This window comes from Cucumis melo, chromosome 6, assembly GCF_025177605.1.
Source record: "Cucumis melo cultivar AY chromosome 6, USDA_Cmelo_AY_1.0, whole genome shotgun sequence".
In the NCBI taxonomy this organism is placed as follows: domain Eukaryota; kingdom Viridiplantae; phylum Streptophyta; class Magnoliopsida; order Cucurbitales; family Cucurbitaceae; genus Cucumis; species Cucumis melo.
The window spans coordinates 15,323,733-15,395,821 of record NC_066862.1 but is presented as its reverse complement, the minus strand read 5'-3'; the positions used below and the strand labels follow the sequence as shown (position 1 = coordinate 15,395,821).

The 72,089-nt window shown below is 32.1% G+C and overlaps 3 protein-coding genes across 3 annotated transcripts; all 3 read right to left on the bottom strand.

Moving 5' to 3' along the window:
- Positions 1 to 7,779: 7,779 nt before the first annotated feature.
- Positions 7,780 to 10,356, bottom strand: LOC103503185 (MLP-like protein 28). Its single transcript, XM_008467334.2, has 2 exons — positions 10,101 to 10,356; positions 7,780 to 8,178 (listed from the first exon to the last, which is right to left on the bottom strand). The coding sequence occupies exons 1-2, from the start codon at positions 10,291 to 10,293 to the stop codon at positions 7,910 to 7,912; spliced, it is 462 nt and encodes a 153-aa protein (XP_008465556.1). The 5' UTR covers positions 10,294 to 10,356; the 3' UTR covers positions 7,780 to 7,909.
- An 18,222-nt stretch (positions 10,357 to 28,578) lies between these two features.
- On the bottom strand, positions 28,579 to 29,910 carry LOC103496823 (MLP-like protein 28). The gene is made up of 2 exons (XM_008458832.2): positions 29,680 to 29,910; positions 28,579 to 28,991 (listed from the first exon to the last, which is right to left on the bottom strand). Exons 1-2 carry the CDS (start codon positions 29,870 to 29,872, stop codon positions 28,726 to 28,728), a joined length of 459 nt encoding a protein of 152 aa, XP_008457054.2. The 5' UTR covers positions 29,873 to 29,910; the 3' UTR covers positions 28,579 to 28,725.
- Positions 29,911 to 33,588: 3,678 nt separating this feature from the next.
- On the bottom strand, positions 33,589 to 36,281 carry LOC127149700 (uncharacterized). Its single transcript, XM_051085561.1, has 3 exons — positions 34,573 to 36,281; positions 34,374 to 34,467; positions 33,589 to 34,290 (listed from the first exon to the last, which is right to left on the bottom strand). Exons 1-3 carry the CDS (start codon positions 36,279 to 36,281, stop codon positions 33,589 to 33,591), a joined length of 2,505 nt encoding a protein of 834 aa, XP_050941518.1.
- Positions 36,282 to 72,089: the final 35,808 nt, after the last annotated feature.

Below are 72,089 nucleotides of genomic sequence, written 5' to 3'. Positions count from 1 at the left end.
TTTGGTATGGTTGAAAACTATGAATAAAAAATGATTGAAAATAAGTTAAATTGTAGGGACAAGTTAAAGGGGTCGTAGTGTACGCGATTGTTGGAGTGGTTCTGTTTCGAGGGATGTCTGAGATTATACACAGGGAATCAAATTTACATATCTTGAGGTAAGTTATAGAGGTCCTTAAAATAAAGATTTTGACATAAAGAACTTTCATTTTTAAGCATTGGAAGAGCTGTGATCATTTGAATTTCATGTTGCGAATTTGGAAAATTTTGAGAAATGTGTGGAATATTGTTTTATTTCTTAAAGTTAGACTTCTTAAGCATCATCTTTAGTGAGCCATGTCAAGCATAATATTTGAATATCATAATATTTATGTTTCTAATACTCAATTTTGGTTGTTTGATAGGCCAAGAGGAAATAGGTCGAGTTTACACATCGGAGAATTAGTCTAAGACTGTGAGTGACAAAAACAAGTTTTGAAAATGATTCTTTTTAAAAACTGTTTCTTATAACTAAATGTTTAACGTGCTTGACTACGAGTTTATAAATGATATTTGATTTCTATGTTTAACTTTTGAGTATGAGTTTTGAGCTTAGATTTCATAATGGAATCCACATGTTAGCACGTAATTAATGAGTTCTGAAAAGCAGTTGAAATGACATTTGTTTAAGTAAAACATAGTTTAAGCGAGAATTATTTTAAGATTTTTAGTTTTTCCACAAACAAGTTTGAGTTTATGCAAGGTTAAGATAAGCATACATGTATTAATGTTTTCATATACTTTATGATATTTCCATTGACTACATGACTGAGATCTTGAGCCTGAGGCTGGAGGATATTGTGTGCAAACAAGTTATGTTTCGTTGTTGACGTTGAGTGTACTCCGTGACAACAATGTTGTCGTGAGTGTTGGGCGAGCCTCACTACGACAAAGACGATGAGAGTGCTGAAAGGGCCACACTACATCGTAGAACTAATAAACGTTGGTTGTACTGGGTGTGCCCTACACAACGTAATGAAGTTATGTTAGTTAAATAGTTTATAAACAGGAAATATCTTGCTAGATTTTATAGATATATGTATTGAATGTTTGAAAGAGTTGTTTTCTAAAAATATCTACAGTTAACGCTTTGCTTGTTAGATTTATAAGTTTTCAAATATTATCATGAGGTCAGTCTAGGTTCCGCTGTATTGTGTTGCATGTATAATAGTTTATATACCAAATTAGCAAGTTTATCATGTTAAAGAATTTAATAGACTCGACAGATATCGATAGAGAAAAGTGTTGTCGGTCGGCTTCATTGTGTCTTTCGGTCTAAGCTAGTAGGTAGTTCGGGAGGAAGTATGACACACACCATCATAGGAGGTTCATATCCAGCCACCAGGGCTCTCCATGCTCTCCCATATAATGTTTTAATAAAGAAAATCATGCGGGGTTTCCAATAAGAATAATTTTTGACATCTATCACAAAACATACATGGGGCATCCTATTCAAGATCACACAGCGAGAATAGGGCATTCTATACAAGATCACACAATAGGAATAGAACATTTTATTCCAGATCACACACCAAGAATAGAGCATCTCATCCCAGATCACACAACAAAGATGAGACATTATATCGCATAGGGTACAAAGGTTATTTTATTCGATCGTTATTAAGTTCTTACACACCTTCCTTAAACACATCATTTTAATGTACAATAAATGCTATTCATTTGTAAATAGTATGCATTTGAGGACTTGGAAAGCACAAGGAAAATCTTATAACTTATGGTCTCAATGGAAGTTCAATTTAGAAGCTTTTAAAATTTGGAAATATTTTGTAAGAGAAACAACTCACAATCAAAGTTAACTAGCTCCCTAGCCTAGCTGCCTTTGCGCTTCATCGAGCTTGGGCTCGTTTGGGTCTCAGAAATCTCCAGAAGTCTTTCTAATTCTCTTTTAAATGAGTTCAGGATAAAAGCAACTTAAAACTAGTCTGAATTCCTCTACTTATAGTCCTCTCGGGTGAGTTTTCCCATATCGAAATGATTACTTTTTCTAGCGGCGGGAAGTGACCCAATCTCAAAGCGCCACGCGTCTCTGGCCAACCTTATCTTGAATTTGGATTGGATGGTAGGCTCCAATCAATCGCTAACTTACTGACATCTGGGTCACATCACTGTTTCTAGGCGCACCCTAAACTTATCCTATTCCTCGCTGTGCACTTTCCTCGCGTTGTTCTTTCGCGAAGCTCGTTCCATTAATTAATAATTTCTTCGCACAATATTCTTTTTGCAGGGCTCTTATCGTTTTGATGGTATGTGTTTGGGGCCTTACACCAAAATCGTTTAGATTTGATATAAGATCGTTTAGACAGGGTAGAAGGGTGCACAAGATCGTCTAGACTAGGTACAAAATCTTTTTTCCTGTGCGTGTGATTGATTAATCGCGAGGTATTTTTGTTATTTCACGTTTTGGCTTGTGGGTTTTTTTTTAAAAAAATTGTTCTATACAATGTAAATATTTTTACATTTTGTTCTATTTTTTGAAAAATCTCCCAAACTAAATTACGACTTTGTTGAAAATGCTTCAAATAAAATTGAACATTTGAATGTACAAACATAGAAATAGAACAGTGACTAGAGTAAAAATATCCTATTTTAACTAGGGGTGAAAAAAATCGACCCGAACCGATGACCCGACCCAACCCAAATCGGTTCGGTTTGGGTTGGACCGATTAGTAACAACAACATTACCGAACCGAACCGAACCGATTTGATTCGGTTCGGGTCGGGTCGGGTTTAAAATTAACCGATTAGGTTAAACTTTTTCTTCGTCTGCGACTTCATTTCCTCTTGTCTTCGACTCTTCTTCACCTCTTTGTCTACAGACTCGGTGTCGGCATCACTTGGCAGTCTGCCCTTCTCAGCAACCTCCTCATTTTCATCCTGGGTTCCCCTATTATCGTCTCGAGCTTGTCTCTTTCTGGTATTGCTTCTACTTTCTTGCTTGGTACTCTCACGTGGCGTGCTTTTGGGCCCTCTGGTTTCTTTCTTGTTGCTACCTACTTCGTTATTGTTCGTCAATATCCCCTCCTTCTCCAATTCCACTTTGCTTTTGTGTTTGATTGATTCATTCATTAGCGGTGTTGTTTTATTTGTTGGATTTAATTTGTTTTATTCATTCATTTACCATTTTCTTTCTTGGATTTAATTTGTTGTTTTATTTGTTTTCATGTTTTTGTTCTGGCTGAGTGGTTTCGATTAATTTATTTGTTTTTCTTTATTGATTGTTGTTTTTATAGTGATTGAATAGTTCTACTCCGTTTCAACCCTTCTCTTAGATGATCACTTCGTTAACAAAATAGTTCAGATTTTTGTGATGGAATACTTAGAATTGCTGGCCGTGAATTGATTCTTAAAGTACTGGTCTTTGAATCTTCATGTCAGATGTAGAGCTCATGAGGTTCAATTTTGTTGTAGGTCCAATTCCAATTTTTTCACCCCTAGTTTTGAAGATTGTTTTGAGGCCATTTGTAAATTAAAAAGAAAAAGAAGTGATGAATTGGGGTTTGATTGATTTTGTTAAAGGATGGAGAAATGTGATTTGATTATATAAGGTAAGGGAAATTTTTGGAATGTGTATTATTTTGTGTAATTAAAATTTGGAAGGTTAGTGCCAGTAGAATGGTGAAGTAAAGAATTGTCTGTTACCTTTGAACATTGGGAGTTATATTTCATTAGGGAGAATAACACCGTTTATCTAACATACATTACATCCAAGTCCTTTATAATTTTTATATATATAGAGTCTAACGTACAAACAACCAACTAAATAGTTATAACATAAATAACTAAAAGGTAACATTATTTACAGTTTATTTACAAAGACTCTAATACCCCTCAAGTTTGGAAGATGCATATCGATAACACCCAACTTGGTTAACAATTTGGAAGAATTGAGGAAGATACCTTTGTAAACATGTGTAAACTAGAACGACTAGGTAACACTTTGAGGAATTTTTCGACGATCTTATCTTGCATATTTCATTTAATTTATTTAATATTTCATTGAATATTTCATTATGTGATGTGAAGTCTAGGGACCCTACAAGGAAAAAAAAATGCTCTTGAAAAGCCTCAGGCCCTTTTTGAATATGTTAGTATTAGTAACAATCATTTGGCACTCCCCTCTCCTATGTGGCTTTGTGATGAGTGGATACTATCTGGATAGGTTAATTGCGTGATTTGTTCTTGGACATTTACGTGACCTTTTCAAATACCAGGAATTAATTCCTTTAGTTTGATCTGGCATTGGTTTATTTGCACTTGGCTTTTAAAGAAGTGTTTCACCATCACATGTTTCCTACAACATCTTCTGATGAATCCATTCTTTACGTTACAGGCGGCCATTGTTAATTCCCTAACCCTTGAAGAGGTTTCAAGGTTAGAATAAGTATGCTTCGTTTTTTGTCTTTTACAATCCCTCCCTCCTCAAAAGGAAAATGGAGGAGAAAAATCAGAGTTGTATGAGAATTCGTAGTTATTGATTTGAGTGTTTTTTTTCTATGTGTTTTGTTTGATGATTATTAGGATGACTTCATTCTCGGTAGACGAGAGTTCAAATCAGAGTTGTTCTAGTCCAGTGTTAGGAAAAAGAAAATCGGTTAAACCACCATCATCGGTATGAGAACATTTTATAAAAGTAGAAGGATGTGATCCTAAATATCCTAGGGTTGCTTGTAAACATTGTAGGGCTTCATATGCTTGTGATTCCAAAAGAAATGGTACCACTAATTTAAAAAGATATTTAGAGAAATGTAGGATGTATGTAAATCCATTGGAAGATAATGTTGAAGGAGAGGGAGATTTTGAAAGTAGTTTGATGACTGCATCATTCACTCAAGAAAATTGTAGAAAAATGCTTGCTAGGATGGTTATCTTGGATGAATTGTCATTTAAGTTCGTAGAAAGTGAAGGGTTTCACCAATTTTGTCGGGCATTAAATCCAAAGTTTGTGATTCCATCAAGAGTAATCGTTGCAAAAGATTGTTTTCAAATGTATATGAAGGAGAAAAAAAAGTTAAAAAAATGCATTAACTCGTAGTGGCCAAAGAGTTTGTTTAACAACGGATACATGGACTTCTGTGTAAAATATTAATTATATGGTTATAACGGCTCATTTCATTGATGATGATTGGAACTTGCACAAAAGAATTTTGAGCTTTTTTCAAGTAGCTAATCATAAAGGAGATACCATAGGTAGAGTCATTGAAAAGTGCTTAGAAGGCTGGGATATTGATAGGCTCTTTACTGTAACGGTTGATAATACGAGTTCAAATGATGTAGCTATTGCCTACTTGGTTAAAAAGTTTAAAGGCAGAAATGGGTTGGTGTTGGATGGTGAATTTATTCACATTAGATGTTGTGCCCATATTCTTAATTTAATTGTTAGTGATTCATTAAAAGATTTGCATGTGTCTATCATTCAAATCAGAAATGCTGTGAAGTATGTTAGGTCATCTCCTGCTAGATTGCAAATATTTAAATTTTTGCTAAAAAAGATAAGATGTCAACAAAAAATTGTCTTACAATGGATGTTCCGACACGATGGAATTCTACTTTTACTATGTTGGATGGAGCAATTAAGTGTCAAAAGACTTTTGAAAGATTGGAGGAGCATGACCCTAGTTATTTGCCAAAGGATGATATTCCTACTACTGAAGATTGGGATAATGCAAAAGTGTTTGTAAAGTTCCTAAAGACTTTTTCAGAGGTAACAATGAAGTTTTCTGCATCTATGTCTGTGACTTCAAACATATTTTTTCATTAACTTTGTTTGATCCAAGAAATAATTCGTGAATACTCATCGTATGAGAATGCATTATTGAGTCAAATGACATTAAGCATGCAGACAAAATTCAACAAGTATTGGGGTATAACTACAAGTGAGAAGACCAATTTATTATTGTATGTTTCTGTAGTTCTTGACCCTAGGTACAAGCTAGCTTATGTGAATTATTGTTTTAATGAATTTTTGGAGGAAGATTGTGCAAAAATATGGACGAATAAGGTTGAAGAAGCATTTCGTCGATTGTGTGATGATTATTATATGAGAATGTCAAAAGAAAAATATTCACAAACACAATCATGTACACCTATCGAAGGATTTAGCTTTCAAAGTCAAAGTGAAATACTTTCTATCTCATCTAGTGGATCTTATAAGGCACGTGCTACTGTTCATGATAGATTTAAACAAAGTAACAAAACATGTCTAGATGATGCTAAAATAGAGGTGGCTCGTTATCTAGATGAGGCTCGTATAGATTGTATGGGCGATGAATATTTAGATTTGCTAACTTGGTGGAAGGTGAATTCCTATCGATTTAAGATCATTAGCCAAGTAGCTAGGGACATCTACAATATTCCTATATCAACTGTGCTTTTTGAGTCCGCCTTTAGCACTGGAGGACGGGTGTTAGATTCTTTTCGAAGTTCTTTAACTCCTCAAACTGCAGAGGCACTCATTTGTACTTAAAATTGGATTCAGTCTAAAGCTTTGGATGACATGACTGAAGAAATTGACGGGGCTGAAGAAATTGATGAAGGTAATATTTTTTTTGAAGTACACATTTAAAATTTTCAATTATCCCATATAAGCTAACTGTTTGTCATTTTGATCTAGAATTCATATACATAGGAAAGGAGATGGAAGCTGCATTTGAGAATTTGAATAATGACTCTATGGTTTAAATCCCTACTCTCAAATCTTTGTTTACATTTTTTTTTTAAATTGTTAACTTGTTAAATATCGAATCTTGTTTTTTTAGAGTCTTGAAGCACAGTGATGGAAGCACTTTGGGTTATACGAACAAGGTGGTCTCGTGAAGATGTTCATTAATTCATACCTTCACAATTGTAAACTCTGTTGTTTGCGGAAGGATTTGAAGGGCCAGTAGCTTCTCTACTATCAACTCTTTAATCCCGCTATGTGTCCTTAGAAGATTCTTAGTTTATTTTCCTTTTGTTTTTTGTTTTCCATTTTTAAGTAATATACTTTAGTAATATACTTTAGGTGCAGTTTTTACTTTTTATCCAAGTGCAGATATATGTTTTTCTCTCCTAGGTACAAATTAAAGAACTAAGTATACTTTATTTAGCTTTTGATTAGAGATCTGCCACATTTCCCTTTATGTTCCATTTCTTTTGTCCTTATATTAAGCACATGACAATTGATAATCTTTTAGATGAGTTTACTTAAGTGGAATGAGCAATTTTTGGTGCATAACTATCTTTCATCGAGGAGAAAGGATCTCTTGATATCGTTTTGAAATTGTTGGAATTTGATGACTACATATTTTGTGTGGAAAATCATTAGATCTCTTGACTAGATTCGTATTGCTGTTATGGCTATTATGATAAGGTCCAAATTCCTTCCATTTTTTTCCTTCTAATTTGTTACTGTACGTTAAACAAACTTGAAAAAGTGCAATTCTTTATTACCATGTATTATTTTTTCGTAGCTTTAGAATAATGTTTTTGAATTGTGTATTTGAAGAAGAAGAAGGAGGAGGAGGAGGAGGAGAAAAAAAAAAAACGACCCGACCCGACCCATTCGGCCTGACCCGAATGTGGGTTGGGTCGGGCTCTGTTTCAGATTTAACCATACATTTCGGGTCGGGTCGATTTTGAAGAAAACCCGATCAAAACCAACTCGACCCGATCCAATTACACCTCTAATTTTAACTCTATAATAGTTTAAAAGTACCGAATAAGTAAAAGCACCATGGGAACATTATTGAAATTGATAATATTATCTTTATAAAGTACACACAACAGTGGAGGTTAAAAGGGAAAGCCATCTTATTTAAGATATTAATTTCAAGAACCAATCCAAAGTTGGTATTTTATATTATGTTTTTTGTTCAATTGTTGCAAAGGTAAGCATCCACATCTTTGCATATTTTAGCTCCAAATTGAAGATAGTCATTTGGTGGAGCCACATTTTCATTTGACTTCACAAACTCCAAACACCAATTAACTGAGCTGTTGCCACTACTTCCACCATCAGTCACTTCAATTTTCACTTTGAACATATCAAAGTCTTTGAACAAATCTCCTTCAAGACATTCATAGATGATTGTTTTGTTGGCCTCATCCAAAAGTAGTTTCACCTTTACTTCAACTGCCCTACCTGTGTACGTATATGTTTCCAACCCCAAATCAATGGTTAAATCATCATCCAACCCCATAACATTATTAGCTTAGAAGACAGATTAAAGACTAAATTAACATAGATCATTTCTAAAATTTAAAAATACTTGTATATATATGAAATTGCAAGTTTGTCTCAGAAATTTTGAGATTAACATTCCATTAAATTAAATTTAAGTTCTTAAGATAGTAATAATTAGCAGTTTTCAAGACTTAATTTCATTTTTGTCCTGATAATTTTTTATTACTCAATTTTGTGTCTAATAGATCATTCATATGTTATTGACCAACTTATAGGATATGAAATTGAAGTTTAAAGACTATATGATAGACATAAGCTTTAATATAATTATGTCCTCAAATAGATTTGTATATTTAAAAAATTGATGGCAGTGAGAGATCAAAATTTAAAATCTAGAAGATTTATTGAACCCTAAACCCTAAACCCTAAATTATAAGGTTTATTAGATACAAAATTAAAAGTTTAGAGTCCTAATAATTAAATTTTAAACTTTTTCCAAAAATAAACTTTTAAATTGTTAAACTCCTTTCATAATAAAATTTTGAATTAACTTTACTTTTAGGTAAGCTAAATATTTACCGTTCCTAAAACAATTTAAGAAAAGCCCATAAAACCATTTATTTTTTCATAAATTTCATATTTGTCCTTATTGGACTTTGATTATTACGGGAAGATTTTTCAATTCTTTTTCTTCCTCTTATTTTCGATTTATTCTTCGCTTCCTCGTATTATTAATTTCTTCATATTTCCACTTTTTGTTTTCAATTTCTTCATTTCATCTTCATCTCTCATTTTCATTTTTCGTATTATTAATTTCTTCATATTTCCACTTTTTGTTTTCAATTTCTTCATTTCATCTTCATCTCTCATTTTCATTTTTCTTCTTGGTTTAAGAATTAAATAATATTGGTATAGGATCTAGATGATCGTGTACGAATATCTAAACGATCAGTTGTCTATCTTAGATAAACAGAGATAGACCACTATCACTAATAGATTGTCTAGCTTTGGTACAAGATCGTTTAGACCGAATACAAGATCGTTTAGATTTGGTACAAGAACTTTTAGACTATGTACAAGATTTTCTAGACTAGGTACAAGAGTACAAAATCATTTAGGTTGGATACAAGATTGTTTTGACTAGTTATAAGGGTACAAGATCGTTTAGATTTGGTAAAAGAATATTTAGAATGGATACAAGATCGTTTAGATTAGGTAAAAGATTATTTAGACTATATATAAGGGTATAAGATCGCTTAGACTGAATGCAAATATACATGATCGTTTAGATTTAATATAAGATCGTACAATATCGTTTTAACTAGGAACAATGTAGTCCTTGGACTTTCGAAATAGTCTAATGAGTTGTTAAATTTTTAATTTTTAATTCAATTTGTAGTTTTAAAAAGCATTAACTGACGTTTGTATGTTTTCAAATACAATAAGTCTTGGGTTCAATTCTCCCCATGTTGTAATTAGAAAGACTCTTTTTTACAAAGGAAAGTATCTAATATATTCCTCTAACATACAAATATTTCCTCATGAATCATCCATATATAACTGATCTTTCTGACATTTTTATTTGTTTAAAAAAACCTAAAATCTAGTAGGACACAGATTTAATGTTTAATTATATCCAATATATTTGTAAATTTAAAACAAAATGAAATCTGAAAAAAAAGTCAAGGAACCAATTTAGAAAAAACTAGAAATTACGAGTGTACATTTTCAACACGGTAAGTCTTCAAATGAGATGGATGTGAGATAGTGGGTGTCTCTGTTTTCTCACAAAATAGAAAAATGACACTGGCAAAGCATTTGAAATTAGTCGAGGAAGAAAGAAGAAGAAAGCGAGAACAAGAACAAGAGACGGATCTCACCGAAACCAAGGTCATATTTCCAGATGGAGACACTGCCATGACTGAAACTATTTCCTTCCACAAACTTATAGCTCTTAATATTTCCAGGGAACATTCGAGGAAAGTAGTCGGCTTTGTTCTTAAAAAACTCAAAGAATTTCTCGCCAGATGACTTCAGCTGCACCTTCTCAGCAATCTTAGCAATCTGAGCCATTTTTTCAAACTACTTTTATGAGGACTATACAATTATTTATTATGATCTCTCTGTTCATATCCATGTCCACAAGAACAGCCTTTTTATACCCAAAAAGTGGGCAGTTCATTGATGATGACTTTTGATTCTTCCTGTTTTCTTCTTATTCTTTCTTGTTTTAATTTGTTGCCTTTTGTACGTTGAATATAATCATTATTTTCATGTAACAATAGATAATATATTAGAGGATTTTCACAGTCAAATCCTCTCCATAATTATCATCTCCACTATTCTTGTCCTTTATTTTTGCCGAAGGTATATATCAGACGGTAACTTTGGCAACTGTGTGACTCATAAAATAAGTATCTCACCAAATCTTAACTGGTGTTGTTCAACCTTTCTGCTACTTAATGTACCACCCCATCAATTTAAGGAATTTATGAGGGGTATTACCTAGAATTGGAAGTTATAAATTTATTTGGTGTAGATTAATTAAAGTAAGTTAAGGAATTTATTAAGTTAAGGAATTTATTTGGTGTATTGTATTGAATTAATTAAAGATATATACACCTGCGTCTATATTTAATTAAACATTATGGAGTTTGGTAGAAATTGTTATTAATTAAGACATTATTAGAGCCCGTTACCCCAGAGGAAAAATTGTAACGCCTTACAAATTAAGATAATTTTGGAGTTAATTATCTTAGTTTTATTTAATTAGATTTAATTTATTGGGCGTTGTTTTTCAATTCATATAATGAGAATTATTTGATTTTGTGGAAATTAAAATTAATTATATGTTTGTTGGATGAATATTTAATTAACTAGAGGTTTTGCTTGTGCTATTGAGATTTTTATTAATGGTATGTTATGAGATTTGAGTAAAATTGAGGATTTTTTGTGTTGATGGAGTTGAATTAAATTAAATAATTATGTATGTTATTTAATTAAATTGTAGAGGAAAAATTTTATTTGAGATTTGATAATTATTTGCATACGTGGAAATATAATTATTTAAGGAAAAAATAATATGTATTTTGGAGAAATGATATTTATTAACGGATAAAAAATAAAATATTTATATTTTGAGAAAATATAATTATTTGTAAAAGGATAATTATTTTGGAGAAAGATAAACAATAATTAATTATTGTAAAAGATAATTAATTATTTTGGAGAAAGATAAATAATAATTAATTATTGTAGAAGATAATTAATTATTTTGGAGAAAGAAAAATAATAATTAATTATTGTGGAAGATAATTAACTATTTTAAAGAAAAATAAATATTGATTTTGGAAAGAAATTGATATGATTGGCAAATAAGGAAAGTGAAGGAATTTGATTTATTTAAAAAGAAAATTGAAAATTATATATTGAAATATAATTATTGAGAAAAGGAATGTAACATCCCAAATCTTCAAAGAGTTCTTATTAATGATGTTGAATTGTTTGGGTGTTATATTAAAGAATGAAGCTAAAATTTAATTGTTGTGTTAAAATAATTCATGTTGGAATTTATGAGTGATTTATTGGAAAAGATTTGATTGATTAAAAGAATTGAGGATTTAAGTTAATTTGTGATCTTGAAGTGAAAAGTTTTGGTTTTGGTGGAATTGGATCTAATTAAGTATATATATATATAGATATATATGTTTAATTAATAATTTAATTCTTTTTTGTGGAATATGTTATTAATTAATTAGTTTTATGTAAATAATTAATATGGAAAACTAAAGTTAATTATATGATGGAATATAATTATATTTGTTTGGAAAAGAAGATAATCTATGAGGAGATAGATGGTTGATTTGATTGGACGAGAAATGATGATATATTTATTTAGAAAAGATAATGATCATTTAAATAAATATATACGTTTATATTTTTTTTGAAAGAATAATAATAATGATAATAATAATAAAGAAGTATTATTATTATTATTATTATTATTATTATTATTATTTTTATTATTATTATTATTATTATTATTATTATTATTATTATTATTATTATTATTATTATTATTATTAATGGTTATAAATGCCTAAGATTCTGTACAATATTGTTATTATTTAGGTTTATAATTAGCATTGGTATGTTTAAGTTGAAAAGAAAAGGAAAAAGAAGAAGGTTCTTCATCTTCTTCACTAAGATAACCTTCTATTGCCGCATTCTCATCGATTTTATTTACAATTGGTCTCTTTGGCAAAACTTGAAAATTTAAAATAATGAATTTTGTCATCAAGAATAAGAGATTTTTTTAAAATTAATAATTTGTTAATTTAATTTTGGACTTAATTGGGTTCTTTTTTTAAATGTTCAATTGGCTAATTTTTGTAGATTCAATCTTGAATTTTTCCCAATAAAGGTTGAATTGGTTTCAACCCCAATTTTTAGGAAGTCATTTAATTTGGGAGAATTTTTGGATCAAAGCCAATTGCTAATTTTATTAATTAAGATACTAGAATTTTCTTTTATGATTAAGATCAAATTAATTAGAGAATTTTTACTGTCAACTAGGAAGTATTTTGTTTGGCTAAAATCTCCAGGTAAGAGATTCTCCTACCAGACCTTCGAACTAAAGTCAAGAGCTTGCATGTCATTTTCCATTATGCAATGATGTAGCTAAGATGCACTATGTGTTGATGTTGGTGATTGATGATGATAACTGATATTATGTTTATGACTGGTAGAATGTTGATGATGATGACTGATTTACGTTGATGATGATGAATGATATATTAATCACATGATTAAGGACGTTATGATTAATATTCATGTCATGTTATGATGGTTATGACATGTTACATGCTATGGATGGGCGTTTTGTTAACTTTGTCTATTAGAGTCGTATTCATATGATTAATATTCATGCCATCTTATGATGGTTATGCGTGACGGAATTAGTGAAAACTTGCTAAATGCCTTGAGACTACTCCACAAAGCTACAACTTGACAAAAAAATGTGGTAAACGTTTGAGTTAAGGAACAGGTACCAAGATATAATTAATATGCAGAATAGTTCTGCGATATAATGATGAGATGATAAGAATGAACGTTTCCATGCGATATAATGATGAGATGATAAGAATGAACGTTTCCATGCGATATGAGCCTTAAGCTTGATTTTAAAAGGAAAATGCTCTTTCATGCAATTTGTAGGCGTTAATAATGAGTTCTGAATTGTGTTATTTGCCTAACGCATTAAAAAGATTTGTATTTAATATTTATATCACATGATTTAGTAAGATAATTGTATCGTATCAAGGCAAAATTCGATTTATAACAATATTAATAAAGAACCCTACTCACTAGATGTTTTCGTCTAACCTTTTAAATATTTTGTTTTCTTTCTCTCCTCAATTAGTGAAAGACATCTGACGTTGAACCTGCAACCATGATTGTCTATCATGCCCTTGCGAACGCATCACTTGGTAGAGGTCACTGTCAATTCGCGTAGCATGTAGAGCTAAGTGGGAAGAGTCAAATTGTTGTCTTAGAATGTTGTATTTTGATGTTTAAGGAGAATTGTGCTCATGTGTAATGTACTTTTTATCCGATGTTTATGAAGTCTTTGTTATTATAAATGAGCTCTCATCTCCCATTAAAATTTGATGTTCAATTATTTTGCTTACTAGGCGTTCTATGTGGTATCTCGCGGAGAGGTTCATGTAGAATGTCTAGGCGGTCATGCTTCCCTCGATTGCATAAAGTGATTTCGGGGATGGGGTGTGATATGTCTAAATATTGCTTACATTATGAATAACTTAAGCAAGTTCCTTCAATGCCCTATTGACCTTCATTGGCAGGCTGTCAAACAAATTTTCTGATATGTGACTAGCACGAAGTCTATTGGTCTGGCGTTCCAATAAAGCTATCTTGATCTGTCCATCTACGCCTACTCTGATGTCGATTCAGCATCGAACATCAATTATCGTAAATCAGTTGCTGCCTATTGTGCCTCCAGAGGAGGTAATCTAGTCTCTTGGTCCTCTAAGAAACAAGCTGCAGTTGCCTACTCTAGTATAAAGTCTGAGTATTGTGCCTTCACCTTTAATTTGTTGCATCTAAAGTTATTTGGATAAAATAGTTGCTTTCAAAATTGGACGTTTCTTCACCCCTAAAACTAGTGATTTGGTGTGCCAACTTGAGTGCTGGAGCTCTTGCTACAAATCATGTCTTTCATGCTCTGTAAAAATACATAGAAATAGACTTTCATTTTATTTGAGATCGATAAGTTCTTCAAGGTGCTCTGGATATTCAATATGTTTCATCTGCTGATCAATTGGCAAATTATTTGACGAAATCCCTTACACAATCTTATTTTCAAGCTCTATCTTCAAACTCGGGTGATCAATCTACACTCTCGTTTGAGAGGGATGTTAGAGAAGATTACAAAAGTGAAAGGGAAAACTAGTCAACAAAGTGTGCAAAGCTAGAATTGACTTATCAAATCAACAAGCAATTGCAATCAATTTCTAGAAACTTATATACGCGGTTATTAGTTTGTATGTTTAGGAATATTTTCTTAGCCTATTGAAAGGGTGTTTGGATTGATTTTTGAAGTGTTTAATTTTTAAAATAATTCATTTTAAGCTAAATTAAGGTGATTGACATTTGTTTCAAATAATTTTTAGAAAAATGAGATTATGAAATAAATCATTTTAGAGAAAATACAAGTGTAATGTCCTAAAAATTTAGAAATATAATATTATTATCTTAAGTACGATTTTGAGATTTTGGATGTTATGTAAATGTTGAAGATTTTACCTTATGGAAATTTGATTTTATGGGAAAGTTTAAAATATCAAGTTTTGTTAAGTTGAAATTTACGTTTGTATTGGCTAGGTATGTTTGGGGGCATTTTGGACTTAAGGACTTAACAATTGAAGTATGAGAATAATGTTTTGACTTATGAAAAAAAAATATAATATAGTTTGTTAAAATAAAGATGGTTGGTTGATTGAGGGGAGAGATTATGGGTTTTATTTGGGAAAAGATAAAAAAGAGGAGAAAAGGAAAGTTTGGTGAGATTTAGATGAGGAGAGAGGAGGTTGGGTTGTTTTGGAAATACAATAAGAAAAAGGAAAAGGGAAATTAATATTGGGTTAACTTTTATATAAATGAGCCTTGGAACCCGTGCAAAAGAGAGAAAAAAAAGAGAAGAAGGGGAAAGGAAACCCTAGCCGCCGCACGCCGCCACCACCATCGCCAGCCGGTTGCTCCACAGCCGTCGCATGTCGAGCGCCAGATCGTCACCCAGCTGCTGCTTCCACAGCCGCCGCATGCCGAGCGCCAGACCGTCGCCCAGCCGCTCGCTTCGCAGCCGCCGCACGCCGAGTTCCAGCCGCCCGCCCGAGTTCTCCCGCCACGAAATCAACTGCGTCGCCAGCCGCAAAATCAGCCATGCCGTTGCACGTCGAGTGCTGTTCGTCGAAGCCTACGAAGCATAGCACGCCACGCCTCCGCAACCCGAGTCGCATACCCGTACCCGACCCGAACAGTTGCGCCTTGCCACTAACCCGGTTTTTGACCCGCGCCCCTTCTCCATGAGCCGATCGTTCCGCGCCAATGCCTGCCGAGCCGTCCTGCGCGCGAGCCGAGCCGAATTCTACTTTCTGGTCGAGCCGATTCGCCTGTCTTTGAGCCGTCAACCTGCTTCGGTCCTTTTGCACCTAGTTTGGTAAGTTGATTGGTTTTGGAATACCCAGTTAAGCATTTAAAATTTGTTGGATCTCAAATAATTTAATTTTGGGCTTAAAATTAAATTATCTCTCAAAGAGCATCTAGGACCATTTGATATTGGAGCGTGGGACTTCTCCAGTTAATAGCTCAAGTCGCAACTTCGATCTAAGGTAAGTTACTTCATTAGAATGTATGGAGTTTTTAATCGATTGGTGATCAAGTTATGAGAAGTTTGTGTTCTAACCAGTAGGACGTCGCTGTTGGGAAAGTGTGACCTTGCGGTTAGGACTCGTTGAGCAAATCTCCACGTAAGGGATTCTACTACTAGCTCTACGAGTAGAATTAAGCGATTGCATAAATTCTTGGTTATGCACATTGATGACTAGACTGCATAGCGACATGTGATTTGATAAGGATATGATATGATATAATGATGCGATTTGATGTGATGATATGACATGATGTTGTCGTATGATGTGATATTATGTTTTGATATGAGGATGTGACTTGATGACGTGATGATGCTATATTATGTGTATGCTATGATTAGGGTGCATTTTAGCTTAGCCGATTAGAGTCGTACCTGCATGGGTGTCCTTCGGGATCACCACCTATTAAGGACTGCGTAGTCCGACGGGACCGATAGTCTGGCATGGATATAGATATGATTCAAGTGATTCGACGGGATTCTCGCAGCCCGATTGTCTTAGTGTTTCCTCCGGGTACGCTTTAGACCAGTTTGTCCTAGGTGTTCCCTTGGGTCACCGAAGACCAGATTTTGTTCCTACGGGAGCACATGTTGCACATGTTCGGGAACGTGCCAGTTATTGGGTACCATTTTTAGGACTCTAATAGGAAGTTAACAGGCACCTAGCGGGACTAGTAGTGGGTCCCTTACTAAGTATTTTATATTCACTCTTTCCATTTCATGTTTCAAGCAGGGGTAGAGGTAAGGGCAAGGGCAAGCTGGCGAGTGACCAGAAGTGACCGTGGCAAGCCATAGGGATCTCTTGCTTCCGCTTTTTGTCCGAGTTTAGACCTTGAGTGTTTTCCTTTTTATTAATCTTTATTTGTTATTTCATTTCTTTAAAATTAGATAGGGCCCGAGTTAGGATTCTAATATTTGTTTACATATCGCATATTACTTTTGGTTAGGTTTTTTTAAATAATAAATTTTTGAGGTTTCGTTTCGTTTTATCCAGACTTTACAAACCTTATTTGTCTTTTGAAATTTTAACGACTTTGACTTAGTATAAAGAGTTGGATCGTTACAACATGCAACCAAATTTTAGAATAAATGTTTATTTGGTGTTTAATGAGGAATCCCTTCCAAATATCTATTTTTCTTCCTCTATTTTTTCTATTTCTTTTTACTATCTATTTTTCACTCTATCGTTTTTTTTCTTTCTATTTTTAAATAATTTGAATATTTTTTCAATGTATAGGAACACACATTTAAATATAGAGATTAACAAATGTTCCTCTCTCAGCCAAATCTACTTTGCCTTAAATTTTTTGAAAGAAATCATGAGGACGTCAATGAAGAACATGATTGTTCCGTTTGTGAAAGAAAGATAAATGAAGAACGTGATCGAATTGCACATCTTTTTGTCTAGTTGATATTATATTGTCTCGAAAAAATTATTCATCTTATTTATTTATTTTTGTTGTAAATCAATTTTTTTTATGGTTATGTATTTATATTTCAAGATATTTGTCCTTTTAAAATTGATTTTTTTTAAAAAATATTAATACAAAAAATGAAATTAATGTTTAATTTAATATAACTAAAAAATTAATTATTTTAAGATAATGTACTATTAATTTAAAAATATATTTATGAAAAAAAAAGATTCAAAATGTGTGTATTTCTTTATGAAATTAGTTCATAATATTTAATAGTTTTTTTAATGGTAATTTGATCTAAGTATAAATATTGTTAGTATAGGACAAACCAAACGTAACTTTTCATATAAACATTTATAAAGAGTTCAAACCAAACATGTAAAGTGTTTAGATTTTAAACTCATTTTACAAAAAAGATTTTTTGAAAAATGTATTCTTATAAAAATAGTTCTTTTAATAGAGAATCTAAACGAAACCTAACCTAAATGTGACATATATATATATATATATATATATAAGAAAAAAAAATAGTAGTAGTAATAATAATAATAAAAGAAAAAGTTGAAGTTATGGTGGAATGGTGTTGAGTGGTAGTGTCACAATCTAATGTAACTTTGTTTCTCCCGTCTGTTTCATCCTCGAATTTATTTTATATTTACTATTATTATATATATTTGTTATCTGTGATTTTTGCATGCTATTGTGTATTAAACCAATCCCATCCTGGTTTCATCCTATTGTCCATATATATTGGTGAATATTCATTTTTATTGCAACTCATAATAAGCAAAACCCCTAGTTAATGATTCACCTACTTAGTATATACTTTTGTTTTTCACTTTTTTTAATTTGAACCCATCATTTTCCTTTTATATGAAAGTGAAGTCTAGGTCAATAAAGTATAAAATTGTTTGGATCCAAATCTAAACAATTTCTTTTTTAAATTTTGTACACGATCGTTTAGATTTGTCTACACGAAGATTTATTTTTTTTTATACGATCATTACTTTCTTTACAAGATAGTTCACATTTGACTACTCCAATCTAAATGATTTTTTTCAAGATTCTTTATACCCGATCTTTTAAATTTTGTTATTTTTTATAGACGGTTGTTTAGATTTGGTTACTCAAATGTAAACGACATAAAAAAAAGAAGAGGAAAAGAGATTTTTTATATACGATCTTTTACCTTTTCCTATTTTTTGTATACGGTCATTTATATTTGGCTACCTAAATTTAAACAATGTAAAAAAAAGAAAAAGAAAAAAGACATGCAAAAGAAATCGCAGTGAAAAAAAAGGAGAAAGTATGTTTTAAAATACATATTTTCATTCTTTTGCATCATTTTAGTAATTATTATTGTTAAAATATTTTTTTTAATTATCTCTTTTTTCATATCTATCTAAAATTAATTCTTCTTTCATTTTAGATAATTTTATTTATTTTGTTAATTGTATTGTTTCTTTTCCTTTATATTTCTTTTTGGTTTTTTCACAAAATGAATCAAAATTCCAAAATGGATGTATATTTTTGTTTACAACACATTTTTAATTTTTGTTGCATATTAGTATGGGTTGTAACAAAATATTATAACAAAAAATGCAAACAATCCTCAACATATCCATATATCTTGGATGTAAATTAAAGGGTTCAACAATTGAAATTAAATATCCAATAGTAACTCCGATATCTTGTAAAGCATAAAAGTGTAATATATTATTTTAATATGCTTCATATAGTTTTGGAGTAAAAATATCATACCTGTTTATCTAAATAAATTTACACATTGTTGTGAGTTCTAGAAGTATCTTCAATATTTTATTCGATATAATTTATTGAAATATATCTACAAAAATGAAATTTCATCATCACCTATACTTTTATCATTGTTGGTAACAACGCAACACTTATTCTAGGTTGAATATATATGATTGAAACCACGTAGCTATTAAAAAATTCAAAGTTATGAATTGTAATGTATACTACCGATTTTTCTTAATTCAATTTGAGAGTTAAATTAACACCAAACTAAACCTAGATTTTTGCATCACATGGAAAAAATATTTAAAAAAAAGAAAAAGAGCTTGTACCACCATTTTTTTATATGTTACAGAAATGAAAAACATGAAAGATAATTAAATATATCAAAGACTATCAAATTATTATTAAAGAGCTATCACATAGCTATACCCTTTTAAATTTACTATTTTTACAATTTAGAAAATATAATAACATAAACTCTATTATCATAAATTTTTTTTATTATTTTTTAAATGTCCTTTTAAGTTAAAAACAAAAATAGGAAGATAGAATTTTCATTGAACAGTAGTCTATCTTTGTAATTTACTTTAATTTATTTTTAATATATATGATTATATCTCAATGGATGATGTAGACAAAGTAATAAGATTATAAAATATTCTCTTGAAATGTGTGATTTATTTTACATCTTCTTGCATAGAATCTGTTTTGATTTGATAGTTTTGAAGTTGTAAGTCTCTTTTGGACCACCAACTTTCGACATCTTTTGTTTCCTTGTGCTTTAAACAAATTATATGCAAATTTATCCTATACTTTTATCCCACAAGGACTTCAAAGCTCCTACTTTTTTTTTAGCAATAAAAAAATAAAAAGAAAGTTAGATGCTTCCAACTCATAATGGTTCTCTTTCCCATTTTAGGAGGATTGGGAGAGAATCCCAAAAGTTTGATAGGACTAAAGGTAGGTTAGACGAAGTTAGGAAAATTACTAGTTTAATAAAATAGATCTTTTTGCATATTTGACAAAATAAGTTCAAAGAAATTAGGTATGTAGTACACACTTACTTTTGTAATAATGACAAGAAAACTTAATGCATACGGTACTTCTAATACATTTTAATACATTACTAATACATACTTGATAGACTCAATACACTACGAATATACATTTGATACACTACTAACTTCCACTTTGATATACTTGATACTATTGTGATATGCACCACTATTCTTTTTGAAAATTTAAATGCTTAGTGATGACCTAAATATCAATCTTTTAAATGTTTGTGTTAAAAAAAAAAGTGGAAAGAAAACAGCATTGTGCCATCTATTAGCATTTGATGGAAGTTGTGTATTGGATACAAGACTCCCTTTAATCAAGTCAGTAAAACTATCTTATTTTTTACAATAGTTTGCTCTTCTATTCTACTCTTGATATTTGTTTTCAAACGACCTCATTTTTGTCATTATTTTCCAAAACAACTATATTTCTGAAAATATTCCCTAAATTAAGCAAAATATTAATATTCTACGGTAAAATATTAGTTCACATTTATTAAATTTAAATAATATATTTAGAATAATTTACATAAATCTTACAAAGCCAAAAAATTTACAGCCCGTATAACAGAAAAATTGAAGCTCATAAAGCCACCATTAGCTTTTTCATAAATTTTTGATTTGCCTTTTCATGATTTTAAATATTAGATTTTTCATAAATTTTGGATTTGCCTTTTCATGGTTTTAAATATTACGAGACCATTCTTCACTTCACTTATTTTTCTTCTTTTTTGCGATTTATTTTTCTCCTCTTCATATTATTGATTTCTTCGTATGATTACTTCTCTTTCTTCATATTCTCACTTCTTGTTCGTAATTTCTTCATTTCATCCTTCTTCTTTCCTCTCTCATCTTCTTTTTTTGTTCTTGATACAAGATCTAAACGGTATTGGTATACAAGATCTAAATGATTGTGTACCAAGATCGTTTAGACTTGATACAAAATCGTCTACACTAGGTATAAGATCGGTTAGACCAGGTACAAGGGTACAAAATCGTTTAGACCGAATAGAAAATCATTTTTTTACTTGTGTGATCGATTAATCTCCGGGTATTTTTATTACTTTATGTTGCGGACTCATGGGCTTTTTCCTTTTTCCAAAATTGTTTTATATGGTATAAATATTTTTGCCCTTTATTATATTGTAAAAATAAAAATAAAAACCATATATATATTTATAATTAATATTTAATTAAAATCAAGAGTAATGAATAGTGGATATTAATTTATTTACAAAAGATTGACCACCCTTCATGTAGGCTAGTTTGGTTACATTATATTATATTTATGCTTTTAACTTTTGTACATTATATTTGAGGTGTCGATGCTAAGCCCCATTTATCACAAGGTAGCTTTGTGAAACTATTCTTGTGCTTCCAATTCTAATAATCCCTAAATCGGTGTTTTATACAATAATAATATAATCTCATTTTGACTAACCACAAAGTCTATTTTCTTGCTCTCATCATTTAATAATTACGATTTTTTCTAAAATTCTTCTGATATATATATATATATATATATATTTTTTTTTTTTATATTTCGCAATGCTGGGAAACAGCAGGTCAATTTTATTTTTCCTCTTCAAACATAACAGTAGCTAATTGTGATTTTACTTTTATTCATTTTGTTGTAGCCAAAATCCTGAAATTTTGAAACTAATTTATTTCCCTCTATATCACCAACACTTTTAATTACCCATCTGGATCAAATTATTCCTAATTTTACCAAATTTCATTCAAAATTATATTGATAAAATGTCCATTTCAATCAATATTTTTTGAAACATTATAAAAGAAAACATTAAGTTTAAATTAGTAAATAAAAATTTTATTAAACATATCTATTATTTATATTAATGACATGAAATTGTTTTAGAAAATTTTTCAAATAACAAAACTAAAAAAACAGTGAGATAATCAATTAAACCTTCGGTTAATACTAAAGCTATAGACTGTTGTAATAGCTAGAGGGACATAAGAAGAGATAAACACAAGAAAAGAGATAAACACAAGAAACTTTTTGTTAACCCAGTTCGGCCAATGATGCCTACGTTTGGGAAGCTACACACAACCCTGATGAGTAATTTTATTAAGATTCACACTTTGTCAAAATACATTGATACAGCAAAAGACTCTGTTCAACTATATGACTATTTGATATGACAAACAACTGCAGACTTCAGGCTCCCCCTGTCTTCATCCGTGAGTCTTCTCAACGATTCCTTCATACTCTTCTGATGAATACGGTGATCACGCAAATCACCGTCTCGTCCTTATCATTACTCATCAATTAATATCAACTTAGATCAACATGCTGATCTTATAAACATAAGATCATACTGCCTTTTCGTTATTACAGCTTCTACAATCAATTCTTCGTTAACCTTCAACTGTGAATAATCTTTTTAATATTTTTCCACTCACAAACACTGTATTCGAAAACTCTATTTATACATATAAGATTTATATGTATAAATCTTATTTCTTCAAAGATAATTAGCAAGATTCCTAAAATAAAAGAGAATCTTTTATCTTTTTGGAACTAAATAAGTCATTAATAAAAGATAATCTTATAAAATAAGATAAAGGAGAATCTTTTATCTTTTTGGAATTAAATAAAAGATAATCTCATAAAATCTTTTTGACAAAATCCCAACAAACTCCCCCCTTTTGTCAAAAAGAGGAGATTTCTTTTCAAATTCAAGTGAATGCATCTCAGAGACTTCTCATAAAGCAACATTCAGAAATCGTCCATATTCAACCACATAACAGCATAGCAGATCAACACAATCATCATTTCAATTCTTTACCTTGTAGCCAGAATTCAAAACAACATCTGAACTGCACATCTTCAGCATAAACAACAACATAAACAACTTCAGGATATTGGCCTGCAATAACTACTGCCCCCTATCTTCACAACTTCTCTCCCTTTGAATAGAAAAGAAATACTACTCTCAATCTGAAGCACCAGTGTCTTCATGTGACGAACAAGCAAATCAATCTCCAACCTTCTATTAGATAGCAATTTTATAGATGTAGAAAGAGTTCAAGATTCAGCTGCAACGTATTAATTATTCTGGAGGCTAAGTCACGATAAACAAAGAACCTTTTAGCATTCTCATCTACATCATCAGTGTCAAACCGACGAGGGTTCCTAGAAGGTCTCATATCATTTTCTATATTAGAAACATGACTTCCTTGAAATAGTCTGTAGCTTAATGACAATGTCTTTGGGTCAGGATCAGGAGCATCATTTGGAGTCGGGATATCAGCATTCAGATGAACCATATATCAACAAGAACTCAACAAACACCATCAAACTGACAATAGTCAAAACTAAACCCATTGCAGAAATCAAAACATACACACCAGAAACTGCATCACTCGAAACATCAAAACACAGGGCACATCACAGAAGCAAAATATTTTTTTTTAACCAAAATAGAATAAACACATCTACTACAAACTCCTTAATCCATAAAAAAACAATATTTTAGCTTATCCTTTAAGCGACCCATCATAATAAACTTTTTGCATAAAACTCTTCTCCCCCATAAAAGAATGTCTACTCTTGAGATTGATCAGCTGTATGGCCAAACTGACAATGTAATGTTCCTCGAGATAAGATAAAAGCCAAATCATCAACAGATAGATGCGTTGACTAAGAGCTTGCCACCACAGTGATTTCCAGAAATCCATGATACTTAAACATGAGTGATGTTTATCCAAAACATTCACTTCATCAGCACAACCAGCCCAGTTTGATTATTCGTTTAACGACTGTCAAGTGAGAAGTACGGGGATCTAACTGAAATTGAGCACATATTTCAACAGCATAGGCAATGTCAGGTCTACTTGCCGTTAAATATAGGAGACTCCCAATCATGTTCCTGTACAATTTGTGATCTACTGTTGTACCATTAATATCTTTGGTAATTTTAACATATGTCGCAGCTGAAGTCCTTTTGTGTTGTGACTGATCTAGACCAAATTTCTTGACTATGTTCTTGGCATACTTCTATTGAGATATAAATATACCCCCACTTCTCTGTTTGATCTGTAATCCCTGAAAACAAGATAGTTCACCCATCATGCTCATTTTGAATTATGATTTCATTATGTCAATGAAGTTATCAACAAGTGCTTTAGGAAATCCTTCAAATATAATATCATCAGCATAAATTTGAGCCACAATGAGATCACTGCCAATTCTATTAATAAAAAGTGTCTTGTCAGTCCCACCTCTGGAATATCCAAGAAATAGATCCTACTCTGATTTAGCATCCCACTTTCGATGATATTCTTTGTCCGCAAGAATATAACAAGTACTTCCAAAAATATGAAAATATTTAACATTAGACTTTCTGCCCTTCCACAGCTCATATAAAGTCATATTAGTTCCAGTTCGAGTGGTAATTCTATTGTGAATGTGACAAGCTGTGTTAATAGCTTCTGCCACAAAATGCAAGGGTATTTTTTTTTGGCATGTAACATGACTTGAGCCATCTCCTGTAATGTTTTGTTTTTCCTTTCAACAACTCCATTCTGTTGAGAAGTTATAGGAGCATAGTATTCATGGTGTATTCCTTCAGAATCACAGAAGTTATTGAGATCTTCATTTTTAAATTCTTTGCCATGATCATTTCTGATTCTAACAATTTTCACTCCTTTTTCTCGCTGCAAAATCAAGCACAAGCTGATGCAGACTTTGGGAGTATCATACTTGTCTTTAAAAAATCGAACCCATGTAAATCGAGAAAAATCTTCTTCAGCTACAGACACATATTTCTTTCCACCAAGACTTTCAGTCTGCAATGATCCCATAAGATCCATATGTAGAAGTTCAAGGACTCTATTAGTGGAACATTCCTTTAGGCTTTTGTGGGATGCTTGACTTTGCTTCTCAGTTAGACAATCTACACAAACCAATTTGCTATTTACATCAATATTTGGAACACCTATCACAGCTTCATTTTTTACAGTCCTGTCTATGCTTTTCAGGTCGATGTGTCCTAGCTTTCTGTGCCACAACCAGGCTTGATCTTCTTTATTCAAATGACAAACTTTTGAATTATTGAAGATCTAGTGATAGCAGTTATCCACTTGTCGACTACCATTCATAAGAATCTGACTATCTTTATTAATTACCACACAATTGTCTTTGCTAAAGTTTACACTCTAGCCTTGATCACATAGATGACTTACACTAATCAGATTTTCTTTTAAACCATCCACATATCTAACATCATACAGACATGGTAGATTATTTTTGGCAATGTTTCCTTTCGCTATGATTCGTCCTCTTGCACCACCTCCAAATGTAACATGACTAGAAGTACATTCCTTTAGTTCAGAAAAGAAGAATCTGTTTCCTGCCATGTGTCTAGAACAACCACTGTCAAAATGCCAGGGATCCATCGTGACTTGAACAGATGTGAATGCAATAATACACTGTCCACATTGTTTAACTCTCCAAACCATACGACTTCTTTTTCTCTTACTTTGTTTTGCAGAACTTGCTTTATACTTTTGATTACTGTGTTTTGCCTTCCACTAATACAATATCTCTCTCTGTCGTTTTTAGCAAAAAGGTCTAATATGGCCTTTCTGACCACAGTAGTGACAGATCCGTTTAGTAGTTTTAGCTGAAGGGCTAACTACTTTCGTTGCCGTGACTGTATCTGTCTTGTCATTAACTGATGCATGTACAAACTTTATTTCGGTCGTAGTATTGATCTTTCTTGTAGAAGCATCAAACCCAAGACCATATTTGTTTAAACCATTCTGTCCTGAATTTAATATTACATCTAAATTCTCAGTTCGTGAATTTAGCATCTTTACAGACTTTAATGTCTGATCATATTCACATTGAACTTCCTTTAACTTTAGCTTTAGAGATGGTATGATAGACATTAATCGTTCATTTTCTTCCATAAGATCTTGAATTCTTTCTTTTTGTATTGCTATGGCTATAGAATCTTCTTTCCATAGGACTTCGAGCTCTTCAAATGTCAAGTTTTTATCACAAATCTCCCTAGAACATTCACTTTCATCTCCAGAGTCAGTTTCTAAAATACATACTGTAAATGCATTCATGTTGTTATCTTCTTCACCATCATCAGTATCTTCATCTGACAAAGTAGCATGAAAGATTTTCTCTGTCTTCTTAAAAATGTGGGACATGCAGCCTGATAATGGCCAACTCCCTCACATTCTCTACATCTGAGAACTCTTCCTTCACCCTCCATTTTTCATCCATAATCACTATTTGTCCTATTTGAAGTTTCATTAATCCTTCTCGTATTGTTCTTACCATCTTTTCTTTGATAGTTAATCAGATTTTGAGCGTTTGATCCTGTGGTATTCAAGTTTTTGAATTTCTTGACCACATTAGAAAACTGTTTGATAAGGAGGTCTATTGATTCGTTCATGTTTGCTTCAGTGTCACTTACAGCCTCCTCACTTACATGTGTGGATTTAAAAGCGATTCCCTTGCTTTTCTTACTTTCTCTATCAGCAGTGGCCATCTCAAACGTAAGCAAAGAACCAAACAATTCATCAAGTTTTAGCGTTGTAATATCATGAGCTTCCTCAATAGCAGTAACTTTCATATCAAATTTCCTAGGCAAGGATCGAAGTACTTTCTGCACTATTTTAGGGTCAGGTATTTTTTCACCGAACATCAAAGATTCATTTGCAATTTCAAGCACTCTCTTATTGTAATCAGACACTGACTCATCCTCGGTCATTCTTAATGCCTCAAACTTAGACGTTAGCAACTGTAATCTTGAGATCTTTACTTTGGAAGTACCTTCATACGCTACCTCCAAGGTTTTTCAGGCTTCTTTGGCTATACTGCAAGAATTTATTAACTTGAAAACCTTCAGGTCAACACCATTAAATATCACGTTAAACAGAAGCTTGCTCTTCAGCATCAGTCCAATCAACTTCAGGTTTTGGAACCGAAACACCATTCACGATAATCATAGGAGGATCATAACCCGCCACAAGAGCTCTCCAAGCTTTTCCATCTAACGTTTTAATGAAGAAGATCATCTAAGGTTTCCAATATGAGTAGTTTTTACTATCTAAAACAAGAGGACGAGAAGCTGATGGTCTCTCTCTGATTATCTCCATGATCTAATAACTCGTTCTGATACCAATTGAAAAAACAGTGAGATAATCAATTAAAACTTCAGTTAATACTAAAGTTATAGACTGTTGTAATAGCTAGAGGGACAGCAGAAGAGATAAACACAATAAACTTTGTTAATCCAGTTCAACCAATGATGCCTACGTCTGGGGAGCTACACACAGCCCTGATGAGTAATTTTATTAAGATTCACACTTCGTCAAAATACATTGATACAACAGAAGACTCTGTTCAACTATATGACTATTTGATATGGCAAACAACTACAGACTTCAAGCTCCCCCTAAATATGTGAGTATTCCTTCTCAACGTTGTCTGACTTTAGGCTCCCCCTTTCTTCATCCGTGAATCTCCTCAACGATTCCTTCATACTCTTATGATGAATACGATGATCACGCAAATCACCATCTCGTGCTTATCATTACTCATCAATTAATATCAACTTAGATCAACATGCTGATCTTATAGACATAAGATCATACTGCCTTTTCGTTCCTATAGCTTCTGCAATCAATTCTTTGTTAACCTTCAACCGTGAATAATCTTTTTAATATTTTCCCGCTCACGAACATTGTATTCGAAAACCCTATTTATACATATAAGATTTATATGTATAAATCTTATTTCTTCAAAGATAATTAGCAAGATTCATAAAATAAAGGAGAATCTTTTATCTTTTTGGAATTAAATAAAAGATAATCTCATAATTTTTTTTTTTGACAAAATCCCAACAAAAACTGTCGAAAATATTTACAAGATATAACAAAATTTCAAAATGTATCATTCATAGTTATTGAATTGATTGACGAATAAACTTTTATCAGTATCTATAATCAAATTAGTATGTACTACCAGTAGATTCTAAAATTTTCCTACGTTTTGTAATATTTTGGTTGATTTTGTTATATGGTATAAAGATAAAAATAATTAATAGTTAAAATTTAGAGAATAAATTCATTTTGGTGAAAATATATATAGAATGAGTTCTCATAAAAGAAAAGATATAATAGGAGATGACAACTAAGGCATACCAAATATTTATTGATTTTTTTCATCACACAAGAATGGAGGTTATTAAGAGAGACAGCAGATCTTATTTAGAGGTATTAATTTCAAGAACCAATACCAAGTGGTGATATATTATATGATTATTTTCTCAGTTTAATTGTTGCAAAGGAAGGCATCCAAATATTTGCTTAGTTTAAGTCCAAACTGGAGATAGTTATTTGGTGGATCCACATTTTGATTTGCCTTCACGTACTCCAAACACCAATTAACTGAGCTGTTGCCATTGTTTCCACAATCATTGACTTTAATTTTCACATTGAACATATCAAAATCTTTGAACAAATCTCCTTCAAGACATTCGTAGATGATTGTTTTGTTGGGCTCATCCACAAGTAACTTCATCTTTACTTCAATTGAGCCTGTGTACACATAAATATGTTTCCAACCCCCAATCAATGGTTAAATCATTGTTGAACCCGATAACTTGAGTTATTAGGTTATAAGACAAAGAAAAGACGAAACTAAAGATAGATAAGTCAGAAAAAAAAATACTAAAATAAAAGTTAAGTTACAAGTTTTAGTTGATACTGGATTTCAGGATCTGATTATGTTATATAGGTAGTCGATGAATTTTAAAAAGTTTTAAAAACATATGTAAATTAAATTGGGGACTTATTTTGAATGCTCCATGACCTATCTTTGAAATTTATTAAATTAAGTGAACGAACGAGGCCACAAAGTTGAAAGTTTACCGATGGTTTTTAAAACAATTTATACATCAACTAGACACACAACTAAAAATTTAGTGTTTTATTAGATATAAAATTAAAATTTATAAAAGAAAGATTTATAAACTTTTAATAAACTTTAAAAAAAATTAAACACATATATTAGATACAAAATTAAAAGTTGAAGGACTCAATTGTATTCGTAAGTTTTTAATTAGCGTGATGAGATAGAGCCAGTGTTTCCTTTACTTGAGAAAAAAAATGTTAAATGGCAGTAATAAAACATTTTAAAGTTGAGGGAAAAAGAAAAATTGGTTAAATTGGAAATCAAAATATTTGAAGAGACAAAAATAAGAGCAACAGCAAGAAGAATCCTCACCGAAACCGAAGTTGTTTTTCCAAATGGAGACGCCGCCATGAGTTAAACTATTTCCTTCTACCAACTTATAGCTCTCAAAATATTGAGGGAACAATCGGGGTAAATGGTCCATTTTGTTCTCAAAGAAGTCATAGAATTTTTTACCACAACACTTAAGCTGCACCTGCTCTGAGATCTCAGCAATCTGAGCCATTTTTTCAAATTACTTTTAAGATGATCTGTTCATCCATTTCAAAAGGAAATGCCTTTTTATACCCAAATGTGAACCTAACAAGTGGGCTGTTCATTGATGGTGACTTTTGATTCTTTTTGTTTTGAATATACAAACATCAGTTTTCAAGTAACATAGAATATATATATATTATATGCACAGTTATCTAATATTCTGTTTCATGTGTAAAGCACTTTTCATTTTCTTGCTTCTCAGTATGAGCCCTAGAGATTATATTGGGGTCTGACTAGTAAATTGTCTTAGCCTCATTTAATAATCATGAAATTCTTATACCGATAACTCAAATTCACTACAAGAATTTTGGGCTTTGCCGACGCAAAAAAACGTGGGCAGTTCTTACGAAAAACGTGGGCAAAGCTTCTGCCGACGTTTTTTCTACGTGGGCATGGTGCGTGGCCGAAACACCGTCGTCTTTTCCTTTGGCTACGTTTTTTTCGTTTCGTCGGTAGAAATGCCGACGCAAACTAATATCGTGGCTAGAAAAGAAATTTCTCGCCATGAAAAACACGTCGGCAGAAAGGTATATTTGCCCACGATAATCATGACGTCGGCAAAAATAGTATTTCTGGCCACGGTAAAAGCGTCGCTAGAAAGCTATTTTTACCCACGATCATCATGATGTCGGCAAAGATAAATTTTCTGTCCACGAAGAAAACGTCGGCAAAAAGATATTTTTACCCACAATCATCATGTCGTCGGCAAAAATAAACCTTCCAGCCACGTTTGTTTCGTGGGCAAAAACTGTTTCTGCCAACGAAAAGATTTTTGTCGTCTAAAAGAAATTTTCTCCACAAGCTAAATTTGTCGCCAGATATGTGTCATATCAATTAATATTGTATGTATTATTGATATTGTATGCTTCTAAATTTAATTTTTCATATTTATCATTAATATTGTATGCTTCTAAATTAATTTTCAAATATATAATGAATTTCTTGGTTATAACAAAATATATCAAACATTTCAACAAAAAATTCAAATATGCAAATATTTTCAAACATCAATACTTTGTCAAAATATGACAAACCATAATTCTTTAATTGCAATAACGAAATATATAAACCTAAGCTATATTAAATTTCATTTTGGCATACCAAAATGAACAAAAAAAATATATTAGATACACAAAAAATGGTTAACGTAACTCAGTCAAGTCTTCAAAAAAATAGTATCTTTTTTACTTCTTCGAACTACATAAACCTGAAAAAGGTACATTAAAATGAATAAGAAAACAAATAACTACTTGTTTCAAATGAATCAAGTATGAAACAAGTAAAAAAAAAAAAAAGACATGTATTTAAGATAGAAAAATTCCTTACTCCTTATATAGCTAAATAGGTGTATTATCTCTTACTCCTTATATGCCCAAGTGCCCAAGTCTTAAAACAATGCTTATATGCCCAAGTCCAACTTTGAAGTTAAAGTCTAACTAAAAAGTGTGCTAAATAGGTGTATTATGTCTAATTCCTTATATGCTCAAGTGCCCAAGTCTTAAAACAAGGCTTATATGTCCAAGTCCAACTTTGAAACTAAAGTCTAACTAAAAAGTGTGCTAAATAGGTGTATTATCTCTAACTTCTTATATGCCCAAGTGCCCAAGTCTTAAAACAACGCTTATATGCCCAAGTCCAACTTTGAAGTTAAAGTCTAACTAAAAAGTGTGCTAAATAGGTGTATTATGTCTAATTCCTTATATGCTCATGTGCCCAAGTCTTAAAACAACACTTACATGCCCAAGTCCAACTTTAAGTGTTACAACAAAATCTACCTAAAAAGTCCTCAAAACCACTTATATGGCCTAAGTGTGATTTTCAAACCCAAAATCTACCTAAAAAGTCCTCAAAAAGTGTCTAGGTGATATTTTAAATCTTAAAACGACACTTACATGCCCAAGTGCAACTTTGAAACTAAAGTGTAACTAAAAAGTGTGTTAAAAAGTGTGCTAAATAGGTGTTAAATGTCATTATATGCATGATTGGCTACCGTAACTGCAGGATAGCCACAAAATATTTCAACTCAAGTACAAAAATAAATGTGAAAGGTATGCATTATTAGTTACCGTAACTGCAGGATAACCACACATAATATTGAGACATGCTTTAACAATCAAAGTTTTTATTTTTTAGTTTAGGAAAATACCTAAGTATTTCAAGATGCATCCTCTTCCTCTTCCCCTTCCTCTTCCTCTCGTAGATCCAACTTTTTCTTTATGTTAGCCCACCTTTGTTCCCATTTTGCAAGTTCATGGGTTAACTTTTCATTAGCTTCTTTAAGGTATGCCATCTCGTTCTTCTCTTTCTCACGTGTAGATGACACATTACTTCTTAACGATTCACCACTTCTTGGGTTGACAGTTTGCATTGAGCGACTCCCTAATACAAATTCGCATGCCTTCGCAGTAGAAATCGTCTGAACACCATCTTCAGTTGACTCTGTAATGATTCGTTGCATTTCCAACTATATGAAAGATATAGTTAGATTAAATATATTTAACAACACATGAATTTACTTAGTCATGATAAAACAAACTTACATATGCATCTTTTGCCTTATCATTGATCCATCCTTCTTTTTCGCGAAAGTGTGTTTCATGGAATACTTCTATCTCATCAACATCACAACCTTTTTTCTTTTTCTACAAAAAGAATGCAATTAAGATTACAATACTCATACAATAAAACAAAAGATAATTACAATTCATCTTACCAATTCATGTCGAACTTGGAGAAATGACTTAGCTCCAGTGACATGGTTGAACTTGACAGCAGAGCGACTTCTTTTGTTTGTCTCTCGTTTTTTCTAATTAAAGTAGTGATAAGAACAACATAATATACATGTAAAACAATTTTTTTGAACTAAGAAAAACATATCTTCCATGCATCTGTTTCCCATCTATCACACATCATGTTCCAATCCTCATGTGTTATCTTATTTGGTGGATTGGCGCGCGCTTCAACCAAATCATCAAATTGACAGTAATATTTGTGCAAATCTGCTCTAAATTCTCTAAAAGTATTTTGCATCTTTTCTTCCAGGTATTTTCTCACAACCATGTTAGTGGGATCAAATTCAAAATGTGTCTGCATATTCAATAATATATATATATATATATATATATATATATATATATATATAAATGAATCGCTTTTACATGTAAAATAGTATATGAATGCATAAAAGAATCATAAACGTACCTCCAACCGATCAATCACAAGCTCCCTTACGCCCATAGGTACCGCCTTCCAGTTCTCACAACTTAATGGAATACTGTTTCGAACTGCAGTACCAATGCCTAACGCAATTTTAGGGGCAAAAGTAGTTACTGGTTTCCCTTCCTCTTCATTAATCTCTATCTTGATCTTCCCATGTTTTTCTACAAACTTATCTAGTTCTATGTTTCGACCGTACCCTCTCACACCCCTTCCTCGCTTTTTAGTTCCTAATTGAGATCCTAAAAGTAAAAAAAGATTTAGATAATTTAAGTAACGTATAAGTAGTGAACTTACATATCATATTAATACCTGATGGAGTGGAAGGATCAACTGATGGAGTGTTTGTTTGCTCAACTTCAGTCAATGTCAATCGTGTTTGATCTGGACGTACCATTACGCTACAAAATAAACAATTAGTGGTTAGATGTTAAAATAATTATGTCATAAGAATATAATATATATCCTTTATTCATTACCATCTGAATCAGAAGATTGTAGTTGTTCAGTTTCATCATTTATAAAGTCATCGTCAATTCGGGACTGATCTTGATTTTCTGTCTCTTTATGATCAACAACAGTAGGCTCAACGTCGCCTCTACAAAACGGGATATCATGTATGGATTCATCAACCCCAATTGAACTACATGCTTCTAACAACTCAAATCTATCATCTTCTACTTCTTCAGATTCTGGGATATCCCATACTTGTTTATTTTGGACAATTTGCACAATTTTCCAATTACTGCGTAATTTTGGATCGTCAATGTAGAAAACTTGCACAGCTTGAGTAGCTAATATGTATGGGTCATCAGTGTACCAAAAACGAGAAGTATTGATTATTTTAAACCCTAAATCACAACGAAATTTATTCTTCTTGACATCTGTGTCAAACCAATTACATTTAAAAAGACATACACGTCTACACTTAAGATATTCTAAGTCCAAGACCTCTTGCAATACACCATAATAATTCGTTTCGTCGGCTTTGGTTTCTTCATATGCCATGATTCCACTATTTTGAGTAGTCCGACGATTATCACGCTCTATTGAATGATAACGTAATCCATTTACAAAGCAACCACTGTAAGTGCGAACTTCATTAATAGGCCCTAATGCGATGGAGTAAAGATCATCAGATGCTTCACCTCTTTCACGTAATGAATACATCTACATAATGTTATGTAGGTTAGAATAACTACTAATAGCTCAATAGTAAAAAAATATACTTTGAAACTAAAAACAACACTTACATGAGTTCTAAACCAATTAGGAAATTCTAATTGATGCCTTCGAAATAAATCTAATACATCCTCTCCTCTGGTGTTTATCAAGCTCAAATGTTCTCTGCTTAGTAATCATATCAAACATTAAAAAGAATTTTGACTTAGTCATATACAATATATGAATTTTGACTTAGTCATATACAATATATGAATTGACAAAATTTACCTGCGATACGATTCTATTTGACAACAATTGTTCAGAACATACCAATGACACATTCTCTTCTCATCTTCAGATAGCGTCCTCACAACTGACCCCCCCATTGGTCGCACATTCTGTTTGAACACATCAAAGTCCCCACAACCAAGTTGTCTATTCATTGAGTCATCATTTCGTGGATTCCTATTGAATCTTGTCTCTATTCCTATTAGATACATTGAGCAGAAGGTCAAACATTCATTCATAATGAATGCCTCTGCTATGGAACCCTCAGGATGAGCTTTGTTCCGTACATATTGTTTTAATGTACGCAAGCTTCTCTCTATAGGATACATCCAACTATAGCTTACTGGACCAACAATCTTTGTCTCAGCCGGTAAATGAACTGCAAGATGTATCATTATGTCAAAAAATGCAGGTGGAAAAATTCTTTCAAGTTTGCAGAGAATGAGCACAATATCGGCTTCCAGACGATTCAGGTCGCTGACACGTATTGTCTTCGCACACAGATCACGAAAAAAATTACATAACTCAACTACAGTTGTACACACATCCTTATGTAAGTATGCTCGTACAGCAATAGGAATAAGTCGTTGGAGTAAAATGTGAGAGTCATGAGTCTTAAGTCCCCATAATTTTCCATCATTGACACTTACACATCGTGATATGTTTGAGACAAATCCATCAGGAAATTTAACTGATTTCAAGAACTTACAAAAGTCTATTCTTTCGCTTCCAGTTAATGTATACGTAGGATGTGGCTTTATCAACTTAGTTCCTTGTCTTTGCAAATGTAATTCCTTTCGTATATTCAAGTCCTCTAGATCTAAACGGGCATTGATTGTGTCCTTTGTTTTACCATCAATATTTAATAAAGTGCCAAGCAAGTTGTCACAAACATTTTTTTCAATATGCATAACATCCAACTTATGCCTCAAAAGAAGTTTAGACCAATACGGAAGTTCAAAGAATATACTTTTCTTATTCCAATTAATAGTACGCTTTCTTTTCTTATTCGTCTTGGATGGATGCTTACTTAACACTGGAAAGTTGATGGAGTTTACTTGTTGTAAGATCTCATCTCCATTCATTACAACTGGTGGAGGTCTGCGTTCGAATTTACCGTCATGTTGACGACTTCGACGCCAAATATGATCAGAAGAAAGATAACGTCGGTGTCCCATAAAAGATATTTTTCCTTTTATCCCAAACGATGACGTATCTTCTTTACAAGTAGGGCATGCTTGATATCCTTTCGTACTCCATCCTGACAAGTCACTATATGCAGGAAAATCATTGATGGTCCACAACAAACATGCATGTAATCGAAAGTACTCCTCATCTGTACAGTCAAAGGTCCGCACACCATTATTCCACAACTCTTTCAACTCATCAATTAAGGGCTGCAAATATACATCAAGCTCTTTTCCAGGAGATTTAGGTCCAGGTACAAGCAAAGACATGAAAAAATTGGATTCCTTCATACACTTCCAAGGGGGCAAATTGTATGGAATAAGCACTACTGGCCACATGCTATATGCAGTACTCATATTCCCAAATGGATTAAAACCGTCTGAAGCTAAGCCTAAACGAACATTTCTTGGCTCTGAAGCAAATTGAGGAAATTCTTTATCAAAGTGCTTCCATCCTGCAGCATCAGCTGGATGTCGTAAAACATCCTCTGTGTCAACTCGTTTATCCTTATGCCATCTCATCTCAGAAGCAATATGTTTTGATTAAAACAATCGTTTCAACCTTGGAATTAATGGAAAGTGACGCAAAACCTTATTTGGAATCTTCTTTCCTTTTCCACTATTTGTTTTATATCGAGATTCACCACATACTGGACAACTTTGACAATTAGCAAATTCTTTTCAAAATAGTACACAGTCATATTTACAAGCGTGGATGGAATTATATCCTAACCCTAAATCACATAATTTTCTCTTAGCTTCGTAAAATGATTTAGGTATATATGTACCGACTGGAAATGCATCTTTCAACAATTCTAGTAGCATATCAAACGATTTGTTGCTCCAATTATTCAAAACTTTGATATGCATTAACTTCACCAAAAAATTCAACGATGAAAATTTGGTACATCCATGATACAACGGGTTACGTGCTTCCTTCATCAACTCCTCAAAAATGTTACTAGTATCCATTTCTTCGACATCTTCTGGAAATTCATCATCAAAACCATCCCCATCATCAAAATCTTCTTCCCTTGCTATCATTGATCCTTGCAAATCATTTAAAAGATCTAAAATATCATCGTCCTCGTCGCCAACATTAGCCTCTCTACTTAATGTATCACCTTCTGATGAAGTAGCACCCCGTTCAAATCGAGCTAAGTTCGTTGCTTCTCCATGATAAACCCATTTATTATATACAGAGGATATTCCGTACGTAAATAAATGACGCTCTACTCCGTCCAATGTTTGTGTCATTGAATTTTGACAATACTTACATGGGCACCTAGTTTTCCCACCATCGTTTACATGACACTTAGCCACTTCCATAAATTGAGCAACCCCATGAATATAATCACTTGAAAATCTATTTTTTAGTTTAATCCAATCCCTATTCATCTTCAAATAGAATGAACAAAAAGTTAACCCTGTAGGAATTACCACAAAATATTAGCTTAAGTGGAAGGGATAATTCAATGTCAAACCGACCAAAAAAAACACCCAAAATGTCTAAGTTTATCTTTCTAACTCAAAACCATACATAGAATCTCTAAAAATGATCAATGTTGACACTTTAGCTAATTATCATTATTTGTAAGTTGTTTATAATGAAAGCACTTATAGCTAATTATCTTATTTATAACCTTGTCAAACGGTTCAATGTAATCTTATTTATAACAAAAGCACTTGTAGCTAATTATCACTATGCCCTTATTGATAGCCTTACTATTACCAAGAGATATCTCATTAATCCCTACAAACTGAAACATTCAAAACTCAAAAGGACGTTTTATATAATTTGTGAAAGTTGCAAGCAAATGAGTGTACCTACTACTTATGCTTTATTCTTTTGTTTTCTATCTAAAAAATTGACATAAATCATAGTTGATTCACATTATTTTTATCAAGATGTGGTCAATCAATAAAAAAAAAATAAGTATGCTAAGATTTCTCACAATTCATACTAATAGTAATAGCAAATAAAATGAAACAATAGGTAAAAAATAAGGCTTATCAAAATTTCAGTATCGTCTCAAAAAAATTGTCTAGCCATATGCACAAGTTTGAGGCGGCAGAACAAGTAACAGCAGCATAGTAAACTAAGAAAACAACAACTAAGTGGGCAAAAATCTTTGGGACAGAACAGTAAGCTAAGCTAACAAAGTAAGAGCACCTGATTGCAGAACGTGGGCAAAAATCGAATTACTTCTGGTGCGTTCAAGCAAGAAGGAAAACAGAGAGGGAAAATCGGCAGGGTGTTTACTGCGAACAAGAAAAATGGTGATGGGGGGTTCGGGATAACAAGAAAACTGGAGGGAGGGGGTTCGGCCAAGTGAAGGGGGGTTTTCGGGCAAGGAAGAAAATTGAAGGGGGGGGGGGGGGTTTCGGCCAACTGAAGGGAGGGGGATTTCGGGCAAAGCTAAAAATTGAAGCGAATGGGGGTTTCGGGCAAAGAAGAAAGCCGAAGGGATGGATGGGGCTGGTTTTCGGTCGGCGGTAAAGAAGAAATCGGAAAAGGTCTCATTCCGTTGAAGTCGAAAAAGGGGGGCAAGGTGAAATCGGCGGCCGGAAATATAGTGTGCCAGAATAAAATTGTCTAGCCATATGCCGGAAATATAGTCGCCAGAAAAAATGTCGTTCGCAGGCAAGGTAAAATCGGCGGCCAAGGTGGGTTTCGGGCAAGGAAAAATGGAGGTGGGTTTCGGCGGCCAAGGTGAAATCGAAAAAGGGGGAGAAAGACGCGTGGGAGAAAGGAAAGAGAGGGAAAATGAAAAGTTAAAAGAATGTGTGAAATTAGCTTTTTTTTTTTAACTTTTGCCCATGTTTTTTAAGTCGCCACATGTATAAATCCTGCGTGGCCATAAATATATATAAAAATGTGGGGTTTTGGCTACGTAAATTACGTGGGCAAATGTTTAAACTTTTTGCCGACACTCGATACGTGGCGATAAACTAAAATAAACGTCGGCAGAAATCCAACAATAAAATTTTCTTTTCAACCACATAACTTTTTGCCCACATATATATTTTCGTCGGTAAAAACGGTGATGTGCCCACGCAATTACAACCTTTTACCCACGTGTATATTTTCGTCGGCACAAATGAAGATGTGCCCACGCAATGAAATTTCGTCGGCTCTTAATATCTTTGCCCACATTTTTTTTTCGTCGCCAAAAATAAATGTCGGCAGAGCCCTAAATTCTTGTAGTGATTTCATGCTCAAAACGTCATTTCTTTCTGGTTTTGAAAACAATTGAACCATCCGATTTATTGAAATCACAACCCACTTGTGAGCGTGCTTTTCTTTTTCTTTCTACAGTGGTACCAGCATGAAAGAGTGATAAAGGAACACTCCGAGCATGTGAAAATAATTGTACTTAATTAGATTGAATGTGAGAACGGAGCCATGGCCGGTAGGGGAGAAGGTAACTACAAGAAATTTGAGCTATTTCAACCCTTCTTTATAACCTTCCAATGGGAGGTTTAAGTAAAACCTTTAATTTGAAAAATATATATTTTTATCAAAGGTTAATAAAAACAGTTGGAGAAGATATACGTGTTGAAAAAATGTTCGAAAAAATATATATTTATTGGAGGATTTGAAAAACCTTTTGACAAATATATAATTTTAATCAATGTTTAATAAAAACCTTTAAAAAAGATGTGCATTTATTAAAGGTGTTAAACAAACTTTTGAAGAAGATATGCATTTATCAAAGGTGTTGAAAAAAGCCTTTGATAATATCTACGCTACTTTTTATTGGAGGTTAATGAAAAGCCTTAGAAAGAGATACAATCAAAACCTTTGAAAAAGATATATTGATAAAAGGTGTTGAAAAAACCTTGATAAATGCAGGAATGTTTTTATTAAATGGAGGTTTTGAAAACACCTTTGAGGAAAAACCTACCATAAGATATACACAATACCTTTGATAGATGTAGAAGAGGGTTTTAAAAAACCTTTGAGAAATATTACTTTTAATCAAAGGTTAATAAAAACAGTTGAAAAAATATCAACTTATCGAAGGTGTTGAAAAAACCTTCAATACTATGTACTTTTTATTGGAGTATAATAAAAGTTCTTTGAAAAAGATATACATTTATTGGAAGTTTTTGAAACAAAAAACTTAGAGAAATATGTATTAGGAATTGATAGAATAAAGTGTGAGGACCTTATTCAAAAGGAAATCCTGTTGAAGAAGAGCTTCACCAAGAAAGACAAGTTTGACTAAGTATAAAAGAGAAGCGTTCTGCGATGAGGGATGCGATTGGAGAAGGGATGATGCCAAAGAGCGCGTGTAAGCACAAGTGCTATCACGTTAAAGAAAGTGATGAGATGAGATTTAGTTGGTGAGGGAAAAGCACGCGACAAAAGCTAAAGATTAGGTAATTAGTGTGGTGATGCGGGGAGAAACGCCTACAACTAAATGTGGTTGCGATAAGGTTGACGTACTGTTGAAAAGATGGACGTCTAAATAAGTGATTGGACAACTCATTGAGGCAAAATTAATGTTTTGTGGCTTCTCAACCTTTAGTTTTTACAATGTCATTCCATTTTCATGCAAGGCTCCACTATAAATAGAAAGCTTCACACAAGGAATTCTCACAATTCACTCATGCCATTTACATCAAATTACTCTTAAAAGTTTAGAAATTATATCTAGTTTATAGAAGAGGGTTGCCGTAAAATTTGGAGGCAAGAAGATTGACATTTAGACCAAGGAAAAACAAGAAGGTCATTTTAGAGGAGAATCTGAGCAAGGTGCATTTTCAGAAGGTTATAGAGCACATCCTTTGACATTTGGTTCTACAACCTTGAGGTAAGAAAGTTAAGACATTTTAGAGCAACTTTGTGGAAGAAAGTTTTGTCAAGAGTTATGGATTTTAAGTTATGATTTTTCAAAGTCGAGTCATGTTTCTGGAGGAATATAAAGTTCTGGGTAGTGGCCGAGTGTCAAGCATGTAAGGCAAAAATGAGCATGGTTTTGAATTTCATAGGGGTTATTTTGGCTTCTTTTGAGGCACACAATAAAACCATGGCACAACCGAGCAACAAGGGATGCAGTCAGGCTACGGGCATGACCTATCGAGGAGGGTAGTGTGTAGGGCTGTGCACAGCACATCCCTCGCAAAGCATAAGATAAAGGGTGTGCTCGACATGTGGTCAGGGTGCGCACGACACCCTCAGCGAGGTAAGCATGTGGAAAGGCCTTTCAAGCCATGTGCGCGGGCCAATCCCAACCACCATGCCATTAGGTGCTAGAATGCCATTTTGGGCTGTTTTGTTATTTTTAGAAATTTTAAGGAAAGTTTTCACTACTACAAATCTAACTTTTCTTGACGCACATAAATTTTGATTTCTTGATGATCATGGCAAAATACCATAAAGAAAACTATTTTTCTTGATGCAATGGTTATCTTGACGGTCCTGATCGTCAAGAAAAGATTCCTTATTTTGTGGACACATGTGCAAAAATGGTACAATACGTGAGTTTTTGGGTTGTGGTTTCGTTAACGGTAAAAAACCATCAAGAAAAGCATTGATTGATGGACAATACATACAAAAAATATCATATTATTTGAAGGGCATTGCCTATCAAGAAATTGTAGAAAAATAATTTGGTTTCCTTTGATGAGCAAAGGAATGAATTTCGTTGATTTCCTTGATGGGCAACAACCATTAAGAAAAACCTTTTTTAATGAGCATGAATCATTGGGGAAATAAGAAATTTATTCTTCAAATTATTTTTCTTGATGGGCAATGGTCATCAAGGAAAACCTTCCTTCATGGGCAACAACTATCAAGAAAAATATAAAATTAACATTTATATTTATATTAATTGTTTTCTATCCTTTTTGCTATATATTTTGAATATAAAATAAAATAATAGTAATAATTAAAAAAAACATAAAGAAAAGATTTAACATGAGGTAAGCAGTCATCCCTCACTTTTACCCTAGTGATTTTTCAATTTTTTTTTCAAAAAAATTCAAGTTTGCTAGCGATATCTCGATATCTCTTCGAAGTTTGACATTTTAAGTTGCAACAATTTTAACAATGGTTGCAATAGAGTCGATTGCAACAATTACTTATAACGTTTAAAAGTGTCAGAATAAATAAATAACCTTTATTTAGTAATATAACATTTAGTAATACCTCTAAAAAATGTTATATCGTATATACCATTAACTAGTTGCAACAGTTTCTTTTATGTGTTAAGTATATTTTAATTTATACTTTTGTAACTTTATTTTTTCTAGTAAAAAACTAATATTATATTGTGATAAAAATAAAATCTTAACTACTATTTTTTTCTACATAAAAAAAACATTTACCATTTTAGTTAAAATCTTCAAATTTTGAATTTTTCATATATATATATTTTAACAAAATAGGTAAATTTGAATTTTCCATATATATATATATATATATATATATATTTTAGCAAAATAAGTAAATGGTAAATGTTAACTCCCTAATTCCTTATTTTGAGACATATATTTTAGTACAACACTCTATTTTTTGACCAAGCATTTTGCCTCCCACTATCCTCTTCTGAGTTTAATTTTCTTCCTTCCTACCTCTTTCCATGCATTCGATTTCTCTCAACACCAACATATTTTCTTCCAGATTCTTGATACTTTTGTCTAGGTTTACCAAATTCTAGTTTATAACTTTCTATTGTTAATTTTATTTTCTTAATTCAACTTATGTTTCTTAATGAAGTGATCTTGATTCTTAGTGTTTTTTATTAGAGTTTCTAATCTCTTATTATTATTATTATTATTGATACAATATGTATTTAGGTTGTGATGATCTACAACTGGAATTTACTTTCTTCTTTGATCTCTGCCAATTGATCGTGTTCCTACAAATATTTTTCTTTAGGCAACTCCTTTGGTTTCATGTCATATTTTTTTAATGAAATTTTGTATTTAAATAGTGGATTCTTGAATTTTTTTAATTTTTTAGTTTCTTATGGATTTTTACCACTTCTTCAAAACTATTCTCCCAAATGATTTGAGAGTAGAGCAGGTAATTGAATTATAGTATTATGCTACAATTCTTTTATCTTCATTTATTTTTCTTAATGATGTTATATAAGTATAAATACTGTTATTATACATAACAGTGCAATATCTTCTTTTTCTCTTTTAGTTTGAGTTGTAAGTGTGCTTTAGAGGTAAATTGAGACTTTCTACTATCACACTTATGTATAACTTTTCTTTCCTCAATTAAATTGACTATCAAATTTAATTAAAGTGATATTGTTAGTTTTTATATTTATATTGTAATAATAACATTTTGTTTTATTCATTTGTTAATAGAGGCAAAGAAACAATCATCAAGATACATGACGGCAAGTTCGAATGCGTTACTTGAACTTATTTCAAACTTGATGACTTGTTGATGTTTAAGTAATTTGGATTACAAGTTTATTATTTTCATTTTATTAATGTTGTTGAATAAATTTTGTACCAAGTTGTTGATACATTTTAATTTTGTAAAATGTTATAATATTTGTGGTTGTTGGTATTTTACAGAAGTTGTTATATAGTTGTATGTATGTGATTTTTTCATATTTTGACGTTTTTGTAATTTAATGTTTGATTAGATGAGGACGCATATATGGGAGGGTTGTAAAGACCTATATATATATATATATATATATTAAATTGTTATAGTTGATGATTAAATAACATCAACAAAAGAGTTTAGTTGACGATGTAAAACTGTTAATATAAGGATAATATTTGATGAGCAAAATAGGTCAATGAAAATGGTTATCTTAATGGACTTTTCCATATTCTTGAAGGGCAAAAAACAACAAAGTCTCCTTCCTTGATGGTCAAAACCACTAAGAAAAAGTTTTTGATGACTTGGTTTGCCCATCAAGAAACCTAGTTTTCTTGATGAACTTTTCATTATATTTGATGGGCAAAAAACATGAAATTCTTCTTTCTTGATGGCCTATACCATCAAGAATGATTTTTTTTATGATATGTTATGACCATCAAAAAAATTATTTTCTTGATGGACGGGCTTTCTTGATGTCGGCGTACTTGATGGGCAATGACCATCAAGGTACACTACTACAAAACTGGGTTGGAATAACATTAGGGGCTCATTTTTCATGATCTGTTTCTCACATTTAGGCTATGATATTTCTGCATTTTCCATAATTTTGGCTGTGATGTTTCTGCATTTTACATTGTTCAAAATTTTAGTCGAAAACATTGCACAATAGTTCTTTCTATAAGTCTTACAAAGTTTAGCAATGTTGTGTTTAAATGATTGTTTGAATTATTTTATACAATTCAAGTAATCAAAGTATTAACTTCAATATTTTGGGTTTCATATCAGATTGACACAAAGAGCTCATACAATCTTTTATTTTCTTCACTACTTTTTCATCTACCATCTTCCTCGTCAATCGTTTATATCCTCGTAACTACTTCAACAGAACTGTCCCGATCTATCACGATTTGTCTCGCATACAAAGAGGTTTGAATCTATATACATTTCGATCTATCTCCATCATCTATATATATCTATCCAGATTTATCTCGAATACAAAGAGGTATGAATCTATATTCATTTCGATTTATATGTATCTATCATGATCTGTCCCGCATACAAAGACGTCTGATTCTTTACTCATTGTATATATTTCATTGAATAATTTATATTAATTTTTTTTTTCAAATAGATGGTGAGCAAGAAGCAACAAGCATCATGTAACAAATCAATAAAGTCTAAAGTAAAGATAGAAGAAAAAAAAATTAAGAAAGAAAAAGAAATAAAGGTAACAAACTAGAACGTGAATATCTGTCTGTTTAACATTTGTATATTTGTGTATCTTTTTCTGAATAGCGCTTTGTATTTGTAAATTTATTAAAATAGTCATTGTTTGAAATATACTGTTTATTATGTTTTTAAACAGGTGAAACATTATCCAAATGACACTATTATTGAAGATGAACAAAAAAAATCTTAGAATTACTATATAGTACAATTTAGAAACATTGAATCAGATCAAGTCAAAAATAGACCAAAGAATTCTTTCTCAAGTTTTGATGTACAGTCCTTTTGGCCAGTTCCTTAACATTAAAATGGCCAAAATACCAACACAATTCCTGAATTTTCTATTAAGAAAACAATGGCATACAAAAAAAAAAAAAAAAACTAATGTCCTTGCTTTCAACTTCAATTGACATATAGCAGTGTTTGGTCTAAAAGAATTTTGTTTCGTGACTGGACTAAAATGTCACAAATTCCCAGAGTAAAATCTAGGAGAAAGAAAAGAAAATGGTTTGAAAAATGCCCTTTTCCATCATGATGACTTTATAACAAGAAGAGATATAGAAAGAACTTTCAAAGCGTTACGCAACGAAGAAGACTCATTGAGAGAAAAACTAATTAATCTTTATATCTTAAAAGTGTTTTTAATTCCGAATCAACAACACAACCACATAAATCTCCAACATCTAGATATATTGGATCATGAAGAAACCTTCAAAGACTATCCATGGGGAAGGTTATCATACATCCTAACATATCAATTCTTGAAAATAGCATCTTACAGTGACAAGGATGTTGTATACCTTCAAGGATTTACCCTAGCTCTAGTTTTATTGGGCTTGTGAGTAAAATACCAAGACTTTCCAATTTAAATGTTGGATTTGGAAGAAAGCTTGCAATTGAAGGGCCAGCAATTGTGACATAGGAATGTTTGGAAACAAGTGACTGAAGGACTCTAACTAGATATATGTTTATCTAGATAGACAATGAAAGTTTTCTATCCATGTCTATGTGGAATAGATGATGATATAAATCTATCCACTATTGATCAACACATTTGCTACTTTTTCACTAATAATCTAATAACATTTGTAGTTTTTTTATCACACCACTAGACTTAACAGAAGAAGAGTCTCAAACAATTTTGAAATATTTCAAAAGTATTGAGAAGCAGGATAGAAAAGAAAAGACTAAGCAATAGAAAAAAAAAAGAAAAAGAAATGAAAAAAAACATAGAAACAAACAAAATCTTAATTGAAATAAGAGAAATTAGAAAAAATCAAGAAAAAATAGAAGCAAAATAAATATTAGGAAATAAAAGAAATAAAATGCATGTTGACAATGGTTATGAGAAGCTTGAATTTTCCACCACAATCAACCAAACTTCAACAACAGCGGAATGAGAAAGAAAGTGTATATACAAAAGTCATGGAGAAAAATAGAGCACCTACTTGTAGCCTTGGCCTTCTTGATGAAGATGAAAAAGTTCATACAATGGTGAAGTATCCAACAACACATTGCTCTACGGTTAGTGCCTTATTTATTATGTACTCATTTGTTTTGTTTAATGTTGCTTAATTTTCAAATAAAAGACAATTATGTTATTTCTTTCTTTATATAGGAAATTGTCATTTTGGAAACACAAAGTAGTTTGGAAAAAATAGCAACTCAAGATTTAGAAACACCCAAAACACAAATATTGTCACAAGTTTAATTATTTTCCAAACAATAAATATAATTTATATCGTATAGACAAAGATAGGAATCTATCTCTATCTAGATGTGATAGTAAGAGATAGTTTTCTTCATGATGTCTTCTAAACATTCTTACTTTATGTACTTGCGGATAGATGAAGAAGTAAAAGAAAACAACAAAATCATAAATTTAGAAACACCAAAAACACAAGTGTTGACACGAGTTTTAATTTGTTTAATATACAAATGGTTTCACGATCGTTTATTTATGTTAAATGATCATTTATATATTTTACAAGATCATTTATATATTTCACACGATTGTTCTTTTTGTTTGCACAAACTTTAATTTCTTTGCTATTCAACTGGTTTCATGATTGTGTATTTATGTTAGACGATCGTTTATATATTATTGATTACTATTTTACTTTTGCTATTTTGGTGCAATACAAGATAAAATAGGATGGGCAGATGTCAACTATGTGATTGGCTAGATCAACATAAAAGAACACTGGATGACTATTGTAGTTGACTACTAAATTCACGAATAGATGGAATTCTTTGTTTTCTTGGTCTTCCAGCTTGTCGTTTAAAGACATGAGGTAATATTTTCTTGACAAAATCTATAACTCTTCAATCGAAATGAGATCTAGCAGGTTGAATGCAACCACTATATTGTAACGCCCCAAAATTTTGAGGTAATTTAAACGATTTTTACTAATTTGTTTTTTTAGGATTTAAAAACTTTTTGGGTGCTAAAATTAATTAGGTTTAAAAGAGAAAAGAAAAAGAAAAAAAAGGTATAAAGTTATAATAATATGATATAATATAAAATAATATAATATAAATTTTATTATTATATTATTATTAATAATAATATTATTATTATTTATTATTTATTATTATTTTTATATTTTTTTATTTTTAAAATTTAAAGTTTTTAACCTTAATTTCTTTTTTTTTCTCTTCACTCCCGCGTGCCGAAAACCCCCCTTCCCCCCGATTTCTTCTTCTTCTTCTTCACGTCGGCTGCCCCCAACCCTCATCTTCATCTTCTTCTTCTCCGCTCAGCTTACCATCGCCATGCATCCTCTCTGTTTGCTGCACTTACGTGCAGCTCAGCCGCTCCTCCATTCCTGATTTCCTCCATTCACGTTTAGCCAACGCCTTCGGCCGAAGGTCGCCATCAACCTTTCCTCCTCTGCCGCTGTCGCTGCGTGCCCCGTGTGCCGTCCGACAAAGCCCTCTAATCCGTCGCTGCTTCTTCGCCTATTATCTGCGAAACACCCGCTGCCGACGCCTGCTTCAAGGGGTTTGCACCGTGCCCAAACCTGAGTCGACGCCTGTTTCACCAAGTCGAGCCGCGAGTCGAGTCGAGGTGCGAACCAAGCCGATCCGATCTCTCTATTCATCAAGCCACTTAAGCCATTTTCCATCCGCGTTGAGTCACGGTGAGTTTTGGTAAGGGTAATTTAATGAGTTCCTAATGTTTTCTGTAGCTGCTTCGAGTATAAATGTTGGAATAAAATGTTAGACTTATTGGTTGGGTTAACTTTTGATCCTTGAAGGTTTTAAAGAGGTGACGCTCGAATTCTTGGGTTATACAACAAGTTTAGTTTTGAGTCAACTCTCATTTACTTGGGTAAGTCTGTGGATGTTGCTTTGGAGCGTTTTAAATGTGGACTTTTGGTTGTGTCATCGTTTAAATCCTTATGTTCGTGTTTAGGTTGATTCGTTTAGACGTTGACTCGAACAAGGATTGTAGCTAAATCTCAAGTAAGGGATTTCTTACTACTGGACCCCAAACCGAGACGGAAAACGTAGTAACTCATATGAAGATTATACAATAGCGACTGTACTGAATTGATTGAAGCATGTATGACTAGAAAACATCACTAGTATGCACTCTTGACTGATTAAAGGTGACATGATTGTTAGTTGTAGCTTATACATATATAGGCGTGAATGGGTTGTTCTGTTAATGAGGATTTGATGCCTAAAATGTTATGCGTAGTTTGTACACATGTGAATGGGTTGTTCTGTTGATGGAGTATGGAGGCCCGGATGTTCTGTGTAATAAAGCTATATTGATGGTCGTGTTGTTAACTGAAATAGTGAGGTCGATGGAGTAAGAAAATCTTGATGTTATTTATAGCTGAATTATGTTGTTGGGCTTCATATTATTGAGTTATGTCATTGATGGACTAAGGGTTCAAGAGCTCATGTGTAGGTTATGTATTCGCTGATGAACTGTGCGTAGACTGAATATGGATGTTATTCATAATATGGACGTTATGCACAATATAGATTACTTGTAGTTGTGCTAGGGTTTGGACTGAGACGAAGTGCCAGGTGAATTTACAAAGTGATGATTTGACTCGTTGACTGGATTTAGGTAATGTAACAGTATTGTGTGGATTGGATATATGTATAGTGATAGATGAGACTCTTGACTAAACCTAAATTGTCTATCTGACAAAGCTTATAAACTGAACTGCTAGTTGAACGATATTGTGATGTGACTGTTGTAGATGGTTTAGTATGGACTGAGGGGTAATGGTTAGCTTTATCTATGGGGTGGTGTACCTTGCAGACAGGTGTTCTTCGGGATCCCTAGACTGATATGTGCATCCTTCGGGATCACTACACTGATACGTGTATCGTTCGGGATCACTAGACTGATACGTGTATCCAACGAGATCACTAGACGAATATGTGAATCCGACGAGATCACTAGACTAATACGTGTATTCTTCGGGATTACTAGGCTGATTGATGTGTGCGTTCTATGGAACCAGTTGACTATTTTATGTAAGGTACCACTTAATAGGAAGCTAACTTTTATTATCCTAACGAGCCCAGTGGGTCCCTTACTGGATATATTTTTTATACTCACCTTTACTCTTTAACTGTTTTAGGCAAAGGTAACGCGAGGGGCAGACCGGCGAGAGGCAAAAAGGATGCATAAGGCCATATGGACATGTCTAGTTTTCGATGCTTCTGCTGAACGTATTTGTTATTTCTATTTCTTTTTAATTATTAAATGGAGTCTTGGTTAGAACAACTGTCCTTCTATTTTGTTTTGATGACTTCATGGATTATGTTTTGGAACTTTTGGAAAGCGATTTAAAATAAGGCTTGAAATTGCTTTTCTTATGTATTAAAGGTTTTTAATGAATCGTAAACAGGTGTGTTTATGAGTTTATGTGTTTTACTGTCGAGTCTTAGTAGTAAGTAGTAACCTAAGCTTAGTTCGAAAAGTTGGGTCGTTACATGTATGTTGCTGATAGTGTTTCTCTATAATAAAACTCAGATACATAAGAATGGGTATCTAAATTAAGCATCTGTAAAACAACAAGAGCATGAGCACAAGGAATTTCTTCAACATCCCATACTCAGCAACTACAACATCCCACGTTTAACTTCACAATAAACTGTTGATTTTCATCTGTTACTTGGTATTCAATCGTACTAATCGAATCAACCTAATACATAAGACAAATAACAAAAATTAATAAAATAATAACAAATACATTTGAATCTCTGTATACATCAGATATATATAAACAGAAATCTATCTGTGCGTATCTGAGACAGGAACAGAAAAATTGCTATCTTTATCTATCAGATAGACAAAGATATCAATTTATCTCTAACTGTTGAGATAAAACAAATCTTACCAATAATCTTTCTCAACTTTTCATGTTCTAAAAGCAGAATGTTCTCAGCCCAAGAAGTCAAACGACTCTTCATTATAGAAGCAACTTTACTTCATTCATAAAACCACATTTGTAATACATCCCTAATTGAACTAAGCATCGTAGCCACAAGTAGTTCTCTAAGATCTTTAAACACTAAATTTACACTTTCTGCACAATTTGATGTCATCATTATATACCTTTGTCTACATGAATATGCCCAAGACCACTTCTTAAAACCAACACTACTAAGATAATCTCTGATATTTGGACAAACGGATTCCATGCATCTTATGTGGTACTCAAATTCATCAACGATGTAGGCATAAACACAACTAAAGAAATATTTATCAAGTAATGGATCCTTAAAATGAAGTTTCAAGTTACTTAAAAGATGTTTTATGCACACATAATACTCAATATCAGAAAACATTCTTAAAACTCCTTTAGGGATGCTAAGATGCCTATAAAAAACAATGACTAAATTAGCCCGCTCTGAAAAACTATCTCGTATCTTCTCAAAAAACCATGTCCATGATACATCATTTTCAGAATCTATAATAGCAAAAACAAGAGGGAAGATTTGATTGTTACCATCTTGTGGTGAGGTTGTTAAAAAGACGCCACCAAACTTACACTTCAAAAATGTCCCATCAACATAAATAATAGGTCTACAATATTTCCACCCCTTAATTGATGCACCAAAAGCCATAAAGCAAAACTTGAAATTACCACTATCATCAATTTTTAAAGCAGTGCATGTACTTATAATAATTATAAACACATTTCTATCAGCACAAATGAAAAAGAACATAAAGAATGTGATAGATGCACATATTGGTCTATCTAGATAGACTGTGATATTAGTCTATCCACATCTATCTGCAAATGATATTAAATTTGATATACAAAACTGATCATATCTGAGTTAGATTCAACCAATTTATAAAAGAATCTTGGAATCAATGCATATGATTCAACTGTGTCACCCTATAATATCTTTACCATATGTTCTTTCACCCTCAAGATTTTTGGTAACTTAAATTAACTCCAAGATTTGTACGAGCCTTATGCACAATCTCTTTAGGAATGGAACGATCAGTAGACATGAATGTAAAATCATCTATCAAATAACTGTCAATTACTGTTGAAGCAGCTTGCAAGTGAGAACTTTGGGCAGTACTCAATGTACAATTATGGTCAGAAGTCTATTTTTGTAGCATCCAAAAATCACTCTTCTTATAACGGGATGCCCTTACATACCATTTGCAGCCTTCTTGCAGACATTTAAATTCAAGAGACCTCAAATTTGATACTGTAGTCCTAAATTGAAAATTGGTTTTCATAGCCATTATGCAAAAACACTTTAAAAGCACTTCTTTACATTCAAAGAAACATTTTTTCTTCAAATAAGAATAATAAGAGATGTCTCTTATAACTTCATCATTTGAAACATAAGAAAACGAATCTATATCCAGTGAATTATTAAGATTCTCCTGTACACTACTAGATGAAGAAGACATTTTCAAACAATTAACACTAACATGGGCAACTAATGGATGTCTACTAGTTGCATCTTTAGCAAAAGCTAAATACCAAGCAACATCATTGTCTTCTTTATTGGCACCACAGTTTGAGTATTGGTTTTACCAAAATCAAGTAAAACAGACAATTCTACTAATTCATCCCTTTTAATTTGTTCACATGTCAAAGCAACCAAAGAATTAAAGCTGACTCACATATCTACCAAAATTTCGAACACTGAGTAATTCTTGTAAACATTGCAGCCATTCCATTGACCTCCATAAAAAACAACAATAGGAATAAGTATTCTAATTTGGAAAAAAAGAAAATATAATTATGTATTTAATGGTGATAGGAAGAATTAGATAGATATCTATCATAGAATAAGAGAATAAAATGTACTAAACAATAAAAATAAACACAATGCAAAAAATAAATAAACAATCGTGCAAAAAAGATAATATATACTAAACGATAATTTAACAACAATAGACAATCATATAAAATAAATTAAACCATAGTATAGAATAAACTAAACGATAGTGTTGACTTAGATACACGATAATTTAAAGACGCAGATCATAAAAAATATTGAAAATTTTCGTTTCCATAGAGATGAACGATCGTGTTCATAAAAATGAACGATCGTGTTCCTATAGCAAAGCAATCGTCTCTATAGATAAACGCTGATGTTGAAGGAGATAAATGGTTAAGTAGTTCAATGAAAATTATCATGAAAATCTTCAAACTATTGATCTTCATAATGAAATACACAATTCTTACAGTGATTCTTAAAAGTTCTAAACGAAAAAAACTTTAAATTCTTACAAATAACAAAAAACAAAAAACAACATTCATACTGAAGTATAAATTCTTAGTTCGATGTAAACAATCATCAAAATCTTCAACGATCTTCATAACGAAATACAAGATGTCTTACATTAATACCAACAGATTCTAAACAATCTATCTTGACACCGAATATATAATTCTGAACGAAATTTTATAATTAACTAAATAGTTCAAACAAAAAACAATATTTAGAATACTCACCGAAACCAAAATCACTAAGACGATATTAACAGAGCAATATAGAAGAAATTGATTGTCCAAGATGACAAGAAGAGAAATGATGTTATGGAAGATGATGAATATGAGAAAGAATGTTGTACAAAATTACGAACAAGAGAAAGAATGATTAAGATGAAATATATATAAAAGACGAGATGAATAACTCGGAAACGACAATCGTGAAAAAATCAGGAAGAAGAACTATCAGATTTTAAAAATCGTTATAAAAGAGTAAGGGAAAATAAGGAATTTAAAAAAAATAATTTATCTTAATGGACTTGTTATACGGGCCATAAATAGTTTACAATTTTGTTATATGCATGAAAATTTCCCTTCCACAAAATCACACAATTCTCAATAATTGCCTCAAATAACACCAAATAATTCCTACAGAATTAAATCAAACTAAAATAATTAAATTTAAAAATTACCTTAATTCTTAGGGTGTTACAAACACGCATGTGGGTACAAACCCTAATGGCCAAAGTTAACAGAACACCATAGTCCATAGCATGAAGTAACATCATCAACATCATAAACACGACATGAATATTAATCATAACGACCTTAATCATGTGATTAATATATCATGCATCATCATCAACGTAACATGAGTCGTCATCATCAACATAACATCAATCATCATCAATAGCATGACATCATGAATTTTAGCTACCATTAATGCATAAGTGTAAATACATGAAGCTCTCAAAATCATGTTCGTAGGTCCAGTAGTAGAATATCTTACCTTGACATTAGCTAAAATAATATTTTCTTTGTTAAAAGTCCTAAACATAGAAGGAAGACAATTTAAAAACCTAATAAAATTTACCAGTGGCTAACATCCAAATTTTTTCCAATTCGACTTACCAACAAATGAGGTTGAAACCAAATCAACCTTTGAGGGAGAATTCCACATATTAATTGTTCCAAAATTTAGCTAATTGAACCTTCAACGAAAAAGTTCCAAATTAGATCCTAATTAATCTATTTTAGCATAAAAAATAATACTAAATGGGTAAAATAAAAACCCACACCAAAATCAACAAAAACTTACCCCAGAGTTAGCTTGAAAAAGTGCTAAAATGGCTTGGCTTGCTTGGAGGAAAACGACTAAGGGAAAGAAGCTAGGCGGCTCAAGTGCATGGCTCGAGTAAAGGAAGGTAGCTTGGATGGAAGCAAGTAGCTCAGGTACTTTAAACAGAGGCTTCGCGAGCGACAAGGAGAATTTCGATGGACGGAAGGCTGGTCGGAGGGGAAACATGGAAGAAGATTAGTGACTGGACGTAAACGAAGGGTAAGATGGTGCAGTATTTAATGGTAAGCTCCCCGGTTGAAACGCACGATTGGAAACGAATAGCTTCGTCTACACTACATGACTTGGTTTAAGTGTGGCTGACGGCAAGATGAACGGAGATGTTGCTAGAGTGGTACGCACGACGAAGAGGTGTTGATGACGGTGGCTAGGGTTTACCAAGGAAGAAAATGGACTTTCAAATTTTTTTGTCTTTTTCTTTTAACGCATGCAAAACCGAAATCCTTTTTATTAACAAATTACTTATTATTTTTTCTTTTCCTTTTTTCACTAAATAAAATCCACCTTCTCTTTCCTAAATTAAATCTTCCATCAAATCCAATTTTTTTCTTTTTCCTAAATAAAAATATCTTTTCCTTAAATAATCATATTTTCTTTTCTTTTTTCATAATAATTATATATATATATATATATATATATATATATATATATATATATATATAATTATCTACTTTCCAACAAAATTTTCACTCTTCAATTAATTAAATAACACCAATAATTATTTAGTTCAATTTCAACAACACCAAAAATCGACAACTTTACTTAAACTTTGTAACATACAATTTAACCAAATTCTCAACAAAGAACAGAAGCCAAAACCACCAATTAATTAAATATTCATCGAACAAATATTTAATTAATTCCAATTTCATCAAAAAATCAAACAATTCTCATTAAATGAATTCAAAATAATGTCCAATAAATTAAACACAATTAAAAAAAACTAAATAATTAACTCCAAAATTATCTTAATTTTTTTAAGGTGTTACAAATTCCTTGTTGCTTAGGATTCTTGGTGCAATGCACATCTTTTATGCATTGTCCCGCCTCATTCCACCATGCAGGCCTTTTCTACATGGCTATCTTTACCGATTATGCGCACACAATAGCTAGCTCATTGATAGGAATATGACTAATGTACGGTTTACTCACAAACATAGCATACAATAAAATCAATAGACATGAACTTTAACTTTGAAACATAACATTAAAACTTTCTTTCAAACGTAAGCGTGCATTACATGTCACACCCCGGTTTAAGTTTTCCCTTGTAACCTATATCGTGGTGTGAATTTACTCCTTTTAAAAAAAAATTCCCAAAAATAAAATTTTGCAAAAACATTTTTCAAGAAATTCTATAAAAAACTCAGCATCACCTCCCCTTAAATATGGGTTAGCCAAACCTGGAAAGGTGAAAAATTTTGCACTTCTATATGTGAATTAACATCAACTCCACAATGCCACAAGTGTGTCTCACCACATACTTAACCAGATGGTTTCACAATTTCAGACTTTCAGTAAAGTTCACAATCAGACCAAAAGTTACATACAAATGATTTCATCCTAAAGTGGGATTTGTAACACACGTTCTTGACCTCACTCTCACCACATCTAACTACTCCATGATGCACTACAAAAAAATTATATAAACATACAAATAATAATGGAGATCTACAACTGATGACGAGAGATCAATCAACGTTTGTCCTTTGTTCACTACCTAGGGGGGGGGGGGGAAGAAAAACATTTAAACGTAAGTCGAATACTCAGTGAGTGGCAAGTTTCTTAAATATAAAGCTCATAAAACATACTTAAAGAGAAAAATTAGAAATATAATATTAGTGAAAAACGTCCTTAACTCATAACCATTGTACCACCAACAAACCTGTAATCCGTACAACCATGGCAAGACATCTAAAGATACGACCACAGATAGCTCCCACATGATAAAGAATCATGCGGCCAAAACTAGCTTACGCATCCTTAGTACCCACCATGATAGCAACCGTCAACCAATCCAACCAACCATGATAGCATACTAAGTATACGACGTGAGAATAGCTTACACATGCTCCATATCCACAAGGAAACACGCGCCCAAACGGAGCTCACACACACTTAGCACCTACCATAGTAACTACATACCGCTCCTATGTGCACATAGAGCCACCTAACTATGGGTTAAGCTAAGCCCGAAACCATATCACTATCCTCCATCCATGTCCTCACCTACGCTTAGGTTCTCGGATCTCCGGTCACGGTCTCTTTCAACCCCAGAATCCTTTGACAACCGTAGAAGGCGCTACGGAAACACATTCATGTAGCTTAGGGAAATCACTTTCTCATTCACCATAAGCATCAGTTAACCATATTTCAAAACCAAATATAATAAAAACTTCAAATACGATTTGAAAAAGTTCAAGCCATGCACATTGTTACAATCGTGATGAACAAACACATCGTTTAAGTGTAATTGAAAACAGGAAGTTCAAACCCGTTTTTATAAACTCCAAGACATAACTTTCATTAAATCGCGATGCGTAAACACATTGTTTAAACATAAACGAAAACGTGGTCATAAACGATTTAGGTCATGGTAGTTTCCAAGTAATATCAAGAGATAACGTGTATATGTATAAAGAAAGCTTAAAAAATAAACCACTCACAATCAATGACTCGATCCTCCGAGATTATACGCTTTCCCCACTTCAATTTGACCTGAAACAACGATTAACACCTATTAATTATCTTCACAAAGGGAGACAACACAACAATCTTCAACATACTTCATAAGGTCAAATCAAACTTATTTTAGTTTCTAACGTTGTTAAATTCTCAATTTGCTTTAAATTAGGCTAGAATTTTCACCTACGAGCCCTTAGACTTGAAATCTAGATGCTTAATTCCATAAGCATCCAACTTAGTTCAAACTCAACGGGTGTTTTATGTAAAAACACTTTTATCTCCATTATTGATGATGTTTTGGGATTTATATCCATTATTTCACACAAGAGGCCCTTAAACTTCAATTTAAAACTCTTAATGCCACAAGCACTCAACTTAAGCCGTCTTTTAAATCCATACACTCCTATGTCCAATTTTCATACCTTAGAGGTTTAAATCCATTAACAATCTCAACAACAATCTAACGAGTCAATAACTTAGAAACCTACCCCGCTCACCTAAAATAACCTCAACCATGTTGACCAAGGCTTCCAAGTTCTAAATTGAACTTCCCCTAAATGCTTTAGTCTAGGCTAAATATTCCACCCTTGAACCTTAAACTTCACATTGAACTCTTAACAAGATAAGGATTCAAACTTAGTGTATACTTAATGGGTCTTGTATATTAAGATGCTCTTAGTTGCAATATCAATAATGTGAGGGATTTAGGTCATTTAATAACAAACTCAACGTCAAAGTAGCAAGTTAATATCTTAAGAAATTTTCCACACTTGTCCTAAACAATCTTAAGTGCGGTGAACAATGCTTCATAGTTCTCTAAAGTCCCAACTTTTCCATTCAAATAATATGGGTAAAATCAAGTCCACGCTAACACGAAGTGGTATTTAAGAACTATGAAAGAACATGATAATTTATCTGCAAACTTATCAAACCCTTGTCTAAATCGCCTTGATAACACGTTAACGCCTTTCTAAATTCGAATCTAGGATCTAAAACTATTGTGTGTTCGAAACTTATATACGTAACACCCAAACAAATCTCTAAAGTTAGAAGAAAGTCCCTTCTTGACCTCAAATGTTTAACTTTGGGACTCGAGTCTTACGAGTAATCTAATCTAAATGCTTAGATTCAATGGGTATGCAAGAACTCAAAGAAAACTCACTTAAATTACTCCAAAACTTGTCAAGAACCAAATAAAGTACTCTTAACTTCCGTGGGCAACATCCTAACCACCTTTTAAGCTCAAAATCAAGCATCCGACATCATGGTTTAATCAATATCGTTACTAAAATTAGATAGTTACTCAAGACCCGCTCCATAAAGCATAGAATCTTACCCAAGTTTTACCAGAACGCCCAAATTTGAGCTTACGAACTGCTGGACAGTGGTTTGAACTCCTTTAAAATCCAAATCCAGCATTAAATTGTAATGGGTATCGTGAAAACCAAGTCGAAACTTAATGGGTAATTAAAATTTATCAAGAAATCCATTTAAAATAAAGAAGATTTATCCAAAAACTTTGATCCAACAATACGAAGTTGAAAAGAATGAAATTAGCAATGATTCGACTTGCTGAATGACGACGAACGATGGATAGGTACTGCACAGCTCAGTTAACAAAGAAACACAACGAGGACACTCGAATAGATTGTGTCGATCTGAACTAACTGCTTCCAAACGCCGTGGTTCAAGGCGCGCGGCGAAGGTGGTCGTCTTCCGACGATTAGAGCGGTGCAACGATAGTGGAGCGTCGTGTCGGCGTGGAGAAGCAAATGAAGCATGGGACGGCGGAAGAGATTTCGAGAACGAGGGGGTGTCGTTCGGTCTAGAAGAATGAAGAATAAGAAGAAGAAGAAGAAGAAGAAGAAGACGAAGAAGAAGAAGGAGAAGTTATTTTTCCTTTTCTTTTCTTTTTTTAAACTTAAAAATAACGATGGAATGACAAAAATGCCCATCTCTTTAAATTTAAAATTCCTTTTTACCCTCCTTCATTCTTTTCAACACCTATAGAAAACAAATTATGCTTTAAAACTCCATTAATGTAGTTCTAAAATTTCCTTATCACACGAATTAATCTTAAGGAGTATAAAAGTATTCCAACTTATTTTTCACCATTTAAGAGATATAAAATATATAGATAAAATAAAAGAGAATGGAACGAGGGCTTACATTACATGACTTATGAAACAAGAGACTTAGAAAGCAAAGCTTTTGAAAATTATAATTATTTAGAAAAACCACTCACAGTACTAAGTTCACTTTTTTGTTCAATGCTCTTTCTCCGATCTTCTTCTTATTCAACGACATCTATCTTTTTCCTTTTTAAAAATTCATAATAACCCTCATTTTCTTTGTCCTCTTTTCTTATTTCTACTAATCCTAAGTTGGATTAGTCATTCCTTAAACTCCTATATTCTTGTCAGCTCTTACTTAACTAAATTCTAAATCTTCGCATGTTACAACACCTGGATTCCACTCTACTAATCTGATAAGTATAACCCCGAAAACCTCTTTAAACCTCCTACACGATCATTCACCCTTCTAAACGATTGTTCAATCTATTACACGATCGTGTAGCTTTTTTTATACAATCATTTTGCTTTTCAAACGATCATTTACTTCTTATATTATCGTCTAACTTCTTACACGGTCATTTAGTTATCTGTATGATCGGTTGCTTTCTTATACGATCGTTTAGAAAAATACTTTTTAATAGTAAAAGATTAAAAAAAAACCCCCCAATAAATATACGTTTTCGTATATTCTTTCAAACTTTTGTTTTATCCTTCCTTAGGTAGCCAAGGACATCTAGTGTTGAACTTGCAGTCGTGATCGCCTTTTCTACCTTGAAATCGCATCGTTTTAGTAGTGACCAGTGTCCTTTTGCATAAAATGTAGGAGTTACGCGACCAAGTTGAGTTAGTTGTATTTTACACTATATAGAACAATTCCAAAAGAGAAAAAAAGCTCACAAACCCATAATGGAAAATACAAAAAATTTGAACCATGCCATCAATAATGCGCGTAATATATTTGGTACACGATCGTTTAGATTTAGCTATTGTTTCATACAAATCGTTTAGATTTGGTTGTTTAGATTTTGATAGCCACATCTAAACGAATTATTTTTTTCAATATTTTGTACATGATCGATTAATTTGGTTACACGATGTTTAGATTTTGTTACACAATCGTTTAGATTTAATCATTTAGATTTGGGTAGTCAAATCTATACGATATTTTTTTTAAGATTTAGTACATGATCGTTTAAATTTGACTAAACGATTTTTTCAAGATTTTTTAGTACACGATCATTTATATTTGTTTACACGATCGCTTATTTTTTCAATACTATTTGGTACACGATAGTTTAGATTTTGCTAAAAAACTTTTTTAAGATTATTTTTTTGTACACGATCGTTTAGATTTGGCTACCTCAATCTAAACAATTTGTTTTAGAATTCTTTGTACACGATCATTTAGATTTGATTATTTTTTTTATATACAATTGTTTATACTTGACCACCAAAATCTAAACAACATTTTTTTAAGTCTTATTTAGTACACAATCTTGAAAAATCAAATAAAAGTTTGAAAAAAACTAGATCTTTTATATTTGATACACGATCTTGAACTAAATAACAGTTTGAAAAAAAAAAAAAAAGAAGAAAGAAGCTGGAAAGAAAGAAAAGAAACTTGCAGGTGAAGAGGAAAAGAAAGAAGATAAAAGGGAAGAGCAAACCTAGAATATTTCTAAAATGGCTAATTTCATGGACTTTGTTACAAGGGCCGTAAATATTTTAGCGGTTTCTTATATTTATGAAATTTTCTCTTATAAAAATATATATTTATTTAAAGGTTAATTTTCATAGATATAACAAATTGAAAAGATATTTAAGGCCCAAGTAACAAAATAAAAAAGCCCATGAAGCTAATCATTTGTTTTCTAAATATTTCAGATTTGCCCTTCCTTTTTTATCTTCTTTCTTCTCTTATTCTCTGTGATCTTTTTCTTTCCATCATCTTTTTCTCTTCTTCTTTTTGTAATTTTTTTAAATATTTATGTTTGTTCTTTCTCTGCATGTTTTTTCTTCTACAATTTTTCTTTTCCTTTCCACTATCTTTTCCCCTTTCTTCTACAATTTTTCTTTTCCTTTCCACTATCTTTTTCCCTTTCTTCTACAATTTTTCTTTTATTTTTTTCAAACTGTTATTTGGTTCAAGATCGTGTACCAAATATGAAATATTTATTTTTTTACATATTTTTTCAAACTATTATTTGGTTGTTTAAGAACATGAGCCAAATATAAAAGATCGTGAAAAAAAAATCATTGAGATATTGGGTAGCCAAATCTAAACGATTGTTTAGCAAAAATAGCCAAATCTAAACGATCGTGTACCAACTAATCTTTAAAAAAATCGTTTAGATTTGGATAACTAAATTTAAATGATCAAATCTAAACAATACAATGATTGTGCGTCATATCTAAACGATTGTGTACCAAAAACTCTTGGAAAAAAATCATTGAGATTTGGCTACCCAATTTTAAACAATCAAATCTAAACGATCTTGTACCAAAGAATAACCAAATCTAAACAATCGTATACTAAAAAATCTTGAAAAAAATTGTTTAAATTTCGATAGCAAAATCTAAACAATCATGTAGAAAAGAATAGCCAAATCTAAACAAACAGTTACCAAATATATTACATTCGCTGGATGCCAATTAATCACAGGGCATTTTTCTATTCCCATTGTGGGCTTGTGGACTTTTTCTGTTTTTGAAATTGTTTTATACAGTGTAAAAATTTTGTCGTTTTGTTAATTTTTGAAAACATCCCTTATTTAAACGCTTATTCTCTCTCCGAATTAAATCATCATCTTTTCCCATCCAGTCAAATTAACCATGTCTCTTCTTATTGATTATCTTATTTTTCAACATATTCCACAATATAATTAACTTCACTTTTTCATATTAATTATTTATATAAAACCAACTAATTAATATCATATTCCACAAAAAATCAGAATTCTTAATTAAATATATATTTCCATATGTATATACTTAATTAATTGCAATTCCACCAAAACCAACTTTTTCTTTCAAGATCCCAAATCAACCCAAATTCTCGATTCTTTTAATTAACCAAATATTTTCCAATAAATCAATTATTTCAAAATTTCACAAATTCCAAAGTTAATTAGCTTAGCTCCAATCATCTTGACCTAAATAATTTAAGATAATTAATAAAACTTTCCTAATTATTTGGGATGTTCAATTTCTTTTTTCAATAATTATATTCCAATATATATTCCTCAATTTTCAACTTATTAATTATATAACCAAAACTACATAATTAATAACAATTCCCACCAAATTCCATAATCTTTAATTAAATATACATACCCATATATATATATATATATATATATATATATATATATATATATATATATATATATATATATATATATATATATATATAATATGTATGCATACTTCATTAATCCAACACATTATACCAAATAAATTTATAAACTTCTAATTCCAACTACTCGAATACCCATAATAGTCTAATAATAAAATAATTAAGACACTACATGTAAGGACCCGAACCTTCAAATTAAGTTAAGGTCATTACACAAAAGATAAACATCAAAAGACGCCTTTTTTTTAAAAAAAAAGAGGTTAACTAAAATTTTTATAAAATAAATATCAAGATGTTCACAAAAACATAGGATTATCAAAATTAACAAAAAGAAAATTTGAAAATGTGACCCACGGGTTCTAACAATTTTAAAGAACTAAAAACAAATAAATAGGACATAATCTTTTAAGTAAAATGGTTAAAATTTAAAAATGCTGAAAGACATATAAATAAGTGCGGAAGCTAAACTGTATCCTCATATGGCATGCCACGGATCCCTTGCTGTCGCGCCAGCTTCTTAAGTGTTTTACCTTAGCCTGAAATATTAAACATAAGAAAGACTGAGTATATAAATATACTCAATAAGGGACCCACTACTAGTCCCACTGGTTGACCTGTTAACTTTTCATTAGAAACATAAACGTAGCATCGTGTGTCCAACGGAGCACACCTGAGTGAGTGAGGTCGTACGAACACCCTTAAATCGCGCGAGCTATCCCATGGAGACACCCCTAATCGTGCAAGTGATCGCAGGTACACACTCAATAACATATATGTAATATGTAGGTATATCCCTAATCGTGCGAGTAGTCCTGTCAGAATACCCCTAGTCGTGCGAGCGATCCCGTATACCCTTAACCATGCACGAAATCCGTAGGTACATCCCTAATCGTGCGAGTAACCCCATAGGTAGGATCACGATATAGTTGGGGTAAAAACTTATCATATAAAGTTAACAAACACACCATAAACCAAAACATGTGCTTAACATAACATGTACTATAATAATCATAAACATAACAGTCAACATTAACAACACATCATCAGTCATCGCCACCATCTTAACCTCAATCATAATCTATAGCATCACATTTCACATCTTAGCTACCATCAATTGCATAACCATAAATCCGTGCAGTCTCTTAAATTTAGTTCTAAGGTCCTGTTGAAGAGTCTCTTACCTCGAGATTTGTTAAATGTTTATTCCCTATCTAGCACAGTCGAAGCTTTCCAAAAGATAAAACCCAAAGTTGAGGTTGAAAACTTATTGGGAGAATTCCACATATTATTTTCCAAGGTATTATCCAACTGAACCTTAAAGGAAAAAAAATCTAAATTAAAATCAAATTAAATTAATTAGAGTCCAAAATCTCCATTTAATGGGTATTACTCAAAACCCTTTAAGACTTACAAAAAATAGGTGAAAAAAGGACCAAAATTGACTGGCAGCTCAAAATGGCTTGAATAGAGAGGAACCGGCTCGGCTGAGGCAGGGAAATGGCTCGAATAGAGGCAGAAATAGCTCGAATAGAAGCAAAAACGGTTGGGCGCTCGACTCGATCCTACGACGACTCGAATCTGTGGCTCGGGTAACGGACGTGCGAGTTGGAGCTTGCGTACGCGGCTCGACAGTTAGGGCACGCTCGGACTCCACACGCGTGACTTGTGACTGATGGACTGACCGACAAACAACTCGGCTACACAACAAGCCATGATGAAAAAATGGACGACCAGCGAGTAAAGGTGAGAAGACGGCTGACGCACAAAGTCGACGGCTTAATGGTCGACGTTCGAAGGATGCGGCAACTGACGATCGGAGATGAGGGAGATAATGGACATTGGCTGGGTGGCAATGGGGTGCGTGGTTGCCAGCGGTGAAGACTGGTAAAGGAGGCAGTGACGTTTAGGGTTTTTTTTCTAAAGAGGAGGAAGATGATGATGGCACGTCACACGAGGCATTTATAATAATAATATCACCATTATTATTATTCTCTTTCGTTTCCCAAATATCTTTCTTTTCTTTTTTAAATTCTTTCCCAAAACAAATATTCTCTCTCTTCATTTAAAACTCCAATCCAATCAAATATTTTCTCTCTCCCCCTAATTATCTCTTATTAAATAATAATTATATTTTCCATTATATAATTTTTACTTTAAATTTCTTTTTCTTTCTCCCCAATATCTCTCTGAAAAAATATCACCCTTCAACTAAATCTCTTTATCTTCTTTCAACAATACAATATATTTTCTAAAATAATTATATCTCAATAATTATCTTCATCTTCTTCTTTCCAAAATGCCATATCTTTTCCTTAACAAATTATATTTTAACAAACAAAATTATCCTTTTCATTTTCCATAATAGTTATATGTATATAAATCCATATATACATAAAATTCCCATAAAAAACCACTTCTCAAATTTAATTAAATAAGCACCCAATATTATTTAATTAAACTCCAATTTCTAACAATTTACTAATAAATCGTTAAAGCAACGTCCATTCTTTTGAACCTAGTTACACAAAGTTTAGATAATAAATTTCCAAAAATTATCTAAATTTTTGGGGTGTTACATTACAAGAGTGTCGGAAGATGGGGTCTCCCCTAACGTTGTAAGGTGGATGTTCACAACTTGACTATTCGCTGACGCCACGTGTAAAACGTCGAGGGTTTCCATCCACTCCCAACGCCATTAATAACATGTCAGGAATGGCTACACAGCTCCTGACGTGTACATGCAAGGCGTCGAAAAAAATAAAAGAATTAAATAATGATTGTGTTTTGCCCGAAGCCATGCTCAAGGTGCTACTAATGGTGTTGGGAGTGAGTGGGAACTACGGGCACGTATGGGGTTGCATTGAGAGTTACCGTATAAAAAATCGTTTTTCAGATCTATAAACCAGATTTGAAAGCTTCCATTACCACTTGTCCTTCATTGTCTGCCACTTGCCATCGTTGTCTGCTGCTCATCGTCACCCCTGGATAGTAAAAATATGTTTTATTTTTTAATTTTGTTTTTTTTTTATTTTGGTTGAGGGTTTAGAAATAATATAAATATGTATGTTTTTATGATTGTCAAGGCTCTCTGTGTGTTATCCGCTGCCTCTTTTTTTTCACTTGTTGTCTTGTGAAATTTATGTCCTAAAACTCATAGTTTGTAGTTTAAGTTACATTCTATTCAATAAAGTAGTTATTGAGGACTTATTAGTAAAAAAAGAATACTAAAATCTTGAATCCAATAAACTAAGATCTTGAGACTATCTAGTGCATACTTGAACTTTATGTAGAGATATAAACGTAGATCAAGTTCAAGTTTATAGCCCAAAAGGTCTTTAGTGTATGAATAAGGTTGGGCGCCTTATCCTAGAAACTTTATGGATGCAGCCCGCTTTGTAATTAGTACAAATGATGTGATCTTGAATCATTCATGTAGAGACATGGGAGTGGGGGCATCTTATGTAAAGAGTTTACATAAGACTGGAACCATGAAATAGTCACTTTTAAGTTATAATACCATTGACTTTATAAAACTGACTATTTCGATTCTTATTGACCTAGGTAACTTAATCTTAATCCCGAGTTAACAATGAACTTCTGTTCAAATAGAATTATCTTTAGATTTGCATAGGTGAGGGCAGCTCAACGACACTGGCCTAACAAGCCTCCTATTTTAGAGGTAAGATCAGGTAGATGGCTAAGGACATAGGGTACAAGACTAAATTCACTCCTACCCGCTTTAGGGTAAGTAGATAGGTTATTTCCTTAAGGACTGAATCCAAGTCTTGAACAAGGGTCCCCACCCTCTCTCTACCATGAGAGGGATTCGGTTTATAAGTTGGACCTTAAACAAATTGTTCAATAATGAATTAGTGGCACTTAAGAAACAAGATATAATCTAGAGGGTAAAACGGTATTTTGACCCTACCGAGATTACGAACAACCTGTGAAGGATTAACTTAACGATCATGGTTATATCATATGGATAAAAATATATCCATAGTGAGGGGAGTGCAACAACGAGACTTTAGTGGAATGATCCATTAGTTAACAAATGTTGATTAGCTCAGTCTAAGAGGGTTTAACTCGTTAATCTCGGATCGTTGGAGCCCATGATCTATAGGTTCTTGAGGTTCCCCTACTAGCTCATACAAAATTAAATTAGTATTATATGCTGGAATAATTCGAATTGTTTGAATTAGGTAAAGAGAGAGAAACCAACAAATATATTTGATATAGTCGTCAGTTATATGTTTGAGATAAAGGTTAAATATGAATACAGATTCATATTCGGAAGCTCAAAATTGATAGAAATGATCAAAGTTGTAAAAAGTTAAAATGTTGACTTTTAACTTTGAAAAGTCAAACTTTGACCGGCTTTATCTTCCAATATGATTTGAATTTAAGAAAAATGAATACAGATTCATGCTTGAAAGGTCGAAATTAGTCAAGATGGACAAAATTGTAAAAAGTCAAATGTTGACTTTTGACTTGAAAAGTCAAAGTTTGACTTTGACTAGAATGGTCAAATGACCATTTTGCTCCTTGACTAAAGTTAGTGGAAAAATCCAACATTTTGTTGGATAATTGCACTAACTCTTATTGGGCTATGTGGAAGCTCATGGTGATGACACCAAGCCGACTAAGAGAAATTGGAATGGTGTTTAATTCCACCAATTATTAGTGGAATAATAGGTGTTGAAATTTAAGAAACTAATTACATGCAATTTTGCATGTAATTAGTCTATTCAAAGGCCTTTTTACAATTTGTAAAATACTTTTGCCATTTTGGTATAATTTTGTTTTACAATATTATTTAAAAAAAATCTCTCTTCCAAAATCTCAACCAGAATTCCCACCTCCAGTTTCCATCTCTCCTTATTTTCCTCATTGAACGGGTCCTACAACCCGGTTCTAAGTCCAGAGATTTGTGGCTCAACAATAGTGATGGTCTCTGGTTCGAGTTTGTGAAAAACTTTTGAGGAACAGGAAGTCTTCAAAAGTATGATTTTCATTAACCCTAATTTAGGGTAATGATGGTTCTTTTTGATCCATGTTAATCTCTTAGTAGCTAGATGCGTTTAGGGTAAAATCTCGATTTTCTTTTTGTTGTTGATTTTGTTTTCGTTGTTATTGTTTTTGTTATTTATGTTTTTGTTGTTGTTGTGTGTGATGCATTGTTAAACTTAGTGTGTTTGGAAAAGAATTTGACAAGTACAATGTGAATTTGGATATGAATTTAGAAACTTTCAAATTTTGGCATATTTGAAGATACTCAAATTAAAATGACGTTCTTATAAACTACAATGTCCATTTTGGGATGTTTGATTTGCTTCTTTGGTTTAGAGTTGATGACATATCTGTGTTTCATTACATATTTGATGACAATTTGTTTGATGAACTTTTTAATGAATTGATGAATTGTTGAAGAGAGGAAACCCTAAGAAGTATGTTAAACTTATTATGAGTTTGAAAATGAATTTGAAAACCACACTTGGAAACTATAATATGTTTCAAATTTTGGCATGTTTGAAGATCTTCAAAATGAATTTTGAATGTAGTTTTTAATTTGTTAGTAGTTTTGTTTGTTGGAAGTGTTAGCTGGAGTGGGGAGAGGGGTAATGTTGCAACATTTGAACCTAAAGTTCGAAGTGTGTTGCAAACTTTGTAAAGTTAGCTAGGTTCTAAATATTGACGATGACCTAGCTAGGTTGTAAAGTTAAGCTAGGTTGTAAAGGTTGTAAATTTAGCTAGGTTGCAAACTTTGTAAAGTTAACTTTGTAGGGTAGAAAGAGTCAAAGTTGAGAGTTGGGTTGTTTTGGGTAGTTAGATCATGGAGTGAGTTTTACGGAGGCGGAAGTTAAATGTTACTTTGAAGGTTTTAATGTAGTTCCTACCTTGGGTGGCACATCGAAGTGAGTTTTCGTGTAAGGAGTCCAGGTTTAGCGATTCGATTGTTATATTTCTACGTAGAAAGAGTCAAATTGGAGACGTTGTGTTGTTTTAGGTACTTTGATCATTGCATGAGTTTGAGGGGGTGGGTGGGGGGGGTTAAACGTTATTCTAAAAGTGTACATGATAGTGACATGTCAAAAGTGAGTTTATGAGAGGTTCGACGTATGTAGAGGTCACACTTTGATCATGGAGTGAGTTTTAGGGCGGAGGGAGGAGCTTAAACGACAATTTGAAGCTTTAAATGTAATTGTTACTTTTAGTGAGTTTGAAGCTGACATGAGTTTATGTATAAGTTAAGTCTCTATTGTTGGTTACATTTAGAGGAAGAGTGGAAGTTGAGAGATTGGGTACTTAAGGGTTGTTGTTTGATTATTGTTTGTTTCTAGGTTGCAAGACTCGAAGTTGATTATAGTTTGTAGTGTAATTATTGTTTGTTCCTAAGTTTTTTGTTTTTGGCATATCCAAATATTTTGTTATTTTTGAAGTTCGAATAATGTACTTTACTTTCATGTTATTATAGGTGTGAACTTGTTCCAAGATTATGTCCAAGGCGATGAGAGATGACGTTTTTTTTTTCTTTTTTATCTAATTGTTTCAAACTTTCAGACAAACAATATGTACTTGTTCGGATAGTAAGGCATTTTTTTGTTGGAATTATGTTCTAATTTTATAAACGACAATTTGGTATTTAAATATATTTATTAATTCTTTGTTTGTTTTGTTTGAAAACTTTATTAAATTTAAATCGAATTGGAACTAAAAAAAGTACCAGGGGATAAAAAATTGAACATAATAATTGGTAAAAAAAGTAATAAAACATAATCTCCTGACGCTAGTTACTCACATGTCCCGATGTTTTAAGCTTTGTGTCGTGATATGTGTTCCCGACGTGGCATCGGGAATTCCATACTTCTGACTGTAGAATAAAGCACATTAGGAGTTACATTTTCCCAACATGCTTCATTCTGGAGTCGAGAGAGAGGAATTCCTAATGCCACTTCGTGTACTCGTCGACATGCGTTGGGAGATCCGTTTTTGATGCATTTGGGTATATATGTAGATGCTTTTATGCGCCTAGAGACCCACTATTTCTTGTAGTGAGATAATTAAGTAGCAAAATTATCTTAAATTTTTGGGGTGTAACAGAGGCAACTACCATCTCTCATATGTAAAGTTTTGTGATGGGCCAAAGATTCAGTAGTTTTAAGTCATTCCTTAACGCACCATAAATTTAGGTCACCTTTATCAAATCATGACGAAAATTGTAATGAGCTTGAATCGCAAATGTAATTGTATTATTCTTTTTTATTTTGTTTACTTAAAACTACGAGTTTTCTCAAATCTACTATTTTCTTTACCTTTATCTTTACCTCTGATGGTTAAGTGGTAACAGTAACGGTAACAATAATAATAAAAGTAAAGATGTCAAAATTGATAGTTTTTCTTTTGGAATAGTAACCATAATGACGGTTGTGTATCAGTAACGATACAAGGTAATTACTAGGCATAATTGAATTGAGTACTTTTCAATTAATTTACGGTCTTCGTTAAAGATTTAGAAGTGGGCTCATGTGTCGCACAAGTAACAAACACTAAAAGTAATCAAATTCGGCCCACTGTTTAGGCTACTATTAATTTTATTGGGTTCTAAGTGGGTAAAGGTGGCCTTAGTTGAATATATTTAATTCAATTTCATTTCTGGATTATTTTGAGTTTGTCAATTTGGATGAACAAAACTATCGTTCAATTACGTAGCCAATGTAATAAGATAATAAAATTCCTTAGAAAGTGTTATTTATATTGCATCTTTTTGCATAGAATCTTTCTGATTTGAAAGCTTGCGGTTGAGACTCCATTACAGAACACAAAGTAATTTCTCCATCTTTTCTTTCTTTTTTCCCTTCTGTGAACAAACTATATGCAAGTTAGTCATACGCTTTATTCCATAAGGATTTCATAAAGCTTATACTATTTTTTGCATTAAAAAATAAAAAATTAGGTGTCTTCCAATTCAAAAACAGTTATTCTCTCCCTTTTTCCATTATGTGAAGGTTGACAGAGATTTGAGAGAGTTTGTAAAAGAGAAATAGCAAGAGGATGGAAGAGAATCCAAAAAGTTTGATAGGACTACAGTTAGGTTATGACAATGAAATAGATATATATATGTATATATTAAAATGAAACAAATTTGAGTGGTTTCTTGAATGCATCTATCTTAGTGAATCTTGAGTGTAGTTGAACGGAATGTTACTATGTGACATTTTTATTCTAAAAAATAATAAATAATTTTTTATTTAGATTTTTTTTTATGGTAGAAAAGTGGAAAGTACAAAAGATGGATGCAATAATCTATGCCGCATGGAATCAATACTTAAATAAAATAGTGTTGGATTGGAAGAATATATAGAACATTACCTAGAACACTATTTGATAAATGTTTAATTCTCTATTTGAAAATTAACACGTAATGGTTCAATTCTTTCGAGACCGACATAGACTTACAAAGGATCAGCACTAAAAACATGTTTTCATTTAAAAAAAAAAAAAAAAAACATTTGCAAGATGGGCAATCATTAGGGTGTTCCAAATGTTTTCTATTTATCCACCCAACCCTATATATGTGTGGGGTCCTTTAAAAAATATCGACAAAATATTTACACTGTATGAAACAATTTTAAAAATAAATAAAGCACAAAAATTTGCAATAAAAAATATCAAGAATGTCCCGTAATTAATTAGCATCCAATATACGTAATATTTTTTGTAAGTGATCATTTAGATTTGGCTATTTTTTACAATGATAATTTAGATTTGATCAATTAAATTTGGCTACCCAAATCTAAACCAAAATTCTTTGATACACCGTCGTTTAGATTAACTATTCTTTAGTACACGATCGTTTAGATTTAATCGTTTAAATTTTGGTAGCCAAATTTAAATGATTTTTTTTTCAAGATTTTTTGGTACACGATCATTTAGATTTGATTGTTTAAATTTGGGTAGCCAAATCTAAGCAATTTTTTTTTCAAAATTTTATGGTACACAATCGTTTATATTTGGTACACAATCGTTTAGATTTGATGGTTTAAATTTGAGTAACCAAATCTAAACAATTTTTTAAAATTTTTTTGGTACACGATCGTTTCGATTTAATCGTTTAAATTTGGGTAGCCGAATCTCAACAATTTTTTTTTTAAGATCTTTTTGGTACACGATCGTTTAGATTTATCCGTGATGATTAGCAAACAATCATATTGCTTGTTTTGCACATATATAGCTAGTCATTGTCATAACTCAACTTTAGTCCTATCAGGCTTTCTGGATTCTCTTCCATCATCTTGCTATTTCTCTTTTACAAACCGAGTATTAATTAATATTCAATATCATAATAATTATCTCAGCTGTCCAAGTTGGATATGCAAACACATAAAACATACATGATTTGTCATATATTTTACTTTTTGCAACAACAGTGACCAAATAAATTGAAAAAATTCGGCTCATATGTCCAAAAATATAACTTTCTTCCAAAAAATAGGAAAATCTGTTCTCCAAATCCGATTAAAAAGAAGAATTGAAACTAAAAAGTTTAAAATGTCCTCAATGATTCATAGCCTTAAACATTATATTTTATTGCTACGTTATATTTTATTGCTACGTGATTGTTATATGATTACTTTATTTTTTTTACCAATTAGTTAGTTAACTAATAGTCATTTAATTACCACTTAGTTAGTCTTCTAATGATTGTTTGTTGATTGTGAATGATACTAGTTTTTATATCACCGTTGTCATATAACTATTTAATCCTAGTTTGTGATGATAATGAACACTATTTGATATTGATTGTCATCTTACGACTAACTTATATTGATGGCTAATGATATATGAATATTGTTTAATCATTATTTTTTATTTGATTGTCAATGATATCGATAAGTATGTGATTGCCGCATGATTATATTTGCATTGAATACTTTGTAAATGTCAACTAGTTGAAATTAGATGCTGTAGTTTATAATCGTTTATAGCATCTCTAAGACAACGTTGGCGAACACTTTTACCATACCCTTTCGAACATTAAAATTATTTTTTGATATTGATTGTTATCAGATTGTTATTTGATTTGAAAAATAAGAATTTCCCTATGTAGATTTACAGACTTATACACGTGGAGTTTTCTCACTTGTAGAAAAAGGGTCTACAATGACAGTTAAATGCTGTTATTAAAGGTTTTCGTGACAGTTTTTTGCAGTCATTGATGCGGCAGTCATGGAAAGTATTTTATGACAGTTGTATAAACTGTCACGAAATGTTGTTTCAATGACATATAATACCTGTCACGAAAGAATTTTTTTAATGACTGATTATAA

Excerpts from the sequence above, each read along its gene's own strand:
- LOC103503185 (XM_008467334.2), bottom strand. The coding sequence starts at position 10,293 with ATGGCTCAGATTGCTAAGATTGCTGAGAAGGTGCAGCTGAAGTCATCT. Across the intron at positions 8,179-10,100 it reads GAAATATGACCTTGGTTTCG|GTAGGGCAGTTGAAGTAAAG; the intron begins GTGAGATCCGTC and ends ATACGTACACAG.
- LOC103496823 (XM_008458832.2), bottom strand. The coding sequence starts at position 29,872 with ATGGCTCAGATTGCTGAGATCTCAGAGCAGGTGCAGCTTAAGTGTTGT. Across the intron at positions 28,992-29,679 it reads GAAAAACAACTTCGGTTTCG|GCTCAATTGAAGTAAAGATG; the intron begins GTGAGGATTCTT and ends ATGTGTACACAG.
- LOC127149700 (XM_051085561.1), bottom strand. The coding sequence starts at position 36,281 with ATGAGATGGCATAAGGATAAACGAGTTGACACAGAGGATGTTTTACGA. Across the intron at positions 34,468-34,572 it reads CAAATAGAATCGTATCGCAG|AGAACATTTGAGCTTGATAA; the intron begins GTAAATTTTGTC and ends ATTACTAAGCAG. Across the intron at positions 34,291-34,373 it reads CTAATTGGTTTAGAACTCAT|ATGTATTCATTACGTGAAAG; the intron begins GTAAGTGTTGTT and ends AACATTATGTAG.